Genomic DNA, 72,089 nt, shown 5'->3' with positions numbered 1-72,089 from the left:
TGCCAGCTTTTCAGGTATGTGTTGTTCTGTAGTTATAGTCCTGATTTTTATGTGTGGCATATCAAAGTTAGATGTAGGGTCTTGAATTTTAGACTCAGGTGTAATAAATCACGTGACACTACATTAACGTTTTCTTCATGATCTACAACCCTTACCTGCTCCTTTTTTAATTACTCTATCTATGGTTACTTAGTGAAGGTTATATCTACTGGTTCTTTACGTTTAAGACATGATATAACTTTACACAATGTACTCCTTGTGCCTTCTTTTAATTTTATCTTGATCTCTATTTCACAAATTAATTATTCAACTTAATTGTTATGCAATTCTTACCAAGTCTGCCTATTTTATATAGGGCCCTTCACTGAAGAGACCATTGAGAATTGATAGAGTTGCTAAAGAATTGTATTTTCTGCATCCAGATGCTTCATTAGATTTAGTTTCTTGTTCAATTTCTCTTGCAACTAGCCCTTGTGTTTATATTAATGTGGGTAATTCTCATGTTTCTGCTATCAAACCTGTCTCTGGTTCTGTTAGGTCTGTTGACATGTATAGTCCTTTTGTTTCTGCAGTTACTTTTATGAAACATAGTATCTCTTGTACTTCACCTCAGATTGGAAATAAAATTGATGTATTTTGGCATCAAAGATTGGGACATATGCTTTCCACAAAACGAGATCCATTTCATGCTTGTCTGATAAACTTTTTTCCAAACAATAATTTCTTTTTTCTGTTTGTCTAATGGCTAGACAACACAAAATACCTTTTGTTTCAAGCTCAATTCATTCTATTATTCCATTTCAGTTAGTTCATATTGACATATGGGGGTCATATCACATTAGAACCTATAATGGTTTTCGATATTTTCTGACCTTAATTGATGATTACTCTAGAGTCACCTCGACTCATTTTGAGTCTGGTAAAATTAATGACCTTCCTGTTTTAATAGCATTTGTTTTCATGGTCAAAGTTCATTTTAGTTCAAATGTTCATACATTCAGGTCTGATAATACTTTTGAATTGGAAGGGGAAGGGGAGTACTGATTGCCAAGCATTTTTATTTTCTGCCAATGGTGTTTCACATCAAACCTCTGTGCCTTACACTTATCAACAAAAAGGGGTAGTCGAGAAAAAGCATAAATACCTTCTAGAGGTCTCAAGGGAATTACTGTTTCAATCAAAGATTCCTCTGAAATATTGGGTGAATATGTTTAACTGCGACCTATTTGTCAACATGATTTCTTCTACTATTTTGCTCAATATTTCTCCCTTTGAAAAGTTTCATGGGCACCTGCCTTCTTATGCTCATTTGAAATCCTTTAGTAGTTTATCTTATGCTTCTTCCCCTAAAGTTGGTAGGAACAACTTCCATTCAAGCTTAATTGTTGATATATTTCTTGGTTATCCTTGTGGTAAAAATGGCTATAAACTTCTCAGTTGATATTCTCACTCAATTTTCTATTCTAAGGATGTGGTGTTTTATTTGTGCCTTTCCTTATCATTCCCGTACCCCTTCTTTCTTCTCCTCCTCCTTCATCCAATTTTCTTGATCTTCCACCAGATAACGCTTTTCCTTCCTCTTCTCCCCTACTCAATATTAGCCCAAGTTTCTCCTGCCATGCTTCAGTTCTTCTATCACAGAATCCTTCTCCCTTTTCTCGGCATTATGTTACTCCACCTTCACCATAACATGTTTCTTCCTATTTTTCTCCATTTCTTGGTTCTTTACCTTTTCCACCACCTCCTTCTCTTCCTCTCATAAGGTCTACTAGAACCGTTAATCCTCCTTTTTACCTCTCAGATGGTATATGTTCTCATGTTCATCCACATATACCTATTTTTATTAACGCCAAGGTGTCTACTTCATAACATTCATACACATGATCCTCAATACTACTAACATACAACCTCTCACCCTGCTTGGCAAGAGGCCATGTTGAAGGAGTTTGAAACACTGGATGCTAATCATACATGAGATATAGTCCCGCTCCCTTCTAATAAAAAGGCAATCCCTTGTAAATGGGTATATAAAAACAAAAGTCTGATAGTTCTATTAAAAGGTATGAAGCAAGATTAGTCATTAGAGGGAAAACTCAAAAGGAAGGTGTTGACTACAATGAGATATTTTCACTTGTTGTACAACTTACTGCTATTAAATGTCTATTATCTTTAGCTGTTAAAAGAAATTGGACAATATTCCAACTTGATATCAACAATTCCTTCCTCCATGGTGATCTCCATGAGGAAGTTTATATGAAGGTTTCCCGTGGCCTTATGGTTTCTTCTTCTTGTTCTTCTTCACCTCTGGTTTGTAAATTCTGAAAATCCTTATATGGACCTAGGCAAGCTTCTAGACAATAGTTTTCAAAATTGTCTGAAGCCTTACTCTCCAAAGGCTATACATCAAGCAAAAATAGTTACTATTTTTTCACCAAGAATTATGATGATTCATTGGTAGTGTTATCTGTTTATGCTTATGACATTATGTTTTCTGGGGATGACCTCTTTGAATTGAATAGTTTAAAGGCATTTTTGGATGCGTAGTTCAAGATCAAGGATCTGGGTTATGTACATTATTTCTTGGGCCTGGAGGAGATTACCTCTCATCCTGGTGGATATCGTGCGAGCCAACAGAAGTATGCTTCAAACTTGCTAGCTAAATTTAATTGCCATCATCCCTCACCATTTGTCACACCTCTTGACCCTCCTACCGAATTGGTTGATATGAATGCACTTTCTGGTGATGCTAGTGCTTTTAGGAAGCTTATCGGCAAGCATGACTTTCTCCAACACACAAGACCAGATATCTTTTTCTCTGTCCAACATCTGAGTCAGTTTTAGCAAAAGCCTCAACTTCCTGACATGATGACTGGTCTCCATGTATTGAAATATCTTATGAATGACTCTACTCAAGGTATTCTTTTGTCTAACCACTCTCCCTTAGAAAACGGAGTTGCTTGAAAGCAGATTTCAGAATTACATAGGTGGATGTAGAGATCACCGGTGTCCTACTCGAGACGAAGTACTTGTCGTCCCCAAACCAAAAGGGATGAGGGAAAAAGGCTCGAGAAAGCATCCTTGGAAGGGGGAATATCTGAAAAAGTGTTAGCGGAAAAAAAAACCCAGGTCTCTTGTTTCCAGTTTTTTTTCTTAATCAATCATAGGTGATGACAGTTCTGGCAAATTTCAAGGAAGCATGGCTCGCTTGTTAGGCTTTATGAATTTTCTTTTCTATGACCCACTGCTGATTTCTCACCTAAGGCCTACTCATATTCTGATTGAGCTGCTTGTGTAAATTCTAGAAAGTCAGTCACTAGTTTCTTTATTACTCTTGGAGATAGTCCCCTTTCTTGGAAGAGTAAGAAGTAGTCTACTATCTCTTTGTCTTGTTGAGGCTGAGTATAGCGTCTTGATGGTAGTTGTTGAACTATCTTGGCTTGGTAGGCTTCTAAATATCCTTTGTTCGCCCCTCTTTGATCTTGTCCTTGTTTTGTTTTTATGATAGCAGGGCTGCACTTCATATTGCTAAGGATTCTGTATTTCACATCTGCACTAAAAATATTGAGGTTGAATGCCATTTTATTAGGGATTGCCTATATGCTGACCTCATCTCTTTATATTTTTTTCTTCTTACAAGCAACTTGCAGATCTTACGACTAAGCCCTTGCATGGTGCTGCTCATAGAGCTGTTTTTCTAAGCTGGGAGTGTTTTCACTCTCCAGCTGGAGGGAGGGAGTATAAACATGAGCGTACATCAAGCCCAAACTGGAGTTTCAGAGAGTAGGCCCAATTGTAGCGAGACCGGAACCAAAATGTGGTTCTTTTGGACTCAAACTACACAAATAGGTAATAAAAAAATGACCTTTTTATATATAGCGCCATACTACCTGACGCTATATACTAACAGTAACGACACCGTTAAAGTATAGCGCCAGGTATTGTGGCACTATACTGTAAAAGCTGACATGGCCAGGTATAACACCACAATACCTAGCGCTATACATACATCATTAATGTATAGCGCCAGGTATAGTGGCGCTATACATAGATATTTTATACCTCTTCGTCTTCCATCTCGATTCATCCTCCATTTTTAAACCCTCATCTTTCTTGGTCCCCCACCAAATACCCCGTTTCTGCCATTTTTTTTTTAAAAGAATAAATTTTGGGTCCCCCCGACACATAAAACTAGAAGAAAAAGGGTCCCACATTCGAGTAGAGTTTCGTGCTATTGTTGATTCACAATTCCGGAGTCAAAATTTCAATCTTTTTGCTTTGCCAAAATTCTAAATCGAGGTATTTCGATTTATTTTAAGTTGAAACATTTATAATAATGTATATTATTTGATTTGTATGTGTTCTATTTCGGTTTGTGTTTTTTTTCGAAACTAGCATGTTAAATTTATCCGGATTTAATATTAGTATTTTCTAAAAAAATATAAATTAGTAAAATAAATTTGTCTGTTAACATCCTGATTTATATATATGTGTGTGTTTTCATGCCGTTTTGTATTTTATTTGTAATTAAATTTATTTGTTGTTTATGGTTAGTTTAGATTATTTTTTAGCGTAGTAAAATCCAGACCTTTTTAGCGTAGTAAAACGTAGACTCTTATAGCGTAGTAAAATTTAGAGCCTTGTAGCGTAGTAATGTGTAGTATTTTAGCTTAGAATTCCTTTTATTTAAGTAACTTATACTGGTTGTTGAAAATGCAAACTTTGTACAATTAAGTTAATAATTGTATAAAAATCCATATATATATATATATATATATATATATATATATATATATATATAATTTGTACAATTAAGTTATTAAAACATATGAATTTAAATTATAATAAAAACACATAATTATATATATATATAATTTGTACAATTAAGTTATTAAAAATATGAATTTAAATTATAATAAAAACACATAATTATATATATATATATATATATATATATATATATATATATATATAATTTGTACAATTAAGTTATTAAAAAATATGAGTTTAAATTATAATAAAAACACATAATTATATATATATATATATATAATTTGTACAATTAAGTTATTAAAAAATAATAATTTAAATTATAATAAAAATACATAATTATATATATATATATAATTTGTACAATTAAGTTATTAAGAAATATGAATTTAAATTATAATAAAAATATATATATATATATATATATATATATATATATATATATATATATATATATATATAATTTGTACAATTAAGTTATTAAAAATATGAATTTAAATTATAATAAAAACACATAACTATTAATGATAGTTTGGTGTCACTGGTCCTCAAAAAATCGAGCCCTGAACCCATATTTATATATATATATATATATATATATATATATATATATATATATATATATATATATATAATTTGTACAATTAAGTTATTAAAAAATATGAATTTACAGTTGACGACAGGGACGCGACTATACATCCCGGCCCCCGGACGTTGGATCTATTAGCCCTACAGCCCCAGCATAGATCCGAGTATATATGGGACGGACAGTTGCTTACGCAGACTTTCCGGGCTATGAGAGTGGATCTATTGTGGGAGTTTTTGAGTCCTCCCCGCGTTCTACATCCCCGCGTGGTCCATTACTTGAAGGAGATGGGATTATACAAGTCGTAATGTGATGAAATTTCATTATGGACGTTTTCAATTAAGTGATGACTACCGGATGAGCCACTTGTAAAATTCATATCCGGCCGGTACCCCCTATTAAATATATGAGCGTTAATACAAATTCAATACGCCAAAAATATACATAATTAACACAAATGAAAATTGAAGTTTACCACTCGTCTTGTGAATTATGGAAAGCAGGGTATAAATTATTTTTTCGCTGCTCATTCGCCGGCGGTGAGAAGTTTAAATCAAGGAAAACTCTTTCATCCGAAACCTGTCCGGCAAAAACTGCTCCATAATAACCACCCGATGACTGGGGGTTATCTCTGCTACGCACAACCTCGTTTTTTGGAACGTCTTCGACCTTCACGTACATCTCCAACATTGTGATTACAAGAAATTCACGACATTCGTCCGGAGTCCTCAGAAAATCACTCAAAGTTTCATCATCGTCGATGTTAAACTCCGAGTAAAAAGCAACCCCTTGCGGAGTGACGGAATACAGATATCTTCCGGTTACTTTAAGTATCACTAATATTTCCTCACACTCAGTTTTTTGCATAACAACGATATCAATTTATCGTACTCTATTGTAAGTGACAATTTAACATGACACTGAGCAGGTAAACTGTAGCCCACAGAGTTATTCTCCATCACAACCTCACCCCCCAATATAATGAAACTCTTATTCTACGCTCTTCAGACATAATGAAAAAATGCTGGAGAATTTAAGAACAATAAACGTTTCAACAAGAGGTAAAAAATTTTTTGAATGAATTTCTATACAATCCTAACCTCTTTATATAGGAAATGGCTAGCCGGATTTTTTTTTATATAGGTATAGCGCCCAAAAAGTTGGCACTATACGCTTTTGAATTATTGAAGTCACGAATTATTGGTGGGGCCAGGAAAATCTATGTATAGCGCCACTATACCTGGCGTTATACATTAATGATGTATGTATAGCGCCAGGTATTGTGGCGCTATACCTGGCCATGTCAGCTTTTACAGTATAGCGCCACAATACCTGGCGCTATACTTTAACGGTACTGTTACTGTTAGTATATAGCGCCAGGTATTATGGCGCTATATATAAAAAGGTTATTTTTTTTACCACCTATTTGTGTAGTTTGAGTCCAAAAGAACCACATTTTGGTTCCGGACTCAATTGTAGCAAGTACCCAGTCCATTTGTAATATTTGTAGTATTTTTTACACTTTCAATGGTCGTTTGGTGGGAAACGAGTTCTCGCAGGATTAATTATTCCGAGATTAGTTATCCTGGGTGTTAGAGATAAAAATAATACTACAATATTGGGATAATTAATCTCAATATTAGTTATACCATAATTTTATGTCAACCAAATATGGGATAAGCTCATCTCAAATTTAATCCTAAGATTAATTACCCCTAATCCAACCATACGAGCCCTCGGTATTCTTTTTACACTTTGGTTGTAAGTATATAACCAAGTAAATATTCTAGATGAGACAGATGATGTAATTCGTCTTTCTGAAATAAAACATATGACTCCTCTTCTTCTTATTTTCCTTTTACCTAAATTCTTGTCCACGAATTCAATGGCGATTTGTCAATTTTCTGATCCAACATTAATTAAAATTGTACCAAGAATAAAGGATAAACTAGAAGCAAACGTGAACCTTTCAAATTTACAAAGACTACATGTCATTCATCTAAAACTACATTCAAATTTCTCTAAAATAGTCTCGTTTTGTTCCGATATTTTTTGGCTGCTATAGTGAAGTTTTGTTATATAGAACATATATTATAAGATAACATAAAAATCGGTTCAAAAAAATTTAGCTTTTATAGTGAATAGTTATTATATAAAGATGCTGTTATAGAAAGACATAACGTATACTCGCAATCACATGAGCTAAATGTAACGGAGCTCTCAATAAAACTACTACACTTTTTGGGGGACGCGCAAATGCAGCTCAACATTGACGTTTTGGAATAAAACTACCCCATTCCTTACTTACCCCTTCTCTTGAATTCTTCCACTTTGTCAAAACATTAGCTTTTTAGTTGGGAAAGAATCTAAGCGCAACAATTTCAACCAACATTGACTGCAAGTCTGCAATACATTATGAAAGAATTTGAATATTCAACGTAAGATTTTAAAAGAATTGGTGGAGTGAATGCCTTAATGCTATTTTAAAGTTCTACTGAGAAAATAATCTTCAAGTAGAAATCTGGACTATAAAGTCACCAAATTAATCTGGAAAGTCGGAATACAAAGTTAGCAAATGCGATTCAGAGCTGAACATACAAATTTCATACTGAGAGGTGTCTTGCTGAGTGACGAAGGCAGAAATTACTTGAGGGTGTTTAAACTTGAAATAAATATTAAAAAATCGATAAATAATATTCAATATATGTTATAAACCTCTAAATTTTAATATTTTACTTATTTATACAATATAATTTTTCCGATGAATCTCTAAAAGTAAGAAAAATGAGGGGGAAAAAGGTAAAAAAAAAAGCAAATAGATAGGCAATAGAAGTTCTCTGGATGTATGACTTTTGTTGTAAAAGAGCATTAGCAGCTAGTCGGCGTGTGGACACCGCACTAACCTGAGTGTGCTACTTGCCAGCATATCCGCCACTATCGTTATTCATTTTATCTAGTTTCACTTCCTTCCTAGAATTACTCCCCGCCGCGTATTGGCTTTTGGTGTATGTATCCGTGTTTCTTTTTGTTAGAAAATAATACACAAAATTGGCTTTAAGGTGTGAAAATCGACTGTCCTTAAAGAGTTATCGCTTGTATACTAATTTAGGAAAAATACAAAATGATTCTCTTCAGGATACAACAAAGCCTGCAATAACACTTGTGATTTTCTATGTCACTTCGTTGAAATTCTTGTGTATTTATAGGCAACCAACAAACCCTTTCAGAAAAGATGTCTTGTTTCACAAACAGACACGACTATTTATTCGAACTTTGAATTTAAAATTCAAATAAATTTGATTTTTCTGTTAAAAATAATTAACTTTAGGATCTCGTGCCTGTTGAGTCAATCTCGTGCCTGTTGAGTCAGTCTCGTGCCTGTTGAGTCAATCTCGTGCCTGTTGAGTGCTATTTCATAATGATCAGTTCCGAGGCTAACAGGCACGGTACGAGTAAGGTCGGTCTCGAAGGTGTTTCACATAACAGACACGAAACTTCTTTCTTCCGATGTGGGAAGAATCTCACTTCCAACTTGCCAATAACAAACTATCTTACAATCCCCCACTAGTTTGTTATTTCGCTTCATAACACTTGTGAATAATTGAAAGTATCTTTTACAGATTTGAACTTTCCTTTAGTGTAAGTATATTAAAATTTTGACGAAGTTAATGGTATCTTAAGATTTGAACCACAACTCCTTGTGCCAAAACCGAAAGTACCACACACACAATATTATCTAGTAGCTTAGAAAATTCAGTATTCGCTTTAGCACGTTTACGGCCATGTGCTCATCCTGAATTCATGAATATTTACAAGATCAACCATTTAAATCTTGCTAGAAGCGGCACCACTTCAATATTCATATAGGTGGAATTAGTTACTATGTCCATGTTACTCCAGATATTAATAATTCCATTAAGATTAATCAACCTCTTCATGTAACAGTATGCACTTTGGAGTTTGTCTTTATGCCCCTGTTATAACAAGCATTTAACAACTCCTTAACTCCTCACATAACAGTAAGTAGTACAATAGAATTAGGGCTCCTAAAGAGGAGATCAGTGCTTAAACAATACAAGTAACTTGTTATTACCCATTGAACTTATATTGTTAGAGTGTATACTAACTCAAAGTGGGGTTCCTATTCCTTGTATTTAATTTAAGGGTCTCAGCCCCATCCCTCCACAAGTTTGTTGTACTACATCTCTACCTAATGGCTTCGTAAGTGGATCAGCCAAATTCTTATTTGATCTCACATATATTATAGCTATAGCTCCATTTGTAATTAATTCTCTTATATAAGCATGTCTCAAGCTTATATGTCTCGATTTCCCATTGTATATTTTATTGTGAGCAACACACATTGTAGTCTCACTATCACAGAATATGGAAATGGCTGGCATAGGTTGTGGCCACAACTTTATATCAAGTAACATATTCCTCAGCCATTCTGCTTCTTTTCCAGCAGCTGCTAATGCAATAAATTCAGATTCCATAGTAGAATGGGAAATACATGTTTGTTTCTTGGATGCCCAACTAATGGCTCCACCGCCTAGAGTAAATATCCATCCTGATGTGGATTTATTATCATTAACACTTGTAATCCAACTTGCATCAGAATATCCCTCTAATACATTAGGAAAACCATTATAGCAAATGCCTAAGTGCTTTGTATATTTTAAATATCCAAGTACTCTACTTATTGCTTTCCAATGATCATTACCTGGATTACTGGTAAACCTTGAAAGTTTACAAACAACAAATGCAATGTCGGGTCTAGTGCAATGCATTGCATACATCATACTACCTATCGCACTTGCATACTCCAACTGTGTTACTGCTCTTCCAGTATTTGCAGTTAGCTTAACACTAGAATCATAAGGAGTATTATACCCCTTTATTCCTAAATGACTGAATTTAGTAAGGATTTTATCTATATAATGTGCTTGTGACAAAGTCACTTGCTTGTTATCTCTTTTGACCTTGATTCCCAAAATAGTATCAACTTCATTTAAATCCTTCATTTTAAAAACTGAGGTTAGATACTTCTTGGTCTCGGTAATTCCTTGTATTTAATAATTTCAGAAAGCGACAATTTATTAGCATCAATACGTTTTCCATTTATTTCAGTCATTTCATCAACATTGTCATTTATAAATCTATTTTCAATAAATTCAACATGTATAGATTCTATAATGACATTAGATTCTAGATCTAGCAGTCTATAAGCTTTGGAGTGTTGTGCATATCCTACAAAAACACTTTTAATTCCTCTAGGACCCAATTTTGTTCTTTGATGGTCAGGTACTCTATAATAGGATATACACCCCCACACTTTAAAATAATTTAAATTTGGTTTTCTACCATTCCAAAGCTCATAAGGCGAAATATGCATACTTTTTGAAGGTACTCTATTTAAAATATAACATGCAGTTAGTAGTGCTTCACCCCATAAATTATGTGGCAGATGTGCATTAAGTAACATAGCATTAACCATATCCACCAAAGTTCTATTTTTTCTTTCCGCTAACCCATTTTGTTGAGGAGTATAAGGGGCACTCATTTGATGTATTAGGCCATGCTCTTCACAGAACTTATTAAATTCGTTAGGAAAATATTCTCCGCCTCTATCACTTCGAATAATTTTAATTTTCCTACTCCTTTGATTTTCCACAACAGACTTGTATTCTTTAAACTTTTGAAAAGCTTCGTCCTTAGTTCTAAGTAGGTAAACATATGTAAATCTAGAGAAGTCGTCTATAAAAGTAATAAAATATCTTTTGCCTCCTCTAGTTAATTCTCCATTTAATTCACACAAGTCTGAATGTATTAAATCTAATAGTTCTGTGGATCTTTCAACTTTACGAAATGGTTTCTTTGTCATCTTTGCTTGTATGCAAATTTCACATTTTATATGTTGAGTTTTACATGAGATATAACCATTTTTGGACATATAATTCAAGGAGCCAAAATTTAAATGTCCTAGTCTAGCATGCCATAAACAAGAATCAGACTCAACGATGTAAGCAGAAACATAATTTATTTCATTAATACTCAATTTGAACATGTCGTTACAGTTATAGCCTTTTCAGAATTTCCAGATTTTTTAATCTTTCCAGACTTTTCGGTATTGCCTGCATTGAAATTTATTCCTGCCTTTCTATATCTGCAGTCCCGAATCATATGGCCTTTCTTTCCACAATGATGACAACTAAAGTTCTTTCTCTTTTTAAAAGAAGACTTTTTGGAAAACTTTCAGATGTTTGTTCCCACTTCCTGAATCATTCTGACTGACAAAATTGACTGCGGAACTCGAAGGCTGACTAATAGCATCACGAGCACGAGTCTCACTTTCAATTTGAATGTGAGTACGAAATTGTTCCACAGTCATTTTATCCATAGAATGTAGGATTTTCTTTCTATAGTCATTCCAAGAGGAAGGCAATTTCGAAAGAATAGCACCTATTTGAAGTGCATCAGGAATTTTAACTTCAAGATCACTTAGTTTTGATACTAAGATTTGCAGTTCATGAATCTGATCCATTATAGGCCTAGTATCAAATATTTTAAATTCAAAGTACTGCAGAGCCAGGAATTTGTCAATACCTCGTTTTTCATTCTGGTATGCAGTTTGTAGAGCAATCCAAATCTCTCTTGGCGACTTCAGATTGCAGTAAAGATCATAGAGTCGATCTGTCAAAGTATTCAGAATATGGCCGCGACACAACAGTTCATCATGTTCTCGTTTCTTCCTTTCTTCCTTGACTACGTCAGAATCTTCTGCTGTGGGCTCAGGCATCGGAGGCAAGGCAGAATCAAGAACATAGTAGATATTGAGAGCGGACAACAAGAATATCATCTTGTCTCTCCAACGGGTAAAGTTCGTTCCATCAAAGCGATCAAGTTTGATGAACTCCTTCGGATTCTCAACAACAGACATCAATTTCTCCATAGCAGAATAACTCTTTAAGATTGTTAGAAAATAATAAACAAAATTGGCTTTGAGGCGTGAAAATCGACTGTCCTTAAAGAGTTATCGTCTGTATACTAATTTAGGGAAAATACAAAACGATTCTCTTCAGGATACAACAAAGCCTGCAATAACACTTGTGATTTTCTATATCACTTCGTTGGAATTCTTGTGTATTTATAGGCAACCAACAGACCCTTTCAGAAAAGATGTCTTGTTTCACAAACAGACACGACTATTTATTCGAACTTTGAATTTAAAATTCAAATAAATTTGATTTTTCTGTTAAAAATAATTAACTTTAGGATCTCATGCCTGTTGAGTCAATCTCGTGTCTGTTGAGTGCTATTTCATAATGATCAGTTCCGAGGCTAACAGACACGGTACGAGTAAGGTCGGTCTCGAAGGTGTTTCACATAACAGGCACGGAACTTCTTTCTTCCGATGTGGGAAGAATCTCACTTCTAACTTGCCAATAACAAACTATCTTACACTTTTTTCCTTATCTCCTGTTTGGATTTATTTACTGTTCCTCCTTTTTGCTCTATACATGGCAACAAATTTACAAAACAAACGCGACATCGCGTTAAGAGGCTACTATTACTATTTCAATCAGTTCTATCAGAGTATTTATATATATATAGACCTCGCCACTCCCCATTTAGTCAATCAGTTAGTCAGTATATCCTCTCTCTACATTTTCTTGACCAAAGAAATATGGCTCTCCCCATAGTTTCCTGCTTATTCTTTCTTCTTATGATCTCCTCTGCAACAGCTTGCGATCGCTGTGTCCACCAATCAAAGGTTGCTTACTTTTCCAAGGCTTCTGCCCTTCAGTGTAAGCTTTTTTATATTTTCTAACCCTACTCATTTCCCTCTAGCTCGTTTCTTTATTTTTATAATCTTGATGTAACTATATATTCCTCTGTTTTCTGTTGAAACTAAAAAGAAACCTTGTTTTTAAACTTATTGAGCATCTTCTCAGACATAATACTATTACTCTTTCCACTTGTTAATCACTCTTTAATTTGTGTATGATTTCATTTTTACAGCTGGTGCTTGTGGTTATGGCTCCTCAGCTGTAGGCTTTAATGGGGGTCGCCTTGCAGCAGCAGTTCCTAGTCTCTACAAAGAGGGAGCTCGTTGTGGTGCTTGTTTTCAGGTTTTAATTTACTTACCATTTTCGTCCCATAGCGCATATGCAATTCGATTTACTTCACCAAAAGAAAAAAAAAGTGGAAATTTTAGTTACTGTAAATATATTCAATATTTTTCCAGATGATTTTATGGAACCTAATTGAATTGCAGATAAGATGCAAGAATTCAAAACTTTGTTCAAAAGAAGGCACAAGTGTGACTGTAACTGATCAGAATACCAACAACCAAACAGATTTTGTAGTCAGTAGCAGAGCTTTCAGCGCCATGGCTAATCAAGGCAAAGCTCAAGACCTTCTCAAACTCGGTATCGTCGATGTTGAGTACAAAAGGTCCGTAGGTTACCTTCACTTACTCTGTGCACTACTAGTCTACTACTATGTACTCTTTCAATCTCAATTTATGCAACATTTTTTGCTTTTTGAGAATTAATTCGACCAATCTTGAGGTTAATTTGAATTAGATCAATTTAATATTTTAATATATATATATAAATATTAAAAAAAATATGAAAGTATTATAATTTGTCATGTCAATACAATAAAAAATACATTTCAAAATGTTAGGACTCGTTTGGCCATGAGTTTTGCCAGAATAAATTTGGGATTTATTTTCAAAACTCATGTTTAGCCATAAATTTTGCCCACATTTTGACAAAGTCCCAAATCCAAATCCCAAAATCACCCCAATTGCTGATTTTGGGCCAAAATTCCAAAATTTGGGAATTATATACATAGTTTTTCCAAAATAAAGGCACATTTTTATTTTCAAACCAAATTTCACCCAAATCAAATTTTTCAAAATAAATTTGGAATTTATGGCCAACCTTAATCAAATTTTATATGGTCTCGAGAAGTGAAACGTGTGGCGTTAAGCTAGAGAGAGTACAAATTTCTCATGAGTGCAAAATTGTGCACTTACACTTGCGTAATTGTTTGAGTTTAGGCCAAACTGTTCAAGAGCTCCTTAAGAAAAGACAAATGGAGGGACCACAAATAATGCGTTCCAAGTCCTTAACACATCGATAGTGATGCTAGCTTAGGTGGTTTTGTTACAACTGCCAAAAGATCTTTATTTTTTTTAAAAATAGTACGGACCTTTTAAGAAAGCAAAACTATGTTAGCATGCCCCCACTAGATTAGATAGACAAGTGAACATCACTCTCCAGAGCATTATGCACGTGCATTATATTGAAGTCATGATATGTACACATATTCACGATTGCATTAGAGAATAATTGATAGGATAAGATTTCCAGATGGATGCTTATACGCTAAAGCTAATATTGCGGGAATAATATTTTTGGTGGGGACAGAGTGCCTTGTGATTTCAAAAACAAGAATTTGGCTATTCGGGTGGAACAATCAAGCAAAAGGCCAAATTATCTATCAATCACCTTCTTGTATCAAGGGGGTCAAACTGAAATCGTTGGTATTGATGTAGCTCAGGTAAACTACTATTCTAGTACTATACACAAATTCTTTTCGAGTTCAGTAGAACTATTGGTTTTTGTACCAATTAACTAATGTTGGTGGTGCGTTTAGGTTGGATCATCTAACTGGAGTTTCATGAGCCGAAATGAGGGAGCAGTTTGGGACACAAGCAGAGTACCGAAGGGAGCATTGCAATTTAGGTTGGTGGTGACAGCCGGGTTTGACGGCAAGTGGTATTGGGCTAAGGCAGTACTACCGGCTAATTGGAGGAATGGGGTGATCTATGACACACGACTTCAGATCACTGACATTGCTCAAGAGGGTTGTTCTCCTTGTGATGATGGAACCTGGAAACGCCCTTAGTTTTTTTTTTTTTTTCGCTTGTCACAATCTGTGTGAATAGACATTAGTTCTCGCGTCCATAGGTGCAAAGAAGATATATATCTAGATTGATATAATAGGAGTTTCATTTTTATTTTATTTTTGGGTTTTAATAAGTTGCTCATAATATGTATTATAGCTTTCCAAGACATTCACTAATGTTCAGATATCTTAAAACACTTCTCTCCTTGTCCCAGTTGTCCCTATGCTTATGTAGAGATCTTCATATTTGCAAAGACTTCACCATGCACAATACCTACAAGACATGTAAACATGTGCAGGATATAACATAAAACTAGTAAGGAAAGAACATCAATATAAGGCCAATAGCAGAAGGATTTCAAATTACAACCAACGGTGAAATTAATGGGAGCACGAATGTCAACGAGTGACAGCCAAGTAATTAGGCAACAACATGGTCGGGGTACAGATGAAATATGAATATGTTCAAGTAAGGAAAACCGATGACACTCAATCAATCAAATTATTCCTAATGCACAAATTTCAACAAGAGTTACCTCAAGTACCACTTCTCGTAATCTCAGATCATAAATCACAACTTCCAAACCTTACACACATGGCACCTTGTGCCCACATTTTTCAAATCACTCCGCACGGCGAAATCCACGTACTACCATATACATAGTATCCGTGCCAATATCAACTAAGATGATCGATGGATAATGTAAACACCGACCATACGCTTCGATATTTGATGAGCAAGAAAGATTCTAATGCAAGGTTGATGTGGTGGGTGCTTCTTTTGTAAGAGTTTGATCTAGAGATTCAAGACCGAAAGAGTAGTAAAAATCAAGTGGCGGACCATTTGTCCCGATTGGAGGAGGAGGGGAGGCCAAATGATGCTCTTGAGATCAATGATTCATTTCCCGACGAGAAACTCCTAGCCGTTTCAATGACCAGGATGCCATGGTTCGCCGATTTAGCCAATCATCTTATGAGCCGCATTGTACCGAATGAGTTCTCTTCAAACCAAAGGAAGAAGCTCAAACGGGATTGCTTAGATTATTATTGGGATGAGTCGTATCTTTTCCGGATATGTACCAATGGTGTGATCCGGCGATGTGTGCCGGAAGAAGAACAAATGGGGATTCTTGAGGCTTGCCACTCTTCACTGTAACAATTAAACTCAATTTCAAACTTGAATACAGTAAAGCGTCAGATGAGATATTAAGCCTAATTTAGGATTCGAATAAAGTAAAATAAAGGAGAGGTTGTGCAAATAGAGTATCAGATAAGCTTAGTTTAGAAATAAACGAGTTGAAGCAAAATATCATATTTAAGCATAGTAAAACATCAATTAAATTTAGCGAGTTAAATATAGAATTTGTTAAAGTAAAACGTGATAGCAATTTTAAATAAATAACACAACAATAAGGTGATGTGTAAATTTTAGAAACCAATTAAAGTAAAAATGTAATGACCATTTAAATTAGTAAAACGCTGAATGAGATACGAGTTTTATTTTTCTGAAAGTCACACGAATAAAACACCTTAAGAATTCTTTCATTTAAAATCCGCTAAATTATCAACAACTCAATCGGATATATGTTAATGACCCCGTGCACATAAATTCACCTTGACGATCAATTTATCAGGAAATAACATAGGCGTAAATTTGGCATATTGAAGCAACACAACATATCATGTAGAATACATGACTTACACAAGAAGTCAATATCATTCCATTATTAGAATACTGACGGTTAATCAAATACGATCAAAATATAATAAAGTGATTTAAGAAACAACAATAACTGTCCTAACATAAAATGTACCATGAGAATCACAACCAAAAATAACCTTAATATCACAACAATTACAACATGTACATCCGTTGCAGCGTACAACCTGATCCCACACAATAATAACCATATCCGTTGTGGGGTGCAATTCGATCCCACACAATATCATCATTTATCAATATCATAATCCTCCCTTATTCCACCATATCATTATTATCATTACTGTTGCGGCATGCAACCCGCTCCTTGATCAAAGCCCGAGTCCAAGGGTATGTTTTGACTACCCATAGCCCCACGAGTCCATATACGTATTTTGTTTCCAAATTCAAGTTCAATTCGACTCTCAAATTCCAATTTTATTTTTCAAAACTTTAACCAAAATCTCTAAACTTCCTCTTGGATTCTCATGAGTTTGATGTTAAATCTAATATATAATCACGAAATATAATTGAAAATTGATTAATATTACTTACCTAATAGTTTGGTATGAAAACCCATCGACAAAATCGCCTTCCATCGAGGCTAGGGTTCCAAAACATGATAAAATGAAGTTAAGTCTCGAAATACTCACCTATATGCAGGCTGCAGATGTCGCATTTGCGACATGGGATTCGCAAATGTGAATCCCGCAAAAGCGAGTATTTCATCGCAAAAGCGAAACATGAGACTTTCTGCTAGAGTTGCATTTGCGACCAAATTCATTGCAATATGAAGACAACTTCACTCGCAAAAGCGAACAACAACACTTTGAAAATGCGAACTCTTCCCAGCAACTCAGGTGTAGACATCAAAATTTTATCAGATCAAATCCATATTAAATTTGGGTTTGATCCTAAATTTAAGATACTACAAGTAGAGTCGATCGAGGTTTCTTAGAGGTTACTCTATCTGAAACCCTAACTTGAAGGCTACTCTACCCTAAACCCTAACTCACACCTATATAAAGGGATACATATTCCCTTGAAGAGCTATCTCAAAATCCCATAAACTCTTGGGATATTCACAAAGAGATCAAAATATGACCGGATACTTTTTGACAATCAAATATGATAGCTTATATGAGTCCACCAAACTATAGAGTACCTGGTCCCGTATGAGACTGATACATAGAATGCTGTAAAGGCTGAAAGTAAAGAAGGCAAGAGATTTTCTACATGAAAATATCCCACACAAGGGGATCAAAAAACTACGACCTACTCTTGTAGGCTTTTAACTCAACTAACTTGTAATCTACCTATTACAAACTTAGCTGGTGATCCGGGCTCTTTCCCTCTCGACGATGACCACTTTGCAATCTCTCTATTGCAAAGACTTTAAACTAACTTGTGATACAACCACCACAAGCCACTCTCTAACTCTCCTAGTTATAGAGGATTTAACTTAAGATTATTTCTAGTCACAACATAAACTCTAAAGTTTACGAATTTTGTTTGTTCCTAAAACAATGCTTCTAAGAAAGCAAACTAGGAATTACAATGTAGAACAATTAACAAGATTACAACTCAACTATGGATATACATAAGACTTCGTTTAGAAACCGATCCTTAGTGGAGTTGTCTTCTTGTTCTTGAAACACCAGTGATTTCAATGCCGGATCGATGCTTCTTCTTCTTGAGAGAATTTTACTGAATGCACAAGTGATGGTGTGTCTTGCACCAGGTTGTTTTATCACAAAAGATATCACAATAGATAGTAGTGTCAACTCTTGGTGTACTTCTTCTCAGTAAGAAGTAACTGCTGCACTGTCTGCACGGCCACTTCTGGGCAGTTGCGTTCCAACTGGACTTTGTGCTTTATGTCAGGACATACCAACAGACCAGGTCCTAATACTTCTATCAGGACATACACTAGGACTAGGTCCTAGTTGTGTTCCTCATTCTGTAATAGTTGCCAGATGGTCACTTTCTTCTGCTGCATTCCGGCTGTGCACTTGACTTGTACTTTGGTCAGAGAACCCTAAGGGAGCAGGTCTCTGTTGTGTTCCTTTGTATATTTATTGCGTACAGTTACTGACTTGTGATTTTGCCGGAGAACCCTCTAGGACCAGGTCTTCAGGTCCTTGTTGTGTTCCTCCATGTGGTCATTCATCCATTTGCTAATGTTCAGGCTTCAACCAGTTCATATGAGATATGTATCCTATAGAGAAGGTTCTCTATCTGGTTCTTCACGACAAGTTTGTTAGATAATCAAAACATAAGGTTAATTAAAAACCCATCAATTTCCCCTTTTTGATGATGACAAACTTAAGCATGGACAGTATTTGTTTAGAGCAGAACCAGATAGGGATAACCAGATGAAGTTCCCCCTTAATCTCAGATCTAATCAGACGAAGTTCCCCCTTAATCAAAGATCTATGTCAACCATGTAACCATGTTATCCCACCTTATCCGTATTTCCCCCTTTTGGCATCATTAAAAAAACAACTATGAAGAAGACCACAAGCAGATAATAAGCATAAAAAAGTCTAACACAGCTAGCTCATGCCACATATGTGTACACAACATGACAGAAAAGAGAAGCCAGAGGAACACAGTGTTGCACAGGGAGAGAAAGGGGAGTTATTTCACTAATGTTTACATTGGACTAAGCAAGTCAGGAAGAGTAATGGTTAAGTTCAGCATGTCATCACAAAAAAAGTAAACACAAGTAAAACAGCAGCCACAAGATGTTGGAGCAAAAATATCTTGACACTAAGAGGATCCTAGGGAACACTAGAGGAGGGAAGCTTGGAGGAAGAGACAACAATGGTTTTGAGAACCAGGTCTAGTCTAGCATTTGCAGCCAATTGTTCTTCAAGTAGTTGAGCCCAAAGTCTCTCATTTTCTTTTCTCAGTTGGACAACCTCCTCATGTACAAAATCAGGTCCCTTAGCTGCTTGGCTAAGCTGAGTTTCTAGAATGGCATTTCGAGCCTTCAGCCTTCGTATTTCCTCAGAGGCTACATTTTAGGCGTTTATCAGCTGAGAAATGGTCGAGATGCTTCTGCCAACTTTTTCTATGCATTCACATTCTTCTAGAGTCGTCTTAGAAAAGGTTTGCTTGCGTGTGCCCACTCTAGGATTTCCCAAGGGAACTTTATAGAATCTGAACACTTGAGTGAGTAGAAAGCCATAAGGTAACCCACGATTGCCACCCTTAAAATTTTCCACCTTCTACATGTGATATTTCATGATTGCTGGCAAGTTGATTGGTACAAACTCATCAAGCACTTCCATCAGGACCAAATCTGACTTTATGGCAATGGAACGTCTCTCAGAACGTGGTAAGAGAACTTTATTAACCAGTTCAAAGAGAAGCTGCTCAAGAAGCAACACCTTTTTATGGACATGTTCCCCCTATTGAATGGCTTGCTCTTTCATGATGTCTCTCCGAAAGTTTATTCTACAGACATACTTAACTGAGGACACACCTTCACATGGAATTCTGAGAATCTTTCCCAATGTTGAAGCGTCGAGTACAATGTCCACTCCATTTACAAGCGCACAGATGCGGTCCCCCTCAACCGTGAAAAGAGATGCATAGAAGGTTTGTAATGCGTCCTCGTACACCAGAGGCATGCTCCCTTCAAACAAGTATTCCCATTGTTGAAATTCCACAATCTCCAGAATTTGTCTCATGCCTGCCATCTCCGAGATTGCTGGATCAAAAGTACGTCCCCACAACACTTTTTGAGTTCTTAATTTCTGCTGCCACAGAACACCATCACAGGTCATTGACCTTGTTGAACCAGGTTCCTTTACAGTAGTTTCCCCTTTTTGTTTGCTAGACCCTTCATCAAACTTTCCTTTCCAGCTTGCCATCACCACAGTATTGTTTTCAGACACTGCTAGCTTAGTTTGACTCCGTTTAGACTTGTTGATGTTCTTCATGATTGACCCTTTCAGTTCCTCAACAGTTCCCTCAACTGTCATGGATTTTTGTACCAAGGAACCAGGTTCCCTGGAAGCATCCATGTCTATCCGGTTTACTAACACACTGTTCATGAAATCATTTGGATTTATTTTCCTATTTTTCCTTGTCTTGACACTCCTCATACTTTTTTGCAGTGAAGATTCAAGACTTTCTTCCTGCAGTGACCTGGTGATGGGAAATTTGGAGGAAGACTCTAACAGCTTGGAGTGAACAGGAGGTTCATAAGTGAGTTTGCATGGAAGAGAATCAGGTTCATTAGAAGGCTTTTTTGAGGATATATCATGAGCTAAGGACTCGAGGAGTGTTGTGGTTCTTACATCTTCTAGGAATGGAATTTCTTCCCCCTAGTATTCAGACGAGATATATTCTCCTTCACTCATCAATCTCTCAGCAGCTATAGCCATGATGCTATGAGCTGCTTCCTTTTCTGGTAACTCCTTGAGAGTCGCTGAGTCCAACATGGAAGAGTTCAGATACTGATCAGGATCATCCTCAAGGGCTTCTGACATTTGAGGAATAAAACTTTAAGTAAAACTTCATGCGTGGTCTTTAATGAGATCATAGGATTGACTAGTCATAGGATTCCCAAAATAATGGTAGACAGGATTTATCAAAAATTGGAAAACTGTAGGAGTAGAAGAGGAGTACTGTAGGAGTAGAAGAGGAAAATTGTAGTCATAGTAGAAGAGGATTTATCAAAAATAGGAAAACTGTAGGAGTAGACAGGATTCCCAAAGTAACTCTCACTGTCCTACTCATGCAAATCAAGGGTTAGATTTAGGAACCCAAACTAGGTTGGGTCCCTTGTTACTATAAAAAGGATGAATGAGGGCTTTCCTAGTCCACGCAGGCAGCATACGCTTTTTGCAAGTAGTACCTGGTCCTTTGCTAGTAGTCACTCTCTCAGTAAACGCTTTGTTCTTTTGAGCAGACTAAACCCTAGCCGGACAATTTTCTTTAAAATGCCCATTGTTTCCACAGTGGATACATAGCCAGTTATCAGGTATAGTGACATACTTGTTGTGTGGGTTGTAGGGAGTTTTCTCCCTTTGGAACCCGATGCCCTGCTTGTTCCCACTATTGTTTAGATACATAGTAGTAACAACATTTGAGGACCAGGCCCATTTCAAGGATTTCTCAAGATCATTTCTTACTTTCTCCAACTCAGATTGGAGTTGCTGATTCTTCTCGAGTTCACTGCAAAGACTAGGTTTTACAGCAGTTAACTCCTTTTCCAGCAAGATGTGCGACTCACTGGCTACTTCCTTCCCTTTCCCAATACTTATATTCTTATGTTCTCTATTGAGTCCCTCAATGGTTTTCTAGATTAGCGCATATCACTAGAAGGTTATCTTTTTTCTCTTCAGTGGAGGCAATTTTTTCTTCTAAGGAATGTTTCTCATTGCTAAGACCTTCTATTGTTTCTTTTAGATCAACAACTACTACCATCAGATTGTTTCTCTCATTCTCCACACTGGTTATTTTTTTATTTAGGGCCTCCTTCTCTAGTTCAAGATTAGCTATGGTTTTATTTAAGTCCACTATACAGACCAATAGATCATCTCTAGATTGTTCGGTCTCCCCTAATTCTTCAGTCAAGATCTCCTTATCATTTACAAGACTATAATAAGCGTCAATTAGGACATTTGATAAAGACCTTAGTTTCTTAGAGGAATAGGATTTCAGATTTCTCTGAACATCCCTGAAGTTTACCTCATCGTCTTTATCTTCTTCTTCTTCATCATCATCATCTGACCGAGCCATTAGCGCGAACAGTGAATCGTACTTCGTTGCTTCAGTTTTCACTGCCATCATGGAACTGTTTTCTGCATCTGATTCCCTTTCGGATTCACTTGAGGAATCTCCCCAAGCAGCAAGAGCCTACTTAACGATGTTGTCTGCAACACTTTTTCGATTGAATCTTTTCTCTGGAACCAGGTTCCTTCTTCCAGCTTTGTTAGGATTTTGCTTGTACTGTTCCTATTTCACGAGAGGGCAGTCTTTGATGAAATGCCCTGGCTTTCCACATCCGTGACAGAGATCGTTGTTCCTTGTTTTGCTTGAACTTCCCCACTTTGGTATGCCACCATTTCTTCAAACCATTTTTTGAAATCTCTTAGTAAGATAGGCCATGTCACTCTCTTTATCACTTGAATCACTCATTTCAGCCTTAAGAACCAGGTTCTTTTCCATCTTAGGCTCACTTCTTTCACTGTCTTTCTTTCTTTTCATCTCGTATGTTTTCAGATTACCAATCAACTCATCCATGGTCAAGGTTTGTAGATCTTTAGCTTCTGTGATGGCATTTACCTTACTTTCCCAAGACCCAGGTAGAACACTGAGAATTTTCCTTACAAGCTTGTTTCTGGGAATGACATCTCCAAGCGAGTGAAGCTCATTTATGATAGAGGTGAATCTGGTGTGCATATCTTGTATGGACTCATCATCCTTCATCCTGAAGAGCTTGTATTCAGTGGTGAGCATGTCGATCTTGGATTGTTTGACTTGAGTGGTTCCTTCGTGTGCAGTTTGTAAGGCTTCCCATATCTCCTTGGCAGTATCACAAGCTGATACTCTGTTGTACTCATCAAGTCCTATGCCACACATCAAGATTTTTTTGGCACGATAGTTCTTTTCTACAGCTTTTCTGTCAGTGTCGTTGTACTCTCTTCTCCATTTGGGCACCGATGGTCCTGTTTCTTCATGGGAACATGTGGACCATCACAAATGATGTCCCACAGTTCTAAATCTTCAGCTATTATGAAATTATGCATCCGAGTCTTCCACCAGCTGTAGTATTGACCATTGAATCTGGGAGGTCTATAGGTTGATTGTCCTTCTTCAAAGTTTGGTGGAGCAGCCATTTAGGATCTTTTCTAGGTGTTAGCCTGATAGGAGGAACCCGCTCTGATACCAATTGATAGCTTATATGAGTCCACCAAACTATAGAGTACCTGGTCCCGTATGAGACTGATACGTAGAATGCTGTAAAGGCTGAAAGTAAAGAAGGCAAGAGATTTTTCTACGTGGAAAAATCCCACACAAGGGGATCAAAAAATCATGACCTACTCTTGTAGGCTTTTAACTCAACTAACTTGTAATCTACTTATTACAAGACACTTTGCAATCTCCCTATTGCAAAGATTTTAAACTAACTTGTGATACAACCACCACAAGCCATTCTCTAACTCTCCTAGTTACAAAGGATTTAACTTATGATTATTTCTAGTCACAACATAAACTCTAAAGTTTACGAATTTTGTTTGTTCCTAAAACAGCGCTTCTAAGAAATCAAACTAGGAATTAAAATGTAGAACAATTAATAAGATTACAACTCAACTATGGATATACATAAGACTTCGTTTAGAAACTGATCCTCAGTGGAGTTGTCTTCTTGTTCTTGACACACCAGTGATTTCAATGCTGGATCGATGCGCTTCTTCTTCTTGAGAGAATATTACTGAATGCACAAGTGATGGTGTGTCTTGCACCAGGTTGTTTTATTACAAAAGATATCACAATAGATAGTGGTGTCAACTCTTGATGTACTTCTTCTCATTGAGAAGTGACTGCTGCACTGTCTGCACAACCACTTCTGGGTAGTTGCGCTCCAGCTGGACTTTGTGCTTTATGTTAGGACATACCAACGGACCAGGTCCTAATACTTCTGTCAGGACATACACTAGGACTAGGTCCTAGTTGTGTTCCTCGTTCTGTAACAGTTGCCAGATGGTCACTTTCTTCTGCTGCATTCCGGCTGTGCACTTGACTTGTACTTTGGTCAGAGAACCCTAAGGGATCAGGGTCCCTGTTGTGTTCCTTTTTATATTGATTGCGTACAGTTACTGACTTGTGCTTTTGTCGGAGAACTCTCTAGGACCAGGTTATCAGGTCCTTGTTGTGTTCCTTCATGTGGTCATTCATCCATTTGCTAATGTTCAGGCTTCGACCAGTTCATATGAGATATGTATCCTATGGAGAAGGTTCTCTATCTGGTTCTTCACGACAAGTTTGTTAGATAATCAAAACATAAGGTTAATTAAAAACCCATCAAAATAGCTCAAGAAGCTGGAGATCAAATACATCCCAAGAGGTCTGCCCATCCTACATTCAAGAAATACACTACTTCAGCCCTCGAATCACAGTGATAATCAGGAAAGAAGAATCAAGGGAGAAACAGAATTGTACTCACAATTGATTAGTAAAAGAAATTCTCTTATTTTGTGATTGCGGTTTATTTTTCATATGACGAAAATCTATTGCAAACAAATTGGCACGCCTAGTGGGACCAAATATACCCTTCATCTTTTCTCTCATGGTGAAAAGAATGTGGTGTCTTTTTTACCAGTACTTCAAGCCTCATCTACGACGATCTTGTAAATCTACGCCCCGACAAGCCTTGAAGTAGGGGACATTTGTAGACATCAAATTTTATCGGATCAAATCCATATGAAATTTGGGTTTGATCCTAAATTTAAGATACTACAAGTAGAATCCATCGAGGTTTCTTAGAGGCTACTCTATCTGAAACCCTAACTTGGAGGCTACTCTACCTGAAACCCTAACTTGAAGGCTACTCTACCCTAAACCCTAACTCACACCTATATAAAGAGATACATATTCCCTTGAAGAGGTGTCTCAAAATCCCATAAACTCTTGAGATATTCATAAAGAGCAAAATATGGTCGGATACTTCTTGACAATCAAATAGTTCAAGAAGCTGGAGATCAAATACATCCCAGGAGGTCTGCCCATCCTACATTCGAGAAATACGCTGCTTCAGCCCTCGAATCACAGAGATAATCAGGAGAGAAGAATCAAGAGAGAAACAGAATTGTACTCACAATTGATTAGTAAAAATATTTTTCTCTTATTTTGTGATTGCGTTTTATTTTTCATATGACGAAAATTTGTTGCAAACACCAGGTTTGCAAATGCAAAGGCTATCGCATTTGCGACAAAATGGAACCAGGGCCAGTACTTAAAAATTGAATGAAATCAATCTGAAACTCACCTGAGCCTCCGAGGCTCCAAACCAAACACTCACACCAGTCCAAAAACATAACACGAACTCGTTTGCGCGATCAAAACATCAAAATAACCTCTAGAAGCACGAATCGGACGCCAAAATGCATGAAAATTACAATGAACTTCTAGAATCGAACCAAGCATCTGAACCATATCAAATCAACTCCAAATGATATCAAATTTTGCAGGCAAGTTCCATATGGTGAAACGGACCTATTCCAAGTCCCGAAACTAGAATCCGAACCCGATAGCCTTAAAGTCAATCCATTGTCAAACTTAGGAAAATTCAAAACCTTTAAATTGCCAACTTCCGCCAAATGGTGCCGAAACCTTCTAGAAACCTTCAAATGCAAATTCGGGCATATGCCCAAGTCCAAAATCACCATCCGGACCTACCAGAACTATCGAAACTCCTATCCGAGGTCAAATACTCAAAGGTCAAACATTGGTCAATTGTTTTGACTCCGAGCTTCTCAGATGAGAGTCGCTCCTAAAGATCATTTCCGAACCACTCAAAAACCCGAGCCGATGATGCCCGCAAGTCATAATACACTATGTGAAGTTATTCATGATCTCAAACTGTCGAACTAAATGCAATTGCTCAAAATGACCAGCCGCATTATTACAAATATTAAATCATATTAAAGATATCTTAATTTCCATTTAAACTATCTTTTAATTGTCTCTTCCAGTTCCAAGAGTAGTAGTTTGATTTCATTTTATTGGAGTGACAAAGTGGCATTGATATTTTAAACTTGTAATATTAATGGTCCACAATTGGACTAAAAAAGTGACATTAGTTTAAAAAGGAAAGTGCCGTTAATTAGTCACGAGCTCTACATATACAACTAGAAGATCATTTTTCAGTCAAGTTTGGTTCCTTGATTTTAAACTATTTGGAGAACAAGCCAAGGGCATCTTCCTATCTGACTCTATGGTGAAACAGGGCACTCCCTGAGGGCCTGCTAATTATATAACCCCTAGAGCGTAAAATACGCGGGCTAATCCAATAAGCTAAAATTCTTTTTGTACGCGGCAGCCGGCATGGAATTAAAAGATATGGAGCGGAATGACAGAGTCATCTTCATGCTCATTTCATTCAGAAACTGCATTGCTAATCGACTTGACTCTACACGAATTCAATGACTCTGCCAAGTAAGGTAATGTTACCTATCTTTTTCAAACCTATGATCTTTAACTCCTAATGTGAAGGCTAGAAAGAATTATGTGGACGCGGAATTAAGATGACAGATTTCTAATGAATTTTAAATTAACCATTCTGCGCACATAAAAATTTTCTGCCTCATGGACCATAAAATCAATAGTAATTGCTTGGTGACTTAGAGGCTAGAGCAGAAGGCACACATATGTGTCACAAGGCCGTACACTTAGTTGATGTTTATTAATTAGTACCCAAACCAGTATATATAAAAAAAGAAAAAGAAACAAGAAACATCCACTGTACATTGTGGACGAACTCTTTGCTTATTGTATACGGTACAGTCGTGGTCCTATATATCACAAATTACTACATTATTATACACCGGGTGGGTGTGGGTGAAAGTAAACACAACTGAGGCGATTACATAGCCTCAAGCAAGAGACCAGAGTTAAAAGACCTCTGGTTGCCGCAGTCAATGTTATCTCCAGGACTTACTCCAAGAATGGAACAGTACCTCCTATAGAAACCAATACGATCTCGGACCCTAGCGTCAGATCCATGACCACATTCCAATCCCCCATTGATGATGTTTGTTATGACACCATATCCTGGGAGGCGATTCGCTGCTCTGTCAGCCGCCGATGGTGTCCATCGCCCTGTGATCACATCGTGGCAAGATGGCTTCGGTGACTGTGCCGTCATCCAAAACCAAATTGCTGACTTAAATGAGACGACAGCATTGGTCGCCACCAAATCAGGATTGTTTAGGAGGTTCTGCCCTATGGCTCTCCCACAAGGCCCGTAGTTGTAGTTGCTGAGTTAAACAATAAGAAAATAAGAGTTAATGTTTCATGATATGACCAACAGTCATTTTTTGGAGGAGCACAGCACTATTGCGAGAAGATATGTGTCAATATAAACAGAATAACAAAAACTCACTATGAAATTTGGATGGGGCCTCTTCCGTAATATTTTTGGCCAGGAGCACATGGCCACTGAGAACTTTGAACACAGTAGCTAGGAGGGTTGCCTTGTTCCCTAAGGTAGCAGTAACCCCATGCGTATCTCCCATCCGGCGCTGTATCCCATCCTCCTGCCAAAAGAGTCCATTATATTGTCAATTAATTAATCAACACAAGCGCACATCCAAATTTACCAACCATTTCGAGTCAATCTCAATTGATTTTCTATATATATTTGGCATTTGAGAAATTAAAGGTTATAATATGAAGGTAGCATAGCCGGCAGGCTTACCAGTAGTTTCATGAGAGGTTTGGGCAAAGAAAGCAGCAACCTCCCTTTTACGCCTGGTGGTGTCACCCGTGGTGCCGAAGCCACGAAATGATCTTGCAGCAGTGATAAAGGCATTGTAAGTGTAAAAGCCCTTCCCTTGGCATGCATTATCATTCCGATGCTTGAGCATCTGATCAAACATGGAACTGCTGATGATGTTGCTTATGTCCCCAGTACTAGGACCAGGAGGGGTGGGTGGTCTTGGGGTAGGTCCAGGGCAAGAAGGACACTGGCTTTGACACTTCCCCGGACCACAATAGTCTTGAGTGTTTCCGCACCATCCAAAGTTGCTGCAGCACATTCCCGAGGGACAACGTGCACCTCCCGCCTGTCTACCGCATTGTTCTGCCGAGACAGCCAGGACCAGAAACAATACTAGTAGAGAAGAAAGAGCTGTGAACTTCAAAAGTCTCATTTTGACCTTTTTTACTTGCGGAATTGGTGAAGAAGAGATGGCAAGCAAGTAAAGGAGTTGGGGATATATATACATATATATACAGCTACCCTGTAGGTTGATGGAAACATCGTATGAAGTCTAGTATAGTAGTTGTGACTTGTGACCAGATATTGTTCAATAAAGAAGGATAACCTCATAGCCCGCCTTATCCAATATTTTATTCAGCAGCTTAAGTTGACAAGTTACAAATATTAATAGGCGGCTGGTAGAGTGTGGATGAAGAGCTGAGGTTTATACGTGGGGTAAATATATGATATAGGAGTACTGTTTTAACATCATTTACGATTAAGAAAAAGTATCTTCTTTAACAATGATTTTATCAAATATTTTAAATTATAAACAATTTGTGTTACTTTTCAAATATGTCAATATTTTTTCAAAATTTGAAAATTCTTTGCCAGAATTCCCACAAAAATCAAATAGTTTGACTCTCATACTCTTAAGGTCACCACATAAAATGGAACACATGGAGTATATGGTTACGTTGGTCATATTTGGATCAGCCCTTTAAATTGTACCTATTAAGGTTACCTTCATCAACTTAGTAGCAGCCCCTGAAAAAGTCAATCACATCTTTTTCATGGTCTGTCTTTTATACCAAACCAATCATAGAAAGTAAACAGATATATCCTTTAAGCTAAATTCGGGTCAGTATTAGGTATTGTTATTGGACCGCTATCCTACGTCTTTTTCTGCCTTTTCTATTGCGACAAACTGTGCTATTCTTCTGCTTGCAAATTTAGCTTCAGACCTCGGTTGATGTCGAATTCATTGATGGAGGTACCTTGCTAGCCTTGCATCTCACTGTTTGCCCTACAATCGATATCATATGTTTAACTTGTATTGCCGATCCCAATTTTATTTGGGATTAAGGTGTAGTTATTGTTGTATATGCTCACTTGTATTAGCATACAATTTAGGAATAATTTCACTTCAGACGGGTGTACATAGGCTGGGTTGATTCGGATTTTTCAATTACCAAACCAAACCAATTGTGTCGGGTTATTAAATCTAAAGATCAAACCAAACCAATAAAACTCGGGTTTTCAATCTCGGTTTTTCTCGGGTTTTTCAGGGTTTTTTTTTCCGGTAAAATCTTCGTAGAACAAAACATATAATGTATGCTCAAAATATTTCTTTAATCCTAGTAAGATACAACTATATAAAGTATTTTCCAAGAAAATAATACAAAATATGAGATGTGTCATGGCATTATCCTAAAATTCAACAATAAAGACAGTAAAATTATGTAATATTAATATTGCTAATTAAAAAGCCATAATAAAAATAAATATAATCTAAAAGTACTAAGTCACGCTAAAATAAATAGACTAAGAAGGGAGTATTAATTACATGACTAAACGCTAGCTAAAGAAAAATAAAAATAGGTTATGCATTTTTATCGAAATTATTGCAAAACAAAAAATAAATATTCAATAAATTCTCGTTCGTAATATTGAATTGAATGTCTTTTGTTAGCATTAGTATTGATTTGATTTTTGTTTGGACTTTTGTTAGCATTATTTAATTTATTAATATTAATGGCTATAAAACTTATTGGAGCATTCAAAAGTTCTAAGTCCAACCTTGAAATAATACTTTAAAAGATAAAATTATGAAAATTTTTAAGAAAATTTATAAATTACATCACAATAAATATATTTATATATTAAATATATCTAAAATCTCTATATATGTAATGTCGGGCTGGTTTGGTTTCGGTTTGACTTTCTTTAGTTAAAACCAAACCAAACCAATTATGGTCGGGTTTTTTTTCCAACACCAAACCAAATCAAACCAAACCATAGTCGGGGTTTTTTTCTCGGTTTGACTCGGATTATCGGGTTGGTGCGATTTGTCGGTTTCCTTTGTACACCCCTACTTCAGACCCCTGATTTCCACTTCATACATGCTTGTCTGAAATTAATTCTAAGACGGCTAAACTTTGTAAATTTCGGCTAGTCTTTATTTGTTATTGTAATAAATTTCTCCTGAGGCAGTTGGAAGTTTAATGTAAGGGAAGAAATAAGAATCTTAAAAATGGTGACTTCTCTACTTTAATTACATCATGTAGTGCAGGCACAACCATTCCTGCTAAATTTCTTTTTTCACTTCCTTCACCTTGTCATCTTGGCTATTGTGAATTCTGTTTCGACCCCCAAAAAGGAATCAATAGCCATTAACTCCCTCATATCCAATAGAAAATTCAGAACAAATGTGATTGGTGGATGCCCACCAGTAGTGTATCCTTCTGAATCTACAAACTACTACAGGTCCATAATATGTCCTCTGTTAAACTTCTTTCAAATTTTCTCTTAAAGAATCCACATGTTACTGTATTCCATGAACATACATAACAACATTAACTTGAGACCCAGAAAGCCGTGATATAGTTCCTACTTACTTCCACATACAGTAGGATAAACAGTTACCATTAGAGAAAGGAGTTTAGCTGAAAGGCCTCAATTACCAGAACTATCAGGCCTCCAGTTGTTGGAATTAACAATTATTCTGAATGTTAGTAAGCAACGATTAGCCATTAAACGTTCTCATCATTACATATGTATGGCAAAATCTATTTATCTTAGAGTGGAGACGTGGGGGCTGGAGAGCTAAACCTGTGCAGCCTAATGAGCATTTTTCCTCTCTTACATCATCTACGGGTTAAAGCTGATCATATTTGACCAAAAGGAGAAGAACCTATCATTAACTTACCAATAACTGGCTACATTTGCAATCAAGAAGATGGCTATATCTCTTATCAACATTTTTACAAATCAGGGGAGATGAATTCTGGACAATCACTTAATTATCTGAAACAGGATTCCTTTACGATCCTTTCCAACTTTTCTGCTTCTTCTCTTCAAGTCCAGCAGCCTCATTTAACATGTCTGCAGCATCTTGGTGCATGTCCAGTTTGGTAAGGGCAACTGACTGCATGTAGAAAGCCGTTGGCCAATCTGGATAAACGCATTGTGCTTGCATAGCATCACGAAGGGCAGCATCAGGTGGATCACACATGAGATAACAGATACTGCGTCGTGCATAAACGGTTGGGGAGACCATGGTCCCTACATCTACAAACTGTGACAGACAAAGCAAAAGGTAACTTGCTAAGAAAGTCAAGTCCTCTAACTTCATTCATTCAGCTTCTTCAAGTGAGCCATTGCTACAGAAAGATACACAATGACACCAAAAGGGTGTGAATCTAAAATGTAGTTAAAACAAAATTGTGAGCTATGCCAGGAAATAAAAGTAAAGTAACACGATAGAAATTCCTCTTTTGCATCGTTTGACTTCCCGTTTTCTTATTCAGCAGCCCATGGTCCCACGGCCGCACCTTAAATGTTGTTCGTAGTTCGGCCAAGGCCAAACCCAAGCCCTGACCAGCTAACCCATCCCATTTGGCCATTCCTATCAGTTTGCACCAGTAAGCTTGTGTTGTCCTTTCCACTAATAATCTCACACTAAATACTGATATTAATATTTTTTTACTCTCCCAGCTACAACTTGCTCCAAACGACCAAAACCTCAGTTGTTCAATTGAAAAATCAGTAAGTTCCCCTATATCTCTCGCAAACCGAATTCTGTACAGAGTTTGATATGATCCTTTTTTTCAGAAATCAATGATTTTTTTTCATTTTTTTGGGTAGATCAACTGAGAAATTAATGATAACTTAAGGTAGGAAAGAAAATCCACATTCATGCCAACTTTTATCTAGTCAAAAAAATAGTTAAGCCCAGCATAATAAGTTGCTTAGGTTCCTACAGAGCAATAACATATTGAACATGGATAAAGATCCCATTAGTAATCGCCTCAATATTACCGTGCTCTTGCAACAGGCTCCAGTTCTTCGATAGTTTGGGTTTCCAGCTGACTGCTTGAGCAGTAGAACTCTATACCAGCTGACTGCTTGAGTAGTTGAACATAGATAAAGATTCCAGCTGACTGCTACAGTAGTAGAACTCTACACCCACTAACTTCAAATCCTAAATCCACCTTAACTCACCCATGACATAAAAGCTATTGGCAGAAGTTAGAGATTATAGTATAGGTTAAATCATAAGCAAATCCTTGTCCAGTATATGTCACTCTACTAAACAATGTACAATTTATAACTTTTGGACGTTAATTTAATATTTTAATTTCCAATCAATTCCAAGAGTATCTTGCTTAGGGATGCCTCCGCTTAAACCATTGAAGAAAATTCAAGTGAACAAAAAAAAAAAAAGATACTGAACCTTGTTAATCAAAATCCTAATTCAGCAGATGTATCAACTGTCAAATGTTTAATTTGAAATAAAAAACCATATACCGAAATTTCACATTAACATCTGTTGGGCTAAGCCAGCCCAAAGACACTCTTAATATTGGGTGATATTGTCTGCTTAGGGCCAAGCTTCCACGGTTTTCCCCAAAAGGCTTCACACCATTAAGAGTGTCCCTACACCTTATATGTTTCCCTTTCTTTTCAGCTACTAATGCGGACTTTGTTCGCAAACCCAACACGTTTTTAGAAAGAAGCAGTTCATACACTTAGACCAACAAAAGAGAAAATCTAGTACAAGTAATTCATCGCCCAGTCAAAACTATGAAACCTAGGTATTTGTATAATTTATCCTCAAAGAGATTTACTTTGTTTTGGCAAAAACTGAAATTAACAACACAAGTAGTTGTTTTGAAAACCAGGCAACAAAATATTCCAAGGTGGTAATATTTTATCATTAACCAAATCTTACGTCACACTTGATGAGAGTGCATATTTCAAATTCATAGAGTGTTCCTGTGATTTTTCTCTAGCTAAATTCCAGTTGGCTATTAAAGGAACACAACTTTGAGCTGAACTTATAAGTAAAACATGATAAAGTTAGCCACCACAGAGAGATGTGCAAGTTCACCTTGTAAAACTTGTAAATATTGTGTTTACTTTTTGTGCTTTTCCTCATTAGAATTCAACAATTATAAACATATGTAGGACACCAAATTAAAGGTAATATATTCATATGATTGGCACTTTGTATATAATATAGAGATTCTCTTACAATCTTCCAACACTGTATATAAATATAATTTACTCAAGCTAATAGTGATGAATAAAAGTTCACCTTGTAAAACTTGTAAGTGTAGTGCTGTTACCTTACTCAAAAAAATAAAAACTTGTGAGTATAGTGTTTTATTTTCCGTGCTTTTCCTCATTATTATTCAAGAATATTATAAGGGTATAAACATATGTTGTACACCAAACTAAAGGTAATACATTCCATAGGATTGACACTTTGCATATAATATAGAAATTCTCTTACAAATTTCCATAGGATTGGCACTTTGCATATAATATAGAAATTCTCTTACAAATATCCAACATTGTATATCAATATAATTTCCTCAAGCTAATAATGATGAATCACACAAATAACAACAAAAACTACGCCTCAATTCCAAACAACTTAGGGTAGACTATATGAATCCTCACTGCCATGTCACTCCATTTAAGCTCATCTCAGTTCAATAAACTATAAAACCATATAAAAAATAAAATGAAAAAGCACTAGTTACTAGAAGTTCTCTAGATTCTACTGGAATATATATCTCTGACAGGACTAAACGACTTCTAGAAAACATTGAACCTAAAGAAAACACACTAACATGACTAAAACTTAATCCGACTAATCGGTATCACATTGATAGATCTTTTACTTCCATTGTATTCTAGTTTTTGCTTTTTTGCATGGATTTCAACCACACAGATACATTGAAAATTGCCGTTAATATCCGTCTTCAAGATATTGTATCATTCATATTGCACCATTTGCTAGGTGACTTACATGTTTAATCATAGTAATTACAGTAGAAAACCATACCTGAGAATAACAATCCATTGCCGTCTTGAACTCTTTATCACGAAAAGCATAGTCCCCGCGCTTCCTTGCCTCTAGCATATCTCTCATTTGTTGAGTCCACTCTTGGAAAGATAACTGGTACAAGTAATGTTCAGATCCGACCTTTAGTAAGAGTAGTAAGAGAGATTAACATTCGCGAACCAAGCAATCAATCGAGCCAGTCAATTTTACCTCATTGGTTCCTTCGTCATCTCGGTAGTGTCATAACCAATATCTGATGGATTGCTGTGAGATCCATTCGAGAACATGCTTCCCCCATTGGTGAAGGAGGGAGCTGGGGAGCTGGTGGGGCTGGTGGGGCAGGTTGGGCTTCCTCTTGTTTAGAAATTCCAAGCATGACGTAAGATGGAATCTGAAATAGGATAACAGCTGCATAATTTTACTGCCTGAAACATTCGCTCTCACCAATATTAGTTGAGCTTTCCCCCTAGCTATACAAAACAGATTATTTGAAGCAAAATGTTCTGAGTACTTGAATTCCCTAATTGTATTTGAACCATACAAAACAGATTATTTTATAGGCTCTCAGGAAAGGCTAGTCAACAAAGGCTGGAAACACAATATTACTCATATTGCACCTGACGATTGTATCTGTGATGCAGCATTACATTTTCAAGCAGTTGAGAAAGCAAAGACAAATTTAAACCATGAGCGAGCAGATTATCATCCATATTCTTTGCCAACTTTACAGGATTAGAGTAAGAAAATAACCAGCAAACTGCTTGTTGCAAGCACTTTGTTTGTCATGACTAAGTTATGTCACTTACATGCTAGGGGTGTGAACTCGTTGAAACTTAGGAATTAAGTTTTAAACAGCCCACTTATAGTATTTAAGTGCATGACATCAAAATTGTAAGGAGAAAAACTCAAATTAACGAACTAAAAGGTCACAATATAGGAAAATAATAATTTAACACAGCCACTGGCAATTGGTTTTGGCTAAGATGATTTACTTTCTGACATGGTAGAATCCAATACATGTTCCTGTAGCCATTATTTTCTCACATGTCATGGATGGTGATATACTATGTCCAACATTCAGTGTTTCACATTCCCACTCCAGGCATAGGCTTTTCACTGCGCATGTTTCAACATTAATAGTTCTTGATTTTGCGACGCATTAAGAGAAAGTGCTATCACTATCAAGATCATAAATGAAGATTATGGGCTAATCCATCGAAGTAAACTGGTTTTGAGCACGAATTCACCGTCACTCTCTGCTATTTCAATTATCTTTGTGATGTCAACAGAGTAAATAAGTGGAAGTGACAAACATGATAGTTGACATCACAAAGATATTCCAAATAGCAGAGGGGGATGAAGAAATCATGCTCAAAAACAGTTTATTGAGGCGGATTAGCCCATAACCTTCATTTAAGATCTAAATGATTATCAACTTGCAAGTTCTATCTATTCTATGTCTCGAAATTCTTCACCAAAATCAATAAGATGTCGTTATATGGTGTTTATTGATCTGGAGAAAACGTATGACAAGGTTACGAGAGAGGTACTTTGGAGATGCCTAGAGGCTAAAGGTGTGTCGGTTGCTTACATTAGTACGATTAAGAACATGTATGATGGATCTAAGACTCGGGTTAGAATAGTGGGAGGCGACTCTGAGCATTTTCCGAATGCTATGGGGTTACATCAAGGATCTGCGCTCAGCCCATTCTTATTTGCCTCTGGTGATGGACGCATTGACACGCCATATTCAAGGAGAGGTGCCATAGTGTATGTTATTCGCTGATGATATTATTCTGGTTGACGAGACGCAGAGTGGTGTTAACGAGAGGCTGGAGGTTTGGAGACAGACCCTTGAGTTTAAGGGTTTCAAGTTGAGCAGGAAGAAGACGAAAGATCTTGAGTGCAAGTTCAGTGCCGAGCCGAGGGAAGCGGACATGGACGTGAGGCTTGGATCGCAGGTCATTTCTAAGAGAGACAGTTTCAAGTACCTTGGATCGGTTATCCAGGGGGATGGGGATGGGGAGATCGACGAGGATGTCACACACTGTATAGGGGTGGGGTGGATGAAATAGAGGTTAGCACCTAGAGTCCTCTGTGATAAGAAAGTGTCACCGCTACTCAAAGGTAAGTTTTATAGAGCGGTGGTTAGACCGGCCATGTTGTATGGGGCTGAGTGTTGGCCAGTTAAGAACTCACATGTCCAGAAGATGAAAGTAGCAGAAATGAGGATGTTGAGGTGGATGTGCGGGCACACTAGGATGGATAAGATTAGGAATGAAGTTATTCGGGAGAAGGTGGGCGTGGCTCCCATTGATGACAAGATGCAGGAAACGAGGCTCAGATGATTCGGGCACGTACAGAGGAGAAGCTTGGATGCCTCGTAAGGAGGTGCGATCGGTTGGCGTTGGTGGCAGGGGCGAATCTACCATGTAAAACATAGTTCACGTGAACCCGTGGTCCTCGGGTTAAAGTATAGATATAATGTATATAATTTGGCAAAAATAGATATATATATATTTGATGGAACCCATGGTCAAAAGAGACCAAATGGTGCACTGGTTTTGAGCTCTTATTTACAATAGCCTAAGGTTAGGGGATCAAATCCCCTACGTAATAGTACTCCTATCCTCCGGAAATCCTAGATCCGCCTCTTGTTGGTGGGTACGAGGAGAGGTAGAGGGCGGCCTAAGAAGTATTGGGGAGAGGTGATCAGAAGGGATATGGCGAGGCTTCAGATCTCCGAGGACATGGCACTCAATAGGAAGTTGTGGAGGTCGAGCATTAAGGTTGTAGGTTAGGAGGTAGTTGAGCATATTTAGTCTACCAGTGTGAGGCTAGGCTGATAGGATTTAGTATTAGACTACTAGTGGTCAATGTTGTATTTACACTACTCTTTCGTTTGCATAGTGTCAGGCCTTATTTACTGGTTATTATTTCTGCTTTCCATTTATTTACTAGTTCTTGTGATGTTATTATTTCTATGGTTTTTTTGTTGATGGTACTAATGTATTGTCTCTTTTCGTCTTCTTGAGCCGAGGGTCTACCGGAAACAACCTCTCTACCCCTCGGGGTAGAGGTAAGGTCTGCGTACACACTACCCTCCCCAGACCCCACTTGTGGGCTCTTACTGGGTTGTTGTTATATTGCTTATGGATTATCAGGACAACCTCCTGACAATTTAGAGTCTTAACAATACAGATTTGGATGGCACGTGTTCCAAGAGAGAGAGACTACGCATAAACTCAGATGAATGAGTTACTAGCCTTGGTCAATCTGGTTAGGATTAGGAACCAGGCTCTTGAGTCTTAATCCCCTCAAATAGGGATTAGGAGTAAGAATCTTTGTTCTAGGGTTAATTGATCAAGGTCCAATTAGATCATTACCTCAGTTTTGGTTTGTAATGGAGCAAGTGTAGCAACAAGATCCTTTGTACTCGGCCTCTCCCGAGGTTCATATTGCAAACATTGTGAGGCAAGACCAACAACAACTGTTGCTTCTTCTGTGGAGAAATTACCCTCCAGATGTGAATCCATTAAAAGGATGATGTTGTTCCCCCGTATCATGTCAAGTGCCTACATCCCAACACAAAATCTCACCATTTCAGATAATTCTTTAAAGGTAGTGCAATCGTAGTTCCACATTAAAATTGTCCGAGAAACATCTAATTTTGCAACAAGGTTCCTCCCTTTAGTTTCATGTTAATTTTTAGTGACATGTTAGCAGGCGTAAGCAACAGAGCCACCCACAACTGAGGGGTGAAAGATCAAATCAAAATATGCCATTTCACAATCTTAATGGCAATTTCACCATCACAGATAAGTAAATTATAGATAAGATAGACCAACAAAGAGGAAAATGCAACATCTTACTTTAATTTGCTGGGAGTGATAGGGAGAGAGAGCAACTCACATGACTTGGAGGAATATGCTTTCCACTTAGAAGGTCCAAAAGGACCGTGCCAAAGCTATACATGACACTTTCAGGGGTGACCCTTCCTGGAGAATACAATTAAGATCATGTTTCAGATATAAGAACCATTCATGCACGTTAAGGGACACATTAACCTATACTGCAGATAGACTAATTACTTACCATCAACTGCTAGACCATTTATAATGAAGACGAACAAAAAGTCTCAAGAAAGTTTGCAATTGATAAGATTCTTCTTCACCTTCATTGTTGAACGTAGTTCATCTATGGCTACATGACAAAACAGTTCTACAGTATATTACAGGCACCATTACTTAGAAATGAAAAAATACATATAGTTGCTTCTTTTTCCTGGAAGCAGTTGAAAGATTTCCAGATTTCACATGTCTCTCACATAGTTTAATGACAAGCCCATTGGAAACACAATTGAAAGTTTCATTGATTTAGAATCCACTTAACGACCTATTAGTACTCCCAACATAGAGTACATTAAACATTTCTACTTCAGAAGAAAATATTTCATATTCAGCTTCACCATCCGCGAGACAGAATAGGAGCATAAGAAAATAGCAATATGATGCATAAGTAGAATCTTGGTTCATTCAAAAAGGTATAATATGAATTTGAGGTGCAATAAGTTGACTGCATTCATAAAGTAAGAGCATAAGAAAACTGATAACTTTTCTAAGCTGAGAAATGTTTACCATTTCTTAAATATTCGGGAGGAGTATAGGCAAGATTTGTGCTATAACTTTTCCCATCGCAACTATTTTTCATTAGGCCAAAACATGAAAGTCGTGGATCACCATCCTACAAAGACCAGTTAAGTATGAAATCTCATCCTGTTAGCAGAAGCTGAAGATACAAATACAATATTTTAACTAAGTGAAGGAACTAGAGCAAAAGTTTCTCCAATTACAGGGGAAAATAGTTCCTGATAATACCTCGTCAAAGAGAACTCTATAAGCATTTAGGTCATGGTATAATGGACGGCCTTCATTTGTACAATATTCCAAGGCTTCAGCTAAGGAAAGTGCCACCCGAAGGCGCATAGCCCACTCAATCATCTGACTTTCCCCTGGACACAATTTGTGGAGCAGCGAATTACAGGAGACATGTGAGGAGCCGATAATTAAATACTCCTTCATTCCAAAAGAATGACACTATTCCTTATTAGTTCGTTTCAGAAAGAATAAAACATTTTCAAGTTTGAAAAATATTCAACTTGAACTTCCCATTTTATATGACAAGCTTTTATAGCCACTTATGTCATATTTAAGACCACATGTTTCCGAACTCTAAATTTCTTTCTTAAACTCCGTGCTGTATAGATTAAAACAGAGGGAGTAACTAAAATAGATCTTGTTGTAGTGTCCAACATTGCCCATCAACAGCCTATCGGACATTAAATAATTAGGAGTAATAGATTCAGTTAGAATTCATTTTACTAAAGAATCTAAGGTTCTACTTCTATAGAGTTTGATCAAGAAAACGTACAGTGAAATAAATGTTTAGCAAGAGTATCATTAGGCATGTATTCAGCCACAAGCAACCTATCATCACCATCGCAGCAATACCCAATTAAATTAGCCAGCCTCTTATGCCGCAACCTCGCAACCTCCCAACTCCCCACGCTTCCTCCTTCAAAAAAAAACATTCAAGCTGATTATTATTGAAAATTTAAAATTAATTAGTTAAGCATAATTACGGCAAAGAGCTTAGGGTCAGGCCAGGCGAGTCTAGAGTACTTCTTGACAGCGATGCAGCGGCGGTTCTGGAGTCGGCCTTTGTACACTACATTGGGGGCCTTCTCCCCACTTTCGGACACAATTAATTCAGAGCTGAAATTATTGGTGGCGGTTTTGAGGTCAGTTAATGAGAACTCGGAAAAGGAGGGGAAGGTTGCAGCGTCAGGCGCGGCAGCAGCGACGGCGGATGGGTGATTAATGAATGGCTCGGTTTGGATAGGGGCGTGATTTTGAGGTTTGTCGTTTTCTGGGTGTGTTTCATTACTGGGAAAAAACTTGGATTCACAACAGCCCATGACTCTATCCATTAAATGCTCAGATAACAGAGAGAAACATGTTGGTTAGAAATGAGAAAGAGAGTGATAAGCTTCTAGGTAGTTGGATTGCTGTGTTTTAACAGTTAAAACTACAAAAAAGACTTTTCCGTCGTGCGACCCCTCTCCTGTTCTGTCCTGTCCTGTCTGAAATCGAATAGGTAAAGATATTTTAGTGGATACTAAAAAGCATGATTTGGTGACTTTTAAAATCTGTCTTTAGCTTAAAGTCAAACTCATAGTAGTTTCATTCTTTAGTCTATTATTTTTATTGTACGATGTACGATTTGTTTAGCGGGAGGGGAGTCTTATCGACATTGGACATGTGGCGCGATAAAACACTCTCTCTATATATAATAACATAAAGCAGGCCAGAGATGATGTGGCATAGATCATTGTGATCTGGTCCTTCTTCGGATCCCGCGCATAACGGGAGCATAGTGTACCAGGCTGCCCTATCCTTTTTTTTCTCCAATTTTTTTTTGTCTTTTTCCTCATTGTTCCTTCACTTTAGGTGCTTAAAATTTTTCCAAACGACATGTCTCTTTACTAGCTGCCAACTTTACGAATCAAATGTCTCTGTCTTTCTGATCTTTTGTCCATTTACTCATTATCATTTCAAATTATGTGCTCACTAAACTTCAAAGCAATGTCGATCTCTTAGTTAGTCTTCTTCTCTTCCTCTTCTTTTTTCCTTTTGCCTGATTGTAACCTCCATATCTTCCATCCATAAAGGCTTCTGTTCATACCACGACCAATATCTTCTACATATTAAAATTCTCCTATCTTCCTGATACGAAGTAGAGAAATGAGAGGCTTCAGGAGTTGTATGCATAGCTTAAAGAGAAGAACCTGGTCGCTAAGTTAGTTAGTTATCAGAATAGAAGTTAAGTCTTGAGATATACACTTTAGTCCCCCTTAAGTAGATATATAGTTAGTAGTAATTACACATTGACCCACATTAATCTTTTGTCTTTTATATACGTAGTCCCACCAGATATAGGAATGATTATCCTCTTTCTCTTATATATTGTACTGGGATTTCCTTTTTGGATTATGAATTAAAACCCTTTATCTTTTTGCCCTAGTTTCCTTATTTCTTCTTCGCAGCTTTTTCTTCACTTTACTGTTCCATTGCCCTTTTAGTGTTTTCTTCTTTACTTTGTAACAGTGGTATTATAGCACATCTTGGCTCTGTGGGAACGATGACTACCAACATAAATGAAGTCATGGATGTACTCAAGAAAATCTCCACAGAAGTGTCGGGGTTCTCTGCTAGACAAGATCTTCTCGAAGCAGCTCAAGAACAAAGCAGGAACTAGGAAGAGGCTGAGAATGAACTCAGAGATGTGCTTAATGAGATCATACATAGTGGAAGGAGACCTGAGAGAGGTAAATCTGTGACTTATAGTGGAGGTGAGCTTTATTCCCCCAATGACAAACTCTTTGATTTTGGTGACCTGGCTTCTCCTAGTTCTAATGGGGTTAATAACTCTGCTGTACCTGTTAGTGTTGTTGTATCTGTTGGTTCATCAATTGTTGATAGCCCCCTCCTAAATTACCAAGCTACTGTGAACTCTCCTTCAGCTTCACAGACTCCACGGCCCTTTCTAAATGTTAATCCTCCACCATAAACTCATATTGTCAAAACACCCTATCTACAACCCACTCTATTTCAAAGCCACATCCCTCACCACATCCAAACCCTACCTCCTAGAACCTTGTTCCAACCATAACCCTTTACTCATCCAAATAACCCAAGTATGTAGCTCAATCTTAGATGCAGGGAGCACCCCTGGGTGTACCAACTTTGATCAATACTTACAACACATACACTCAGTTACCTATCTATTATAACCAGGTCACACACATCACACCCACATTATACCATCAAGTACCATATGGACCCACTACTTATTCACACCAAAATGCACCAGCTCCTAATCAATATCAGACCCCCCAATATAATCACACTGCTCCTCTACCCAACATACCTTTTACCAAGTATCATAAGGTGGAATTTCTCAAGTTTAATGGGGAGGATCTCAGGACATGGTTATACAAAGTGGAGCAATTTTTTGGGGATGAAGACATCACAATCCAGCAGAAAATGAAGTTGGTATCTATGCATTTTGAAGGAGATGCCTTGTAGTGACATCTAGGATATATAAGGAGTAGAGGGCAAATGCCACTTCCAACCTGGGAAGAATATTTATGGGCTCTTTGTGATAGCTTTGGAGCTAAGTACTCTGATCCTATGACTGAACTGATAAACGTGAAGCATACATGATCAGTGAAGGATTATCAGAGGGCATTTGTTAGTGTGATGACCAGAATTAACTTATCCACTTATCATGACATCAGTATCTTCTTGAACAATTCGAAACCTGAACTCAACAATGATGTTAAGGTAGGGAATCCAAGTAGATAACTTCAAGCATACTACTTAGCCAGATTACAAGAGGCTAACTTTGCTGTCCAAAGCAAGGCCATCAAGGGCTCTTCTGCAACTCACTTAGTGTTCAGGGGTGCACCAAATCAATGAACTAGTGAAGTAGTTAAAGAAAATGCAGCTAGATTCAAGATGCATGTTACTGCAACCTTTGACAACAACAGAAGAAGGAGACTAACTCCAGCTGAAATGGGTGAGAAAAGAGCTCAAGGCTTGTGTCTGTGATGATCCCTTTACACCAGGGCATAAGTGTAAGGCAAAGAGGTAAATTTACTGTCTGAAACTAGAAACTAAGGTTCTGAATGCAGCTAAAGAACCAACTGTAGAAGAAGAGGAGACTGGAGAACAAGAATTAGTGGAAGACCTTATAGAAAATTGTGAAATTTTACTTCAAGTTTTAAATGGAGCTAGATGATATAGGACTCTCAGAATCCAAGGGTTCGCTGAACAGAAGCCTATCCATGTCCTAATTGACTGTGGGTCCACACAAAATTTCATCAATAAAGAAGCTATACAAAGGATTGGTTGCAAAATTAATCAAATCAGCCCCCAAGATATTTCTGTAGCAGGTGGGAGGATAACTCAATCATTAGAATGGAGCAAAAACTTCACATGGATGATGCATGGGGTGGTGTTCCAAGATGACTTCCTGGTACTCCCTGTAGGAAGCTGTGATGTGGTGTTAGGCATACAATGGCTGTGCAAATTTGGGGACATTCAGGTTAACTTTAAGAAACTCTTTATGAAGTTCATGTACCAAGACAAGATGGTAACACTGAAGTGATCTGTTCCTTCCTTTAAGACTGTCGATACCAAGGCACTAAACAAAATTTCAGTGAAAGAGTATGTGCAGGAGGATCCATGGAGGGTGATAAACTACAGCTCAAAGAAAAAAAAAACTAAGGAGATTCAACAGTTACTTGGAGAGTTCAGAGTTCTCTTTAAGGAACCAAGGCAGTTACCTCCCTCTAGAGGGGTGTTTGAGCACCACATTCCTCTACTGGAAAGCAGCACCCCTGTGAATTCTATTCTTTACAGGTACTCTCCTACACAAAAGGATGTAATAGAAGAAATGGTGCAGGAAATGCAGAACCAGGGTATAATTCAATATAGCTTCAGCTCATATGCTTCCCCTGCTAGTGGGGAAGAAGGATAGCTCTTGGAGATTATGTGTAGACTATAGAGCTCTAAACAAGGTGACTATCAAAGATAAGTTCCCAATTACAATAATTGAGGAACTACTAAATTAGCTAGGAGGATCCAAGGTTTACTCTAAGATAGACTTGAGAGCGGGATACCATCAAATTAGGATGGCCACACCTGATGTACACAAAACAACGTTCAAGACTCACTCAGGGTATTATGAGTACTTAGCGATACATTTTGGACTAACTAATGCACCCTCCACCTTTCAGGAATTGAACCACATCTTCCAAAAATACCTGAGAAAATTCATTATGGTATTTTTAAGGATATTCTTATTTTCAATCAAAAACTAGAGGAGAATGTACAACATCTTAGGATCACTTTTGATCTATTAGTTCAGCATCAATTATTTACAAAGAAAGCTGATGTGTTTTTGTAGCTGAGAGGATTGAGTACCTAAGACACTATATTTCTGCTGAAGAGGTAGCCACAGACCTAAAAAAGGTGGAAGTTGTACAATCATGGCCAATACCTGCTAACCTCAAACAGTTGAGAGGATTCCTAGGTTTGGCAGGGTACTATATGAGGTTTATAAGGGTTATGTTATCATTACTAAACCTCTTATTGATCTGTTAAAGAAAGATAATTTCAGTTGGTCTAGCAAGGCTACTAGGGCCTTTGAGGAGCTCAAAAAGGCTTTGACATCTGCCCTAGTACTGATGCTACCTGATTTCTCTCTACCCTTTATAGTAGAGAGAGATGCCTGCAATCTAGGAATTGGACCAGTTCTAATGCAAAATGGACAACCTATTGCCTATCTTAGTAAAGGGTTATCTCCTCAACATCAAGCACTCTCAGTATATGACAAAGAGCTAATGGATCTAATCATGGCAGTGAATAAGTGGGCTCAGTACCTAACTAGGAGACCTTTTACAGTAAAAACTGATCAAAAGGCCCTCAAATTCCTTCTTGAACAAAAGCTGCACACGTCATCTCAGTTGAAGTGGATAACTAAGCTTATGCAATATGACTTTGCCATTGAATACAAGAAGGGAAAAGATAACAAAGTGGAAGATGCATTATCAAGGCTCCTAGTAGCAGAATTTGTTGACCCTAATCAGGCAGAGTTCGGAATAGATGAAGAACTACTCAAATTGATCCAAGGCTTGAAGGAGAATTGAGAAGCAAAAATGCAGGGATATTCCTTCTTACATGAGCAACTTAGAAGAAATGGGAAATTAGTGGTAGGACCAGATGAACAATTAAGAAAGGACATTATGCAATTGTGACATGATTCAACTACTGGTGGGCACTCTGGCATTGAACAAACTTATAGAAGAATATCTTCCCTTTTCTACTAGAAGGGAATGTGGAAAGATGTGAACACATATGTTAAAGGTTGTGTTATTTACCAGAAACATAAGTATGATAGATATCCTTATCCAGGGCTACTGCAACCCCTCAATTTACCTACAATAGCATGCATTAGCATAAGTATGAACTTTATAGAAGGCTTACCCAAGTCTAAGGGGAAAACAGTAATATGAGTACTGGTAGATAGGCTGACCAAATATGCTCATTTTTTGGGCTTATCTCATCCTTATTTAGCCACTGATGTGGCTACCGATGTGGCTAAGTTATTTATGGAGTAGGTCTACAAGCTTCATGGTATGTCTGAAGATATTATAAGTAATAGGGATCCTATTTTTACAAGCAAGATTTGGCAGGAGTTATTTTCTGTGTATGGAGTCACTCTCAGCACCTCCACAACTTATCATCCACAAACAGGTGGACAGACAGAGGTGATAAACAAGTACTTAGAAACATACTTGAGGTCTTCCTGTTCTGACTCCCAAACAGACTGGTTTTCTTACTTGTCAAATGATGAGTGGTGGTATAACACCACTTTTCACTCTTCTATTCAGACCACTCCTTATGAAGCATTATATGGTCAGCCTCCCCCTTGGCACCTGCCTTATATAGCTGGAGATTATGCTGTTGAGGAAGTAGACAGGAGGACCAGGGAATTCAAATTTCATCTACTAAAGTATCATCTACAGAGGGCTCAACAAAGGATGACTATGCAGGCCAATAAGCACAAATCAGATAGACGATTCAAGGAATGAGATTGGGTCTACCTTAAGATCCAGCCTTACCGACATATAACCTTATGTGAAACTCATTTTTCTAAGTTGTTAGCCAAATACTATGAACCTTATCAGATACTATAGAGGGTTGGACCAGCCTCTTACAAATTGTCTCTTCCACCACAACTGCTACTACACCCAACATTTCATGTTTCTCAGCTATAACCATGCCACAACCTACCTACACACATATCCTATCCCCCAGTACTAGATATTTTTAGCTCTTATTGTTCACACCTTCAGAAGAATTTGGACAGACGTATGATACAAAAGGGAAATAAGGCAGTTGCCCAAGAGTTAGTGCAATGGGATCAGTTGACACCTGAACAAGCTACATGGGAAGATTACTAGTCCATGAAGATCAGGTTTCCTTCTTTTCTTCCTTGAGGACAAGGAAGACTTCAATAGGAGAGATTGATAACTAGGGATTATGATGCATTTTACACTCCTTCTTACTTGGGTTTTGATTAGAAATATGTACAAAATAGTCCCAAAGGCTTACATATTGTACTTGATTGTAGGGTTTGGTCAACAAGGTGACAATTCGTCAAAACCAGCTCAAAAAGGAGTGAAACATGCACAAGTACCAAGAACAAGTCCAAGCACAGTGTAACAGAACCAATGCAGCCGCACTCCATTCTGTGCGGTCCGCAAAGAGGAGGTTCAGAGAGGTGCTCAATTCAGACATTCTAGCAATGCGGCCGCAAAGCATATCATGTGGACCGCATTGGCTGCATTGCGGCCGCACTCGATTTTGTGCGGTCCGCAAAGCTAGAGTTCAGAGAGTTGCTAATTTTGGGGATCATAGCCAATGCAATCCGCGGTCCTTTTTGTGCGGGCCGCAATAGAAGCCACCGCAGCTGTGGAGCATTTTGTGCGGCCCATGGTGGCTAAGTTCAGAGAGCAGAAGTTTAAGCCAAGGAGCCTCAATGCGGCCGCACTCGATTTTGTGCGGACCGCACTACCCCGCAGGGGTATTTTTGTACAAAAAATTCGGACCAGTATAAATAGTTTCTTTTCTCATTTTTAGGTCATGAGTTGTAATTTTATGCAGAGCTGCGCTTGTGAACAGTGTCCCTTTACTAGTTTGAGTAATTTTACAATATTTCATCATTGAATCTTCAAATTTTAGCTTGTAATTAAATATATGGGTTTTTCTTCATCTATTTCTTTGTCTTCTTCTATTATCATGAGTAGCTAGACCCATTATCTAGGGTTATGGCTCAACCCTAGTGTGGGTATTTGATGGGTCTTGTATTTTAAGGCTTGAATGTCTATGGGTGTTTGATATTTAGACTAATTTATGGTTTTAATGTTGGATTAGTGGTTGCAAACACTAATTTATGCCTATTTGACTTGGGCTCTTTTTGAGAAAGAGAGCCTAAGTCTAGGAAAATTAATCCAACAAGAAATTGGGGCGTATTCAAGAGATTGATAGACCCAATTAAAGGGTTAAACCTAGAGATAGTAATACCCGACTTGAACCTCTATTGCTTGCACAAATTATCATACCCAATTAGTCTTGAGAAAGTCAATTAGGGCAAAATCACTCAAACTACCGAGAGGTATAGAGTGAGAAGTATCGTGCAATGGTTATATCGTAATCCCCAAATATGACAACCTAGCCTTAGACTCGAGAACCCGTCAAGTGTCCACCTAGGAGAAAGTCACTTCCCTAGTGCCTTTTAACTATTTAGACAACCTTCAAATATCTTACTCTTAGCTTAACTTAGCTTAATTTAGCATCTTCGTAGTATAAATTTAGAAGTAATATCAAAACCAATTATGATTAGAAGTGCAATTAGGAACAATTATGCATCTCTAATTTAGATAGAAACTCAATTCCCATTTCTAGCTCCCTGTGGAAATCGATCCCGACCTTCTCTGGTAAAAGCTGTTTCGACCACTCTCACTACTTTGTAGTGGTGCAGGGTTGGCTTCGACCACTTTTTGGCGCCGTTGTCGGGGAGCTAATGGTTTTGGCTATCTATCTAAATGGTTTGGGTATTTTTCTTCTTTCTTTCTGTGTTACTAATTTGTGTGTGTCACAACTTCATGTACAAAATGGCAGCAAACTTAAACAATGCGCCTCTTGGAGATCTTCCACCGGGGGAGGAGATAGATGACAATGTTGATGATGAGGTCCATATTGTGCCTCAAGGACAAAGGAGAGGCCTCCAGGCCAATGATAATATTTCAGACCCTCCCCCACCACCTCCAAGAGTGGCTCCTCGAGTGCTTCACAACCAAGGCTATGCAAGTGAAATTGTCCCACCCCAGATCCGGGCGGGCAATTTTCAAATTACCAATGTGATGCTGATATTGCTGGAGCAGCGTGGGTATTTCACGGGCGCTGCCAATCAGAATGCTTACAAACATCTCAAGGGTTTCGTGGATACCTGTTGGGGGATCAAGCAAACTAATGTGTCCAAGGATGCACTTCGGTTGAGACTCTTCCCTTTCTCACTTAGAGGGAAGGCATTGGATTGGCTTGAGCGACTTCCCAACCATTCCATCATTACTTGGGATGAGTTGGCGGATAAGTTCATTGCAAAGTTTTTTCACCGGGGCACATGGCAGCATTGAGAGATGAGATCTTAGCCTTCAAGCAGGAGCCTACCGAACCATTACATGAGATTTGGGAGCGCTATAGAACAATGGTAAAGGAATGCCCCAACAATGATATGACTGAGGCGATGATCCAACAGACTTTCTACCGGGGCATTAACACAACAAACCAGTGCATAGTGAACCAACTTGCTGGGGGTAACTTCATGAAGCTGTCATATGATGAGGCTTGTGACATTCTTGACGAGATGGCTGACACGTCCTCCGCTTGGCAAAGTAGAGTCAATGTGCCACAGGGTGACCCCACAGTTACTCACTTACATAAAAAGCTACATGACCATGGGCATGCTATAGCGGAGCTGACAACTACAATGAATCAGCTAGCAAAGGCACAGTTGCAACAAGTTCAAAATCCGCGCCAAGTGAATGTTATGGAGGATGTCAACATGCTAGTGAACAAAAGAAGACAAAGAGATCAACAGAACCAAGGGAGTTCGGATCAATTTGACAATGATTGTGGTGGATTCCAAGATGATGGTTATGATGGGCAGAATGAAGAGGTACAATACGTGAACAATTATCAAGGCCAAAGGGGCAATTCTTCCAACCAACAACAACGAAGACCCCAAGGCAATTGGGGCAATCAACAACAACAAGGGAACAATAATGGGGGGAACAACAACCGAAGTTCCAATTGGGGCAATCAGAACAATAATCAGAACAATCAGGGTAATTGGAATGGCAACAACAACAAATGGGGTGGTAACAACAATTAGGGAGGTTGGAACAATGGCAATCAAGGAAATCGGGGGCAAGGCTTTCAAAGGCCCCCAATGTACCAACAATTGAACAATTCACCCCCATTTCCATCCCAAGGTCCTAGTTCCTCCAACAACAAAATGGGGAGAATTGAAATGATGTTTGAACAGATGATGAAAAAGAATGCGAACTCTGATGCTCAGTTGTCTTCCCACAATACTTCAATTAGAAACTTGGAGGTTCAATTAGGCCAAATCTCACAATCCTTGAATACTCTCCCTAAGGGGGCACTACCAAGTGATACGATAGTTAATCCGAAGGGTGGGAACAATCATGTTATGGCGGTAACTACAAGAAGTGGGAGAGGCGGTAATGTGAATGCCTCCAAACAAAAGCAAATTTTGAGTGATGAAGTTGAGTTGCGAGAAGATGAAATTTCTTTGGTGGTTGAAAATGTAATTGATGACAATGTGAATGAAGAAGTGAGGATTGATATTCAAGATGTCGAGGTGGACACTCAGAATGATGTGAACCCGTCTAGGGAACACATAATAGACATGCCGGAGCTGGTTGTGCCTAAAGCCAAGGCTCCTTTGCCAAGGCCACCTCCACCTTATCCTCAAAGGCTCACAAAGCAGAAAAATAAGAATCAGTTTAAAAAGTTCATTGACATGATGAAGAGCTTATACATTAATGTGCATTTGGTGGAGGCTCTTGAACAAATGTCGGGCTATGCTAAATTCATGAAGGAGTTGGTAAGAGAGAAAAGATCCATGGATTGTGAAACTATCAAGATGACCCACCAAGTTAGTGCAATAGTGCATTCAATGGCCCTGAAGCTTGAAGATCCTGGTGCTTTCACCATTCCTTGCACCATTGGGAGTCCGGACTTTGCTAAGGCTCTATGTGATTTGGGGGCAAGTATCAATTTGATGCCCTACTCAGTTTTCAAGACTTTGGGTATTGGGAAATCGAGGCCGACTTCCATGAGATTGCAAATGGCGAATAGAACTATGAAGAGACCATTGGGTATTATTGATGATGTTTTTGTCCGGATGGACAAATTTATCTTGCCAGCTGATTTTGTGATCTTGGATTGTGAGGTAGATTATGAAGTTCCAATCATATTGGGAAGACCTTTCTTTGCTACTGGGAAGGCCTTAGTTGAAGTGGAAGCAGGGGAACTCACCTTTCGGGTATGTGATGAGAAAGTGGTCTTTCATGTGTGCAAGTCAATGAAACAACCCAACAGTTCTGAGGTGTGCTCTTTTGTAGACCTTGTCACAGTAGTAATAGTTGATGATGCTAGCGCAATGATCAATGTGGAGGACCCTCTCGAGGCCGTATTGTTGAATCTTGATGTAAATGATGATGAAGGCCGAGTGGAGTGTGTGAATGCTTTACATGGAATGGGCTCATACTCTTATGAGCCTAGGAAACTATCTTTGGACCTTGAGAATATGAAGACTCCACCAACAAAACCTTCAATTGAGAAACCTCTAGTGTTGGAGTTGAAGCCGTTTCCTCCACACCTCAGGTATGAGTTCTTAGGCCCTAGTTCTACTTTGTCAGTTATTCTTTCCTCTTGTCTTACTAACATGCAGGTTGATGCCACATTGGCGGTGCTTCAAAAGCGGAAAAAGGCAATTGGATGGACTTTAGCTGATATTCGGGGGATAAGCCCCGCATTCTGTATGCACAAGATTATTCTGGAAGATGATGCAAAACCCTCATTGGAACATCAAAGGAGGTTGAACGAGGCAATGCAAGAAGTTATGAAAAAGAGGTGATCAAGTAGTTGGATGCCGGGGTTGTGTACCCCATCTCTGATAGCTCTTGGACTTCGTCGGTGCAATGTGTGCCGAAGAAGGGTGACATGACCGTGGTTGCAAATTTGCACAATGGGTGTTAGCGGAAACGTAAAAGAAAGAACACAAGATTTAACGTGGTTCGGATCAAAATAATCCTACGTCCACCAGAGAACAATTGCCCTTTTAATATTAACAAAGGAAGGGGAGATTTCCCAATTACACTTAAGAGAATTTCTCTCTTAACTCTCTACTCACTACAATGTATTGTATTATTTTGGGATGATTTCTACAAGTGAAGGAGTGCATCTATTTATAGAGGTAAAGACCTCCTCTTGATGTCATTGGTGACATCAAACTACCTCCTCTTGATGTCATGGGTGACATCAAAGGAGGAAGCTTCCTCCTAGCATCCACACCAACTCTTTCCACCAACTCTTCCAATTGGCATGCCATTGTTGACTAAACATAAACCAACATTTTCAGCATGCCATTGTTAACTAAACATAAACCAACATTTTCAATCTCCACCTTGGTTTGCGTTTCGAGCGTGTGAACAACTCTGGCCAAAACTTCTAAGCTTACTGGGCAACCCCGTTGTAAGAAACAAGAAGAATCAAACCATTGTTGAACATACCACCTCCACCTAGCAACTGTTCTCTTCGGAGTTGCATCAGTTGATGCACACCCCCGCCAAGTCCTTGCAGTGTGCAAACTTAGCGAGCGGGACTATCTTGGTCAACATGTCTGCAGCATTATCGTCTGTGATAACCTTCACGACCTTGATAGTTCCCTCATCAATAACATCTCGAATAAAATGAAATCTGACATCAATGTGTTTAGTGCGCTCATGAAATCTCTGATTTTTCATTAGATGAATAGCACTCTGACTATCACATCTAAGAGTTGATTCCAGCTGAACCAAACTCAATTCCGCTACTAAACTTTTCAACCAGATAGCTTCCTTTACCGCCTCCGCTGCTGCCATGTATTCTGCTTCTGTCGTAGACAAAGCGACAATCGACTGCAAAGTCGACTTCCAACTGACGGCACTGCCAACGAGGGTAAAGATGTATCCAGTTGTGGACCTTCTTCTGTCAAGATCTCCTGCATAGTCAGAATCCACATAACCGAGAATTGAAATACCTGTACCACTTTTTCGAAAGGTAAGACCAACACCAGAAGCTCCTTTGAGATATCTCAATATCCACTTGACAGCTTCCCAATGCCTCTTTCCTGGGTTGGACATGTATCTACTTACCACACTTACAGATTGAGCAATATCTGGACGTGTGCATACCATAGCATACATAATACTACCAACTGCACTGGCATAAGGAATCTTTGACATATGCTCCACCTCATCCTCGGACTGAGGCATTTGTGACTCTGAAAGTTTAAAATGAGGAGCTAATGGTGTACTTACAGGCTTGCACGTTTGCATATTGAATCTCTCGAGAACCCTTTCAATATACCTCTTCTGAGAAAGATGTACAACATCGTCTTCTCTTGAAATCTCCATACCAAGGATTTTCTTTGCAGCTCCTAAATCCTTCATGTCAAATTCCTTACTCAATAGTTTCTTCAAAGCATTTATCTCTGTAATGTTGTTAGCAGCAATAAGCATATCATCAACATACAACAGTAAATAAATCATTGAGTTACCAGACATCTTCTTGTGATACACACAACTATCAAATGCACTCCTTGAGAATTCATGTGTAGTCATGAATGCATCAAACCTCTTGTACCACTGTCTAGGGGATTGCTTCAAACCATACAAAGACTTCTTTAGTTGGCATACGTGATCTTCTTTTCCCTCAGCTAGGAAACCTTCAGGTTGATCCATATAGATTGTCTCTTCTAGATCACCGTGTAAGAAAGCAGTTTTGACATCAAGCTGTTGAAGCTCCAAGTCAAATTGTGCAACCAATGCTAGTAGCACGCGAATTGAGCTATGCTTCACGACCGGAGAGAAAATCTCATTGTAGTCAATTCCCTCCTTTTGGCTGAAACCTTTTGCAACCAATCTCGCCTTGAACCTAGCATCTTCCACTTCAGGAATTCCCTCTTTCTTTCGGTAGACCCACTTGCATCCAACTGTCCTCTTCCCCTTTTGTCTTTTCACTAAGACCCATGTCTGATTCTTGTGAAGAGACTCCATCTCTTCAGTCATGGCTAACCGCCATTGTGCGGCATCCTTGCAAGAAGTTGCTTCAATATACGAGGAGGGCTCCAGATCTTTAATCTCTTCTTGTGCAGCTACGAACGCATATGCAATCAAGTTTGCTTGATTTATAAGGCGTTCCGGTTCTCGTGTCTGCCTCTTCTCCCTCCCCTTCGCAATTGTGTATGGTTCATTGACAGCAAGTTCTTCAACGCCTACATCTTCTGACTCATCTTTAACCTGAGTCTCTTGATCCTTTTCCTTGGCAAGCTCCACCGGAAGCTCCACCTGCTCGTTGTTCTTGTTTCCTGAAAACTCCACGGAAACTTTACGGGGATCAAGTATAGAGGATTCATCGAAGGTGACATCTCTACTAACTATAAATTTGAGTAAAGACAAACACCAAAGTTTGTACCCTTTTACTCCATCCACATACCCTACGAATATGGCCTTCTTAGCCCTTGGTTCAAGCTTTCCTTCATTAACGTGATAATAAGCTGGACACCCAAATACTCGTAAGTATGAATAGTTAGAGGGTTCACCTGACCATACCTCATTCGGAGTCTTAAAGTCAATTGCCGATGCTGGAGATCGATTGACAATATGAGCAGCAGTGTGAACTGCTTCAGCCCAAAATACTTTGGACATTTTGGCTTGTAGGAGCATACAACGAGCCTTTTCAAGAAGAGTTCTGTTCATTCTCTCGGCAACTCCATTCTGCTGTGGGGTATGCCTGACAGTCCTATGTCTTGAGATCCCATGAACCTTGCAGAATTCATTAAACTCTTCATTGCAAAACTCCAAGCCATTGTCTGTGCGAAGATACTTGATTTTCCGCTCCATTTGATTTTCAACCAAAATCTTCCACTCTTTAAATGCTTCAAAAGCATCACTTTTTGCCTTCAAAAAATACACCCAAACCTTTCGTGAGAAATCATCAATAAAAATGAGAAGATACCTCTTTCCGCCCTTCGATGGAAGTTTAGAAGGACCCCATAAATCTGAATGGATGTAGTCTAGCACTCCTCTTGTCTTGTGTTTGCCAGTGCTGAAGCTGACCTTCTTCTGCTTCCCTAGAACGCAGTGCTCACAGAAGTCAAGCGTGCTTGATCTTCTCACCTTCCAAAAGTTTACGATTGCTCAACATCTCCAGTCCACGTGCGCTCATATGACCCAGTCTCATGTGCCATAGTCTTGCCTTGTCATCATTAGATAACTGCACTGTAGATGCATTTGCAGAGCCAACAATGGTGCTTCCGGCCAATGTGTAAAGGCCGTTCTCCAGCTTGCCTTTCAGCATGACTAAAGAACCTTTAGTCACCTTCATAGTTCCTGCTTCGCTCATGTACCTGTAGCCTTGTTCATCCAGAGTACCCAAGGAGATCAAATTCTTCTTCAGATCAGGAACATGACGGACTTGTGTAATAGTCCTCACGATTCCATCATGGCAGCGAACCCGAACTGAGCCAATGCCAACTATTGCACAAGTTGCATTATTGCCCATTACTACGGTTCCTCCACTTTTCTCGTAGCTGCTAAACCAGTCTTTTCGGAACGTCATATGCAGAGTACAAGCAGAGTCTAACACCCATTTGTTTTCATAACTACTATTATTATTACACGATGTTGTTAGTACATAATCATTATCAAAATTATGTACCTGTTCAACTGTAGATGCACTCGCCTTTTCCTTGGACTTTGACATTGGGCAATCTCGTTCAAAGTGCCCCTTCTTGCCACAACCCCAACACTCTGTATTCTTCTTGTTCACACGAGACTTTGATCTGTGCTTTGATTTGGTCTTTCCCTGTTGGCTAGTCCGGCCTCTTACAAAGAGGCCACTTGCCTGGTCATCTCTATCTCCTTCAATGTGCCTCCGCACATCACTAGAGTTAAGTGTCTGCCGCACTTGCTCAAGCTTGATAGGCTCCTTGCTATACATCATTGAATTCTCAATATCACGATATCCTGAAGTCAATGAAAATAGCAAAGCACATGCAAGCGTCTCCTCTTCCCTTTTAATTCCTGCAATCTGTAAGTCCATGACAAGTTTATTAAACGCATCTAAATGATCTTGTAACGAAGTACCTGACCCCATCTTAAATGTGTGAAGACGTCGTTGTAACAACATTCTTGTTGTCACTGATCGGTCTTGGTATAGCCCTTCTAGCTTTTCCCACAACTGTTTGGCCGTCTCTTCGGTACCCGTACTCACTTCACAAAGCACGTTAGGTGCAAGGGATAGTTGGATTGCACTCAATGCATCCCCTTCAATCTTCTCCTTGTCGGGAGCTGATATATCCGTAGGATACTTTCCGTCAATAGCATGGATTGAACCTTCCCTCCGCAGTAACGCCATCATCTGGATCTTCCAGATATTGAAGTTGTTGCGTCCATTGAATCTATCAATTTCAAACTTCATGGAACTCATATTTGCTTGTTCTTTCTCCTTGGATCGTTAAAGAATCTTGTCGCTCTGATACCAATTGTTAGCGGAAACGTAAAAAAAAGAACACAAGATTTAACGTGGTTCGGATCAAAATAATCCTACGTCCACCAGAGAACAATTGCCCTTTTAATATTAACAAAGGAAGGGAGATTTCCCAATTACACTTAAGAGAATTTCTCTCTTAACTCTCTACTCACTACAATGTATTGTATTATTTTGGGATGATATCTACAAGTGAAGGAGTGCATCTATTTATAGAGGTAAAGACCTCCTCTTGATGTCATTGGTGACATCAAACTACCTCCTCTTGATGTCATGGGTGACATCAAAGGAGGAAGCTTCTCCTAGCATCCACACCAACTCTTTCCACCAACTCTTCCAATTGGTATGTCATTGTTGACTAAACATAAACCAACATTTTCAGCATGCCATTGTTAACTAAACATAAACCAACATTTTCAATGGATTTATTCCTACCAGGACCGTCACCGGTTGGAGGGTATGCATGAACTACCGCAAGTTGAATAAAGTGACCCGCAAGGATCACTTTCCATTGTCTTTTCTTGATCAGATGTTAAATCGACTTGTTGGGCGTGCCTTCTGCTGTTTCTTGGATGGGTATTCTGTTTACAACCAAATCTTGATTGCCCCGGAAGATCAGGAGAAGACCACATTCATTTGTCCATATGGCACCTTTGCCTTTTCTCGAATACCTTTTGGGTTGTGTAATACACCGGCTATATTTCAGCGGTGTATGATGGCCATTTTCACCGATATGGTGGAAGATATCTTGGAGATGTTCATAGACGACTTTAGTGTTGTAGGTGATTTATTTGAGGAATGTTTGAAAAATCGTGATAGAGTGTTGGCACGTTGTGAATAAACCAATCTTGCTCTTAATTGGGAAAAATGCCACTTCATGGTAGAAGATGGGATAGTTCTTGGGCATAAAATTTCAAAGCATGGTATAGAGGTAAACAAAACAAAAAGTGATGTTATTTTAAGGCTCCCTCTCCCTACCTCTGTCAAGGGAGTTTGAAATTTTCTTGGACATACGAGGTTCTACCGGAGATTTATCAAAGACTTTTCGAAGGTAGTGAATCCCTTATGCAAGTTATTGGAAAAAGATGCCAAGTCCGTGTTTGATGAGAGATGTATGCAAGTTTTTGAACTTCTCAAGCACAAGTTGACTATCACTCCTATTATTACCGCATCTAATTGGAGCTTGCCCTTTGAGCTCACGTGTGATGCAAGCGATATTGCGGTTGGGGCGGTTTTGGGTCAAAGAGTGAACAAAATGTTTCATCTGGTGTACTATGCGAGAAAGACAATGAATGATGTTCAAGTGAACTACATGGTGACTGAGAAAGAACTTTTGGCTATTGTGTTCGCAATAGAGAAATTTTGTCCATATCTTATGGGTGCCAAGGTCATAGTCCATACCGATCATGCGGCACTCCGGTAATTGATGACGAAGAAGGATTCCAAAGCTAGACTGATGCGATGGGTCTTGTTACTTCAAGAGTTTGATTTGGAGATTGTGGACCGGAAGGGTAGTGAAAACCAAGTGGCAGACCACTTGTCCCGCTTGAAGGAGGAGGGGAGGCCTCATGATAGCCTAGAGATCAATGATTCATTTTCCAACGAACAACTCCTTTCGGTGTCGGTAAATGGTATGCCATGGTTTGCGGACGTTGCTAATTTCCTTGTGACTGGTATAATCCCGTGTGAGCTCCCTTCTAACCAAAGGAAGAAGCTCAAACGGGATAGTTTGGATCTCTATTGGGATGAGCCGTACTTGTTCAAGATTTGCACGGATGGTGTGATCCGACAATGTCCCGGAGGAAGAGCAACTGAGTATCTTAGAGGCTTGTCATTCCTCTCCCTATAGTGGCCATCATGGCGGGGCGAGGACGACTTCCAAAGTTCTTAGTTGTGGGTTTTATTGGCCAACTTTGTACAAAGATGCAAGTAAACTTGTGAATAGGTGTGAAGAATGTCAAAGAGCGGGTGAAATTTCGAAGAAAGATGAGATGCCTCTCAATACCATCCTTGAAGTTGACATTTTTGATGTATGGGGCATTGATTTCATGGGCCTGTTTGTTAGCTCATGTGGGAACACGTACATTCTTGTGGTGGTTACTATGTTTCAAAGTGGGTTGAAGTCGTGGCTTTACCCAACAATGAGGCCCGGAGTGTTGTTGCATTTCTCAAGAAAAGCATTTTTACAAGGTTTGGCACTCTTCGTGCAATCATAAGTGATGGGGGGTCTCATTTTTGTAATAGAGCTTTTGATACTTTGCTTTCAAAGTATGGTGTCAACCACAAAGTTTCTACTCCTTATCATCCTCAAGCGAGTGGCCAAGTTGAAGTCTCAAACAGGGAAATCAAGAGTATATTGTCAAAGACGGTCAATGCAAATAGAACCGATTGGTCAAAGAAGTTGGATGATGATCTATGGGCTTATAGGACTGCTTACAAGACTCTGATTGGTATGTCTCTGTATCGGTTGGTGTTTGGGAAAGTTTGCCATATTCCAGTTGAGTTAGAGCACAAGGCCATGTGGGCTTTGAGGAAGCTGAATCTTGAATGGGATGTGGCAGCAAATCTTCGTGTGGAACAGCTTAATGAATTTGATGAATTCCGATTTCATGCCTACTCCAGTTCGTCCTTGTACAAGGACAAGATGAAGTACCTTCATGATAAATATGCTTGTGGCAAGGAGTTCAAATTGGGTGAATTGGTTCTCTTGTTCAACTCTCGGTTACGTTTGTTACCAGGAAAGCTTAAGTCAAAATGGAGTGGACCTTTTGAAGTGGTGTTTGTGACTCCGTTTGGTGCACTTTACTTGAAGAACAAAAATGGTGAGGTTTTCAGAGTGAATGGGCACAGGGTCAAGCACTACCTGGGCAAGATTGATGACAGTCACGTGGTGGCACTTCTTCATCTAAATTGATTTGATGGTAACATGCGTCGTGTCGCGACGTTAAATCAGGCGCTTCTTGGGAGGCAACCCATGTGTCTTTCTTTTTGTTTTTCTTTGATTCTCTTTGTAGTGTAGGATTTGTTTTTGGACTGACTGGTTGTGAGATGTTGTAGGATTGTGTTGATGCAGTGCAGGACCAAGTTGAAATATGATCACTCTCTGAAGTTTGCAATGCGGACCGCACTACATTTTGTGTGGCCGCAAAGGCCTTTGTGCGGGGGAAAGAAATCAATGCGGACCGCAGAGTGATTTGTAAAAGTGGCGAGTCTCTGAAGTTCTCCACCGCGACCGCATTGCATTTTGTGTGGTCCGCGGTGGACCACTACGGCCGCACTGGAATTCTTGCGGTCCGCAGTGGCCAATCTCCCAGTGCTTCATGTTTCTGAGCACCGCGGACCGCGGTGCCATTTTGTGTGGCCGCGGTAGGTAGGTGAGCTGGGGGCCAGGACCTTTTTCTATAAACAGGACCTGAGGCCCTCCATTTAAACTTTTCGATCTTTTTACTCTCAGAAACCTAAAAATTATTGTTCACTCTCTAAATTGCACGAATTCAACTGTTTAGTCTCGATTAATCATCAGTACATCTCATTTCTGGCAATTTTAATTCCTTTTTAGTTATTTAATTTTGCTATTTTCTTTTGATTTTCATTTTCTCGTAGTTTTTCATCTTTTCTTCCCGTTTTTCTTTTAATTTAGTAGCATAGATTAGTTAATCCTGTTTTAATTAGGAATAATTAGTTACAAAACTGAGGCAACACCTAGGGGATCATTAATAGGTGAAGATTTGGACTAAAAATGGACAAAACTTGAACCATAGGTTGGTGTTGTTGTTGGGCACTCACCGTGGACCGCGGTGGATTTTGTGCGGTCCGCAATACTATTTTGTGCGGACCGCGGTGGATTAAGTTCTGAAAGCTGACACTTGAGGACCGCGGCCGCAATGGATTTTGTGCAGTCCGCGGTGCCTCAATGCGGACCGCCAATGTATTTTGTGCGGTCCGCGGTGCAGATTTAGAGAGTGGGTAGTCTGAACCCCACCTCTGTGCGGACAACAATGGATTTTGTGCGGTCCGCGGTAGCCACTTTGCGGCCGCACCTTATTTTGTGCGGTCCGTATTCTGCAACTTTTGACTCTCTGTAACAATTTTCCTGCAATTCTGACTTTCATTGATCCTATTGATACTAACAAGGCTTAATTAAATATTCGTTGCAGACAATGGTGAAATGACGAGGCAAAGGTGGTAAACAATCAGGAAGAGGAAAGTCCTCCCGGGGTAGGGGACATGGAATAATAAGATTAACCCCGCAAGCCCGGCAAAATATCAAAAACATCAGAAGGCTCATAAAAGCTGCAGACAAAGCTATTGACCAATTAGGGAGTGAGTATGAGCCTTCCCGGGAGGCATCGTCAGGCTCCATGCCAAAGTATGTTCCTGACTGGCCGGAGAGGAATAGGTTGAGGGATACACCTCCAGTCTCTCCCACTGCCCAAGCATCAGTGCGCATATCTTCTGAGTCATCTGAGGGCTCAACTGCAGGTAGTGGCAATGAATATTCCACCTCTCCTACAGCTTCACTATTCGGGGAGGGGCCCGTAGAAGAAGAAGAGGAAGAAGTAGAAGGGGGTGAGCCCCAAGTAGGAGGGGTAGAGAGGACCAGAAGTCCGAAAGCACGGCAGGACCGGTTTCTTAGTGAGGTTACCTATCACAAGTTCAGAGAGTGGTGGCCCGAGAGGAAATTGATACCTGAGTGTAAATTTATCACCCGGGACCTTTTGCCTCACAACCCCAATGTGTTGAGCCAGTTCAGAGAGAGAGCTGGATGGGATTATTTCATAGGCTATGTGGAGGATGCCAATGAGCACTTGGTGAAGGAATTTTACACGAATGTTGCCCACATCAAAAAGGGCACCACAGTGACCAAAGTGCGGAATTTGAAGGTGAAATTTGATGGCAAGACAATAAATGATTACTTGGGCTTCCTGAAGGAGGATGAGTCATTGTATTTGGAGAAGATGGCATTGGGTAAGGCTACTCGTCCTTGGCTGGTAGAGTACCTGGCAATCCCAAGTACCACACCGAATTGGTTGGCTGTGGGAGTGAAGATTCTGATGCGGACATTGAACTTTGAAGCAAAAGGGTGGGAAACATTTGTGTAACAGGTTAGACCTCACCACCCACGACAACTCACTTCCTATCCACCGGGCTATATTGGTAGCATCAATCATGGCGGGGTACCCGATTAACATCGGGAATGTGATGTCCCGGGTAATTATCGGGTGGTGAACGAAGGTGATAGATCTTATCCCTTCCCCAACTTCCTGACCATGTACCTCGAGGACTTAGATGTGGAGAAGTGGAAATTTGATATGAAAGTGAAGGCGAAGGCACCATTCTCCTGGTACAGCCTATAGGGTGATGACAACCCTAAAAGCAAGCACTTTAAGGGCAAAGCCACTACTTCAACTGGCCAGTATGAAGAGCCAGTAGTGGTAGTGGCTCCTACTTAGCCTCTGTCCAGCACAACAGACATGACCCCAGGACCTTCTACTTCTTCAGCTCCAGAGATTCCATCATCCACTGCCTACCCCTTGACTGCCCGCAGCCTGAGCTAGACCCTCGCTAGCATCAATAACTGGATGCAGACAGCTACTTCTAAGTTGTCTGTACTATCTACTACGGTGGCAGCTCAATCAGCACCCCCTCCGCCATAGGTCCCACAGTCCGTTGAGGGCACTCTAAAGGAAATTCTGGACAACCATAAAAAGCTCATAAATGTTGTTGACTCTCATGGAAAGACATTGAAAGAGCTTGCTAGGGAGGCGAAGAAAATGAGAAAGACTCGGGCTTCAAAAGAGTCGGTGAAGGAGCTAAGGATAGAGGTAGAGAGGTTGAAGGCGGATCACCTGCCTTTAGATTTGTTATTACATGACCCGGCGCCAGCAGCCCAGCCCCAGCCAGAGCAGGAGTCAGAGAGGCCACCCAAGAGGAAGATGGTGATTCCCCGTTCTGACGATGCAGTCATACAGTTGGAGGACCCGCAGGGAGGTTCCTCCAGCCAGCCCCAGGACTCACTCCAGGTCCAGGCCCAGGTCCTAGTGGAGCCACAGATCACAGGGAGCCAGTCACAGGTTCCCGAGCAGACAGAGGACCCAGGGACCCAGACTCAGGATCTTATGCAGACGGAGGGCCCATAGGGAGTTTCTTTTTTCTCTTTCCTTATTTTGTGCTTATTTTGGTTAGTTGGCATTGAGGACAATGCCATCTTTCATTTGAGGGGGTAGCCCTATTTGGATATTTGGATGACTGTATATATGACAGTATTTTATGCTTGCTTTCTTTTTATCATCAGTATGTATATAATTTTATCATTTCATTGCATTTTTCATACTTTTTACTTTGGGTCTGTATATAAAGTTACGTTCTTATGTATATATTCATTCTCCCTATTGTATATTTGACTAAATCCCCTCTTGTACATATTCATTTCACTTTCCGCATTTTCCCTTTCTTAGCTTCTTATTTTATGTTCGTAACTTCTTGTTTTGAGTTTTTGCAATAAGCCTTTGGTTTTCTTAATGCCACGGTTCTTTTCAAAGGTGGAATTTGTGTGAACCGGGTGGCTCTTCCCGATGATGGATGGCATGACAACCTTCTTAAGGGTTTGAGTCTGTTTTTCTTTTTGCTTTTTAGTAGTTAGTTGGTAAGGGTGTCTCAAGCAAAGCTTCACTTGGACCTAACACATTTGCCTTTGATCAAATGCTCAAAAACAAATCGTTATATATAGGATGGTGAAAATTGTGACCTTGAAACTCTTGTGTTGGCCGATAATCATCAAGTGGTTTTTCGGGACCATTGTGTTGCTCAAATCTTAGCTAAGGTTGTTGTGGGCTCCCGACTCTGTGTCTTTAGCAATCCCATACCTTGTACGGTGAGAATTTGAATTGCAAGTCCAAGTCCCGAGCCATTGGTCTAGAACTTGCCCTGAATGTTTGTCTAAGCGAAATCCTAAGTGTAATTTGACTTGAGACGTGATTATAGGCTCTCCTTGATCCGAATGATATCTTGAACACTTCCATAACCTACCAATGATAAAATCCCTAGTCAATCTTTTTGAGTCATAGACCTTTTTCTTTCAAAAACCATGATACAAGCCTTTACCCGTTCTAAAATACCCTCTCTTGGCACCCAATCTTTCCTTAGCACAGGGCAAAAACATAAGTTTGGGAGAGAGACGAGGAATGCAACAAAGTGGAAAAATGTACAAAATGAAGAAAAGGAAAGGCAATGAAAAAGGAAGAAAATCAAAAAGACAAAAAGAATGTTCAATGTAGAAAAGAATGAAGGGATTCAATAAAAGTAAAGAAATAAAAGGTGTGGAAAGTAGAGAAAAGGAGAAAAAGATTTGAAATGAATAAGAAAGAGTGACAGTTTGTCTCTCTAACCCCTTAGAAAGAAGTTAAATGACTTAAAAAGTCAAGAGAATATGTGCCAAAATGAAGCAAAACAAGTGCTAAAGGGAAAATGGAACCTACTTAGACCAAACATTTCCTACCCTGAACCAAAAGCCTTCACTATGTCTCCACAAAAGCCCTATATGATCTTGAGTTGAACGAAGCTTACATTAGTGGTGACTCACATAAGGGCAAGCTTATGGTACTTAGAGCCGGACTTGTGACTTTTCTTTGAGGGAGATGAGTGTATTCCCATTTACCTCGTTCTGAGTGCTACAATCCTAAAGGTGAAGTTTGCTTAGGGAGAGTTGAGGATGTGTGAGTTTGGGTTCCACAATGACCAAAGTAATAGAAAGAGTTTCTTTGATGTGTTGAGTCAACTCTTGATGCTCTTGTGTCGCACTAAATCCATGGTGCTTAAAAGAGTGAGTGTTGTTAATGATTTATTTGAATCGAGGGAAATTGTTAGTCCTAATTGATGCTAGATGAGGTCACTTTAGGTCAGCTGAATTTTCTTGGGTTTACTCTTAAGGGGTGAGTCTTATTTTGTTTGCTTGAAGACAAGCAAAAGCTTAAGTTTGGGGGAGTTGATAACTAGGGATTATGATGCATTTTACACTCTTTCTTACTTGAGTTTTGATTAGAAATATGTACAAAATAGTCTCAAAGGCTTACATGGTGTACTTGATTGCAGGGTTTGGTCAACAAGGTGACAATTCGTCAAAACCAACTCAAAAAGAAGTGAAACATGCACAAGTACTAAGAACAAGTCCAAGCACAGTGTAATAGAACCAATGCGGCTACACTTCATTCTGTGCGGTCCACAAAGAGGAGGTTCAGAGAGGTGCTCAATTCAGACATTCAAGCAATGCGGCTGCAAAGCATTTCATGCGGACCGCATTGGCTTCATTGCGGCCGCACTCGTTTTTGTGTGGTTCGCAAAGCTGGAGTTCAGAGAGTTTCTAATTTTAGGGATCATAGCCAATGCGATCCCCGGTCCTTTTTGTGCGGACCGCAATAGAAGCCACCGCGACCGCGGAGCATTTTGTGCGGCCTGCGGTGGCCAAGTTCAGAGAGCAGAAGTTTAAGCCAAGGAGCCTCAGTGCGGCCGCACTCGATTTTGTGCGGACCGCACTACTTCGTAGGGGTATTTTTGTCCAAAAAATTCGGACTAGTATAGATAGTTTCTTTTCCCATTTTTTGGTCATGAGTTGTAATTTTAAGCAGAGCTGCGCTCGTGAATAGTGTCCTTTTACTATTTTGAGTAATTTTACAATAGTTTCATCATTGAACCTTCAAATTTTAGCTTGTAATTAAATATTATGGGTTTTTCTTTATCTATTTCTTTGTTTTCTTCTATTATCATGAGTAGCTAGACCCATTAGCTAGGGTTGTGGCTCAACCCTAGTATGGGTATTTGATGGGTCTTGTGTTTTAAGGCTTGAATGCCTATGAGTGTTTGATATTTGGACTAATTTATGGTTTTAATGTTGGATTAGTGGTTGCAAACACTAATTTATGCCTATTTGACTTGGGCTCTTCTTGAGAAAGAGAGCCCAAATCTAGGAAAATTAGTCCAACAAGAAATTGGGGCGTATTCAAGAGATTGATAGCCCCAATTAAAGGGTTAAACCTAGAGATAGTAACACCCGACTTGAATCTCTATTGCTTGCACAAATTATCATACCCAATTGGTCTTGAGAAAGTCAATTAGAGCAAAATCACTCAAACTACCGAGAGGTATAGAGTGAGAAGTATCATGCAATGGTTATATCGTAATCTTCAAATATGACAACCTAGCCTTAGACTCGAGAACCCGTCAAGTATCCATCTAGGAGAAAGTCACTTCCCTAGTGCCTTTTAACTATTTAGACAACCTTCAAATATCTTACTCTTAGCTTAATTTAGCATCTTCGTAGTATAAATTTAGAAGTAATATCAAAACCAATTATGATTAGAAGTGCAATTAGGAACAATTACGCATCTCTAGTTTAGATAGAAACTCAATTCCCATTTCTAGCTCCCTGTGGAAATCGATCCCCACCTTCTCGGGTAAAAGCTGCTTCGACCACTCTCGCTACTTTGTAGTGGTGCAGGGTTGGCTTAGATCAGAGATCTGATACGAAGTAGAGAAATGAGAGGCTTCAGGAGTTGTACGTAGAGCTTAAATAGAAAAACCTAGTCGTTAAGATAGTTAGTTGTCAAAATAGAAGTTAAGTCTTGAGATATACATTTTAGTCCCCCTTAAGTGAGATATATAGTTAGCAGTAATTACACATTGGCCCAAATTATATTTTTTATATATGTAGTCCCACCAGATATAGAAATAATTATCCTCTTTCTCTTATATATTGTACTAGGCTTTCCTTTTTGTATTATGAATTGAAACACTTTTATCTTTTTGCCCTAGTTTCCTTATTTCTTCTTCGCAGCTTTTAGTTTACTTTACTTTACTGTTCCATTGCCTTTTTTGTGTTTCCTTCTCCACTTTGTAACACTTCCATTTGTCACACCTCCTTTTTCACTACACCCCCGGAGGAGAGTATATAGGGAAGTTTTTTCCAACTTAAAGTGACAATCGAAACGGGATTATTTGATTAAAAATTCAGAGTCGCCACTTGGGATAATTTATGGTGTCCCAAGTCACCGGTTTTAAATCCCGAATCGAGGAAAGATTGACTCTGTATTACAGTCCGCGAACACAAAAATCCGGGTAAGTAATTCTGTTAACCCGGGAGAAGGTGTTAGGCATTCACGAATTCCGTGGTTCTAGCACAGTCGCTCAACTGTTACAATTGGCCTATTATCTGATTTTAGTACATGTTTTAGCCTATGGTTTGATTTTAACTTTATAGCCGCTTTTATTCATTTTTAGGAAGATTGCAACGTCATTTAAAATATGTCTTGAATCATGTCACATAAATGCACCCGTAGTCCGCAACACATTTTATATAACATTGTTGAGATTTGGATTTGGGTCACATAAATGCGCACCCGAGTTTAGGAAGGTAATTTAAATTACGCACCCAAAGCAACTACACCCTTTTCAAGTTTGCGAGAGTCATGGAAAATTCAACTAAATGACATACATCGATTTCTAAAGGATTAAAATTAATTAAGCGAGGGCCATGAGTTTTGGAATTTTATTTGGCATGACACGCCTCAAATTATTCCAAAGAGCTTTACTCAACTAAAACAAACTACGGATGTTCAAGATTGTCTCCTAAAAGCATTATCAATTAATTGATTCCAATGCATTGAACCCATAGCCCGAACCAATTGTGTTCACCCAGCAATGCTATATTTCACTTTAAATCTAATTCCATACCTTGCTTTAGTAAACAAACATTAATCAACTATTAACAACATGAAGAAAATAAAGCAACACCATAATCTTATATGGTCACTTCAAGAAGATCTGTAGGCCTACAAGGTCAATAACAATGAAAAGAAAATTAGAAAGTGGACGAAATACTAACTCTTAAAGCGGCTTAGTCTGGGGCTATTAAACATATGCACTCTAACCCACCTAAAGGCTCGTCTTTCTTTTAAATAAAAACCCCAAAAAAATTAATTTAATTAAACAAGAGCTACGCGGTACCTTCCACGCAAGAGCAAAAGCAAAAACCAATTCAAACAAATACTCATTCGAACATCAACAGGAATAAATCAAGGAATTAAAATGCAGAAGAAAGTTTAGAATTGGACCTTTAACTGAGTAGAACTTTTCATATATAAATAAACAACCTCTAAACCAAGCTTCAGTACAGCTATAACAACTTGTATAGAAGAGCGAAGCAGAAACTTGGAGCTAAACGTACGAAAATCTCGAACCCAGACCGGAGCTCGAATGGCGGCAACGGAAACTTGAACACCTGAATGTGACCTCTCTTCTTGAAATGGAGAGTAAGCGTTAGCTTCCTTTGGAAATGAATGTGAAAGCCCTTTTTCTTTTAGGGAGATGACTGTTCGTTCTTTTGCTCTTTGGAATGAAGCTGGAGTGCTTTTTGGGTCTAGGTTCTTAGGTCAATTCTTTATTTTTTGGTTTTTCCTTTGATCTCTCAAGAAGCTAAACTTTTTTATTCTCTTTTTTATTCTCTTTTTGGCTGATATATTTAGGGGTTAGCTCTCAGTTGTGCTGAAGAAGAATCAAGAACGGTAGGGTCTGTCCATTTTTGTGTCAAGCGGCGCTGATTTTTTTTTCCGTCTCAGGCGTTATTTTTGTGTGTTTATTTTAGTCGGCATTAGGCATTACCCTTATTATATATAATACATCTAACTCTAAATGTGTATTTTTGTGTTAATTGTTCCTAGGTTCTTAGGGTCTTTTTATTTATTTTTATTCCAAAGAAGAGCCTAGAAGGATCCCTAGGATTAGCTTAATGGGTATTGGGTATTGGGCCTTTATAACTAGCTATACTTAAAATTAGCTTAATTAACTAAAAAAAAATATCAAAAATATTAATTAGCTCTACTTAAATAAAAATAATTATTAAAAATAAGACTAATCATTAAAACAAACTATTTTTTTGGTATTTTTTCAAGATTAAAAATGACTACAAAACATTAATAAACATTTTTTTTTGTAATTTTCATTTTGTTGTAATAAAATAAAGTAAAAGAGTCAAAATTAGTTGAAATAACGATATTAGGCCTAAATTAAATATTTACGTGCTAAATATGAAAAATCTTGGGGAGGGTCAAAAATTAAATGTCTACAGCTGCCCCTCTTTGACCGGAAATGCGAAGAGTTTTCGGACAAAGAACGACTAGATAGGTTTTTTTACCCGACCCTTTTTTAAGGAGACCAAAATTAAGAGAAAAGGGAATGTGACCGAGCCCTGGTATCTGAGCTGCCTTCATATCCTTGGCTATAAAGGAATCAGGCCACATGTAGTTCAGAAGTGAGTGAGATGATGGAGTATGCCGAGGTGGAGAGCCGGTTGAGGTGCCGTTCCGCCGAGGTTCCGGTCCGCGGTCCTGATGTTACATCAAAAATCAAAACATGAAAAAGACTAGCTAAGCCTATCAAGTACGAGTTACAAGATTCCTATCTATAAGTCTTCTGATGTTTGATCTTGAGTCTTGAATGGTTCTTCATGCAGACTTTGAATTTGAACTTTGACGATTGTTAGTTGCAGGTGCTAGCTCATTTTTCTTCAGCTTTTCGGATCAAAACCGGGCATGTAGTATTTGTGACCTCGGTCATGTCTTGTGCAGCCCACATCTTTCATCAACTTCTGTATTTGGATTACCTTCTTTCCATTCTCTTTTTTTCCTTATTGTGACTAACTTCTGTTGATCACCTCGGACTGTTGACTCGCATTCTTGCCACGAGCTTCTTTTGTTGCTGACTTGAATTGTATTCTGAGATGTTTTCCCTTATTCTCCAAGTGGACACCTGACTGCTGAACTTGAACCGTATTCCCTTGCTCTCCAGGTTGGCGCCTGATTGCCAAAACTTCAACTGTATTCCCTTGTTCTCTAGATGGGCGCCTAATTGCCAAAACTTGAACTGTATTTCCTTGCTCTGCAGGTGGGCGCCTGATTACCAAACTTGAACTGCATTCCCTTGCTCTCTAGGTGGGCGCCTGATTACCAAACTTGAACTGCATTCTCGTGCTCTCCAGGTGGACGCCTAATTGTCAAAACTTTAACTGTATTCCCGTGCTCTCCAGGTGGGCGCCTGATTGCCGAACTTGAACTGTATTCCCGTGCTCTCCAGGTAGGCGCCTGATTACCAAACTTGAATTGTATTCCCGCGCTCTCCAGGTGGGCGCCTGATTGCCAAAACTTTAATTATATTCCCGTGCTCTTCAGGTGGGCGCCTGATTGCCAAAACATTAACTGTATTCCCGTGCTCTCCAGGTGGGCGCCTGATTGCCGAAACTTGAACTGTATTCCCTTGTTTTCCAGGTGGGTGCCTGATTTCCAACACTTTAACTGTATTCCCGTGATCTCCAGGTGGGCGCCTGATTGCCAAAACTTGAACTGTATTCACGTGCTCTCCAAGTGGGCGCCTGATTGCTGAACTTGAATTGTATTCCCGTGTTCTCCAGATGGGCACCTGATTGCCAAAACTTGAACTGTATTCCCGTGCTCTCCAGGTGGGCGCCTGATTGTCAAAACTTGAAATGTATTCTCGTGCTCTCCAGGTGAGCGCCTGATTGCAAAAACTTGAACTGTATTCCTGTGCTCTCCAGGTGGGCGCCTGATTGCCAAAACTTGAACTGTATTCTCGTGCTTTCCAGGTGGGCGCCTGATTGTTGAACTTAAACTGTATTCCTGTTCTCTCCAGGTGGGCGCCTGATTGCCAAAACATTGAACTATATTCTCGTGCTCTCCAGGTGGGTGCTTGATTGCTGAACTTGAACTATATTCCCGTGCTCTCCAGGTGGGCGCCTGATTACTGAACTTGAACTGTATTCCCGGGCTCTCCAGGTGGGAGCCTGATTACCAAACTTGAACTGTATTCCCGTGCTCTCCAGGTGGGCGCCTGATTGCCAAAACTTTAACTGTATTCCCGTGCTCTCCAGGTGGGCGCCTGATTGCCAAAACTTTAACTGTATTCATGTGCTCTCCGGGTGGGCGCCTGATTACCGAAACTTGAACGGTATTCCCTTGCTTTCCATGTGGGTGCCTGATTTCCAACACTTTAACTGTATTCCCTTGGAGAAGCCTGATTGCCAAAACTTAAACTGTATTTCCGTGCTCTCCAAGTGGGCGCCTGATTGCTAAACTTGAACTGTATTCTCGTGTTCTCCAGGTGGGCACTTGATTGCCAAAACTTGAACTGTATTCCCGTGCTCTCCAGGTGGGCGCCTGATTGCCAAAACTTGAACTGTATTCTCATGCTCTCTAGGTGGGCACCTAATTGCCTAAACTTGAATTGTATTCCCGTGCTTTCCAGGTGGGCGCCTGATTGTTGAACTTGAACTGTATTCCCGTGCTCTCCAGGTGGGCGCCTGATTGCCAAAACATTGAACTAGATTCTCGTGCTCTCCAGGTGGGTGCCTATTGCTGAACTTGAACTGCTTTCTATCCTTAAAACTCGTGTTGTTCTCCCTTGCTCTCCAGGTGAGTGCCTGATTTCAACAAAATATACAAAACAAAGAAACTTTTCTGCCCCAGTTTGGTAGCTGGGTGCATCTGTGAGTGTTAATTGTATCATGTTACCAAATATCTCTAAGAATTTGAAAGCTAGATCCCATTATCTAGGAGGGTCCTGAAAACTCTTAGTTAAATGACAGTTTTAAAGCTGAATTATGCTTCCTAAAGGTATGATTTCTGCTAAATCTTGTTATCTAAGAAAGTTTTAAAACTACATCCCATTATCCAGGAGGGTCCTGAAAATCAGAATCAAGTCTTATTTTAATGAGTGACAACTTTAAGGCTAAACTATACTTTCCTACAGCAGAACTTAGGCCAAATCTTGTTATCTAATGGAGGTCTTAAAGCTAAGTCCCATTATTTAGGAGGGTCCTGGAAATTTCGAATTGAATCATATCCTAAGAATGAAAACTTTAAAGCCAACTTATATTCCTTTCGGGGTATACTTATTCTAGATCTTGTTACTCAAGAATGTTTTGAATTTTAAACTAGGTCCCATTATCCAGGAGAGTCCTGAGAACTTCAAATTAAATCCCATTATCCAGGAGGGTCCTGAGAAGCCGAGAATGAACTTACATGAGCCATGCTTTCTTCCAGGAGGATCTCTGTAGAACGAACAAAATTCTTTGCCCTTGAACCATGCTTTTCCTCATGGAGGGTTCCTGCAGATCGAACAAATTTTTCTTTCCCCTTCTCAAACCGCCTTTGTGCTGACAAAATTTGGGCATGACACTTGAAAAAAAATCAAACTTCCAAGCTTTGATTTGGACACAATTTTCATCCCTGTTTCAGACAAAGAAAACTTGTGAGTTTATAAATATGATGGTTGGTTTGTGGCCTTGACTTTGAGGGCAATTGCTCCTTCACTTCCCATGATAACTTTGATTTCCGCTTGGAAGACCTTGCTTGTCATTGGTTAACCACTTTCTCTGTCAACCTCATCACAGAGAATACCTTTGATTCGTTCACCCAACATCCTCTATCTGTTGCATTGTTCATGAATTGATATATACCAAACCTTTGTATTTCACGTGAACCCCAAAGCATGTTGATTGTTACCAACTCAGTGCGCACATTGTTCTTTCTTGACTTATGCCACTTTGATGTGCTAGCTAGATCCTATTTTGTACAATTGGAAAGCTGGTATAAAATTTTAAAGTCATTTCTCACTTGTTCTGACCAAACAGACTCAGGAAGAGGAAACAAACAAGACAAAAGGAACAGAGTAAAGGACAATGGAAATAGATGATTCCTAACAAGAAAACTACAAAGTAGAAACCT

At 38.9% G+C, this 72,089-nt stretch overlaps 4 protein-coding genes across 4 annotated transcripts; 1 reads left to right on the top strand and 3 right to left on the bottom strand.

The window, feature by feature from the left end:
- The first annotated feature begins 12,980 nt into the window (after positions 1-12,980).
- Positions 12,981-15,471, top strand: LOC104243721 (expansin-like A2). Its single transcript, XM_009798966.2, has 5 exons — positions 12,981-13,161; positions 13,376-13,485; positions 13,632-13,810; positions 14,794-14,926; positions 15,023-15,471. Exons 1-5 carry the CDS (start codon positions 13,041-13,043, stop codon positions 15,272-15,274), a joined length of 795 nt encoding a protein of 264 aa, XP_009797268.1. The 5' UTR covers positions 12,981-13,040; the 3' UTR covers positions 15,275-15,471.
- A 5,839-nt stretch (positions 15,472-21,310) lies between these two features.
- On the bottom strand, positions 21,311-23,234 carry LOC138887652 (uncharacterized). Its single transcript, XM_070169422.1, has 5 exons — positions 23,067-23,234; positions 22,413-22,847; positions 21,905-22,288; positions 21,615-21,717; positions 21,311-21,468 (listed from the first exon to the last, which is right to left on the bottom strand). Exons 1-5 carry the CDS (start codon positions 23,232-23,234, stop codon positions 21,311-21,313), a joined length of 1,248 nt encoding a protein of 415 aa, XP_070025523.1.
- Positions 23,235-27,364: 4,130 nt separating this feature from the next.
- On the bottom strand, positions 27,365-28,919 carry LOC104243719 (endochitinase 3). Its single transcript, XM_009798965.2, has 3 exons — positions 28,411-28,919; positions 28,096-28,249; positions 27,365-27,970 (listed from the first exon to the last, which is right to left on the bottom strand). The coding sequence occupies exons 1-3, from the start codon at positions 28,862-28,864 to the stop codon at positions 27,577-27,579; spliced, it is 1,002 nt and encodes a 333-aa protein (XP_009797267.1). The 5' UTR covers positions 28,865-28,919; the 3' UTR covers positions 27,365-27,576.
- Positions 28,920-31,422: 2,503 nt separating this feature from the next.
- Positions 31,423-67,723, bottom strand: LOC104243718 (serine/threonine-protein kinase BSK1-like). Its single transcript, XM_070170873.1, is given in 10 exon segments — positions 31,423-31,990; positions 34,769-34,882; positions 34,979-35,006; positions 35,008-35,159; positions 38,155-38,343; positions 38,681-38,766; positions 39,406-39,511; positions 39,646-39,779; positions 40,199-40,342; positions 67,520-67,723. Coding segments are annotated over 9 exon segments (1,101 nt in total). The 5' UTR covers positions 40,236-40,342; positions 67,520-67,723; the 3' UTR covers positions 31,423-31,735.
- Positions 67,724-72,089: the final 4,366 nt, after the last annotated feature.

The sequence above is a fragment of the Nicotiana sylvestris genome, chromosome 3 (genome assembly GCF_000393655.2).
Source record: "Nicotiana sylvestris chromosome 3, ASM39365v2, whole genome shotgun sequence".
NCBI classification, from domain to species: Eukaryota; Viridiplantae; Streptophyta; class Magnoliopsida; order Solanales; family Solanaceae; genus Nicotiana; species Nicotiana sylvestris.
The sequence above is the reverse complement of the archived record's forward strand: the minus strand, read 5'-3'. Positions and strand labels throughout refer to the sequence as shown.

Excerpts from the sequence above, each read along its gene's own strand:
- LOC104243721 (XM_009798966.2), top strand. The coding sequence starts at position 13,041 with ATGGCTCTCCCCATAGTTTCCTGCTTATTCTTTCTTCTTATGATCTCC. Across the intron at positions 13,486-13,631 it reads GTTGTGGTGCTTGTTTTCAG|ATAAGATGCAAGAATTCAAA; the intron begins GTTTTAATTTAC and ends ATTGAATTGCAG. Across the intron at positions 13,811-14,793 it reads GTCGATGTTGAGTACAAAAG|AGTGCCTTGTGATTTCAAAA; the intron begins GTCCGTAGGTTA and ends TGGTGGGGACAG.
- LOC138887652 (XM_070169422.1), bottom strand. The coding sequence starts at position 23,234 with ATGGATGAGTTGATTGGTAATCTGAAAACATACGAGATGAAAAGAAAG. Across the intron at positions 22,289-22,412 it reads ATGAGAGAAACAATCTGATG|AAAACCATTGAGGGACTCAA; the intron begins GTAGTAGTTGTT and ends GCGCTAATCTAG. Across the intron at positions 21,718-21,904 it reads AAGAAAATTGTCCGGCTAGG|GACAGTGAGAGTTACTTTGG; the intron begins GTTTAGTCTGCT and ends TTGCATGAGTAG.
- LOC104243719 (XM_009798965.2), bottom strand. The coding sequence starts at position 28,864 with ATGAGACTTTTGAAGTTCACAGCTCTTTCTTCTCTACTAGTATTGTTT. Across the intron at positions 28,250-28,410 it reads AACCTCTCATGAAACTACTG|GAGGATGGGATACAGCGCCG; the intron begins GTAAGCCTGCCG and ends CTCTTTTGGCAG. Across the intron at positions 27,971-28,095 it reads GGCCCCATCCAAATTTCATA|CAACTACAACTACGGGCCTT; the intron begins GTGAGTTTTTGT and ends TGTTTAACTCAG.